This window comes from Lampris incognitus, chromosome 12 (genome assembly GCF_029633865.1).
Source record: "Lampris incognitus isolate fLamInc1 chromosome 12, fLamInc1.hap2, whole genome shotgun sequence".
NCBI lineage: Eukaryota > Metazoa > Chordata > Actinopteri > Lampriformes > Lampridae > Lampris > Lampris incognitus.
Window position 1 is genome coordinate 27,048,373 of NC_079222.1, and position 70,519 is coordinate 27,118,891.

A 70,519-nucleotide genomic window follows, 5' to 3' on the forward strand; every position below is an offset into this window, starting at 1 on the left:
TGCTGCTCCTTTATGTCAGTTTGACTTTGTAGCAACACTTATGAGCGTCATCATGTGGGCATTACTTTGTACTTTTTACCTGTGTGTGTGTGTGAGAGAGAGAGAGGGTGAGAGGGAGAGAGAGGGAGAGTGTGTGCGTGTGAGAGAGAGAAAACGTGAGAGTAAGCGTGTTTAATGTTGTACCACTAAATGGATGAGCTCAACTAACTTTAAGATGCTACTTAAACTGAACAAGAAGTTCAGTTGTTGTGAAGTTGTTGTTATTGCGCTTACATTTGTTACACTTGTTCTTTAATTAAAAACAAAATAATTATGGATTTCTGACCCCTTGTCCTATTTTTACTACCCTCACACCCCACACAAAGAAAGTAACTAAGTAACTTTTACTTAAAGTACATTTCAAATGAACTACTTTTTACTTTTACTTGAGTACATTTTCAGATGAGTACTTTTACTTCTACTTGAGTAATATTTCATCAAAGTATTGGTACTTTTACTTGAGTACAATATTTTTGTACTTTTTCCACCTCTGAATTCAAGATGCTGTTGATATCACAGAGGAGCATTTGATCTTAATGTAAGACATTTTTAAAAGTGAAACAACAGTGGTATTGCCTTATCTGAAGCTGTTATTTGCCTTATCTTTCTGCTCTCTCTTACGAAAATATGTTTTATTTGTGTCAGCCATATTTTCCAGAGTCCAATATATTTGGAGGTTTAGTCCATTTAAACATAAGTGGCTTAAAACTTTTCCTGTGGTCACAGGAAGAGAGTCATGGGTTTGATTACATCCCATCAGTGTAAAGTTTTCATGTTCTCCCCAACTTGTGTCATTTTCCAGGGGTGGGCAATCTTATCCAGGAGGGCCAGTGTGTGTGAAGGTTTTTGTTCCAACCAAGCAGTTACACGCCTGATCCCACTAATCAACTAGTAGAGTCTTTGATGAGGAACTTGTTTAGGAGACACAGGTGTATAATTGCTTGATTGGAACACAAACCTTCACCCTGACTGGCCCTTTCTGGATAAGATTGCCCACCACTGGTTTAGAACCACAGTCCAAATAAACAAATGTCAGGTGTTTGGAGTCCCTAATAACTTTGAATAATATGTGTGTGTGTGTGTGTGTGTGTGTGTGTGTGTGTGTGTGTGTGTGTGTGTGTGTGTGTGTGTGTGTGTGTGTGTGTGTGTGTGTGTTTTGCTGAGGACCTGTCTAGGATGTCTCACTGCCTTCCAACCAATGTCTGCTGGGATAGGGTTCAGCCCCCCCCCCCGCCCCGCTCCCCCAAACCCTTGAATTGGATTAAGTGATATAAAAAATGGATTGATGGATGACTACATTTACACATTAGTTTCAGAATTTCTGTCTTTCAGGCTCCTTGATGACTTGTTGTGAAGGAATGGTGCCATTTGATTTCATCTTGCCATCTCACTTTGTTCAATTGTTCAAACATTGTCTTGCACCTTCAACAATGCTGACAGGTTTTTGCTTTTTTTCCAGAACAAATTTAACAATGGGTAAGGAACCTTTAACCTAAAATTCTACTCCCTTACTCTGAATGAAGAGCAATCTCCCTATCCATTTCCCTACTTTTCTATAAAATAAGAAAAACTTAGTAAGAGAGAGTAATCTCTTACTTCTCCTATAGAAATAATCACGACCTAAACAATTGCCATTATCTTTGCTCAATAATCCAGGTAAGAAGCTCACACAAAGTTGAATCAGTTCATCTGGACATCTTCCGGGGTGGGGTGGGGTGGGGTGGGGTGGGGTGGGGTGGGGGAGGGGGCTAAGAGTACATCTATCGCCATTTTACAATGCTGTGATTGCACCCAAGCCCCAGTCCTCTGTGAATAGTAAATAGTACACATGACCCATTGTAACTTTAATGGTTGTGTCAATATACATATGACACCGATCATTGTTTTAGGTCGTTGTGCCATTGTTTTGTTTATAAGGGTAGTCATACATGCAGTCAGAGGTCACTTAGCTGAATGATGAAATGTTTCTCTCTCAATAAACGTTGTGTCCAGACGAACTGATTCAACTGTCTGTGAATACGGAAAATTAGTAATCCCGACAAAGAGACAGAAGCGAGTATTTGATTTTTACATCTCACCCCACGAAAGGAAAAAAACCAACAAAAAATAACTGCACTATGACGACCCTTCGTCGTCAGAGTGCAGTTCTTTTTCAGTGTTTTTCGTTTTAATACTGGAGGGCGTTAAAACAGTTCAAAAAGTCCAAATGGTCAGGGTTGGGTGGTTAAGTTAGTATAAAATTGGGACAAACAGACGGAGCTCAAACCTTTCGCTGCACCCGGTCCGCCATCTTACCGCACCACCAAGTTTTAGTTGACAGTGAGCTGTAGCGCCTCCCTGAGGGAAGGAGCTGGAAGAGGTGATGAGCAGGATGTGAGGGGTCAGAGGTGATCTTCCGTGCTCGCTTTACAGTCCGGTTAGTATGTAGAGTTTCAACTGAGGGGAGTGGTTTGTTTATGATTTTGGATGCCTTGCTGACAATCCGCTGCAGTTTTTTTCCATGTTTGACTGTCCGTGCCGCCGTACCCTACTGTAATAGAAGATGTTATGATGGACTCGATAATGGCTGAGTAAAACAGAACGAGAAATTGATGTTTGATCCGGTATTTTTTAAGCTGCCTAAGAAAGTAAAGTCGTTGTTGAGCTTTTGCAATGATGTGTTCAGTGTTAATTTTCCACTTCAGGTTATTGCTGATGTATGTTCCAAGGAATTTAAAAGAGTCATGGTGGTGACGGCGTCTCCGTTCATTTGTATGGGTGTTTTAGGATTCGGCATGTAACGGAAGTCAATATTGAGTTCTTGGGTTTTGGCTGTATTAAGCAGAAGATTGTTGTTTGTGCACCAAGTGACAGCTTGGTCTACTTTAGTGCAGTACTGGGTTTCACCATTGTTGGAGATGAGGCCTACAATGGTTGTATCATCTGCGTATTTTATTATTTTAACAGAACTGTCTGTGGATGTGAGGTGGGTGGTGTAAAGTGAGAAGAGCCAGGGGGAGAGAACACAGCCCTGAGGAGCACCTGTACTTAGGGTAAGAGGGTGTGAGGTTAGGTAATTGAGAGCTTTGCCTTCCAGCTCAGCTCCCTCTTCATCACAACAGTCCGGTACAATGTCCGCATTACTGCTGATGTTGCACCAATCCGCCTGTCAATCTCCTGCACCACTCGTGAACAAGACCCCGAGATACTTGAACTCTTTCACTTGAGGCAACAACTCATCCCCAACCCGGAAGGAGCAAGTCACAGTTGTCAGGTAGATAACCATGGCCTCAGATTTTGAGGTGCTGACTCTCATACCGGCTATTTCACACTCAGCTGCAACCCCCCCCCCCCAGTGCGTGCTGGAGGTCGCGTTTTGATGAAGCCAACAAAACCACATCATCTGCAAAGAGCAGAGATGCAATTCTGAGGTTCCCAAAATGGACACACTCCTCACCTTGGCTGCGCCTTGAGATCCTGTCCATGAATATCACAAACAGAATCAGAGATAAGGAACAACCTTGGCAGAGTCCGACACCCACCGAAAACGTGTTTGACTTTGTGCTGAGAATGCAGACACAGCTCAGACTTTGGTTATACAAGGACCGGATGGCTTGCAGTAACTGCAACAGTACCCCATACTCCCGCAGTACCCCCCACAGAGTGCCCTGGGGTACACTGTCGTAAGCCTTCTCCAAGTCCACAAAACACATGTAGACTGGCTGGTCAAACTCCCATGCACCCCAATTCAACTTTTGTTGAATATAAACAATTCTGTCGTGGTTACACCGCCCCGAGCTGCCTCCCCGGCACGTTCAAGCCACTCCCCCAGCTCGGACGTGCCGGAAACATCCGAGCGCTCGGCTCGCGCTCTGAGACGAGCGCTGAACTGCACCAGGTGTTTGCCATCATCCATCAGGCACACCTGTGGCAATCAGGCAGCCTTCTACAAAAAGCCTCCCAGAACGTCTCTCAGTGCTTCGACGTACTGAACCCTGCGGTGAAGTTCTGATAAGCCCTCAAGCGTTCCTTGCTTTCTGTTTATTCCCCAGTGTATTATCTTCGTGTCTCTGTTTCCTCCCAAGACTCTCCCTCCGCGATTTCCACGGCTCCCCGCGTCTCCCTCGTCCCCAGCGACCTTCACGTTTCTACCTGGACCCCTCCTTTCGGACTCGACTTCCCGGATCTCGGACCTGGACTTTCTCGGACAACCCCTCTTGGATCACAGACTGGACTTTCTCGCCAGGTGCACGCACATTTCTTCAACACCTCCTGGTCATTTACATACCGCACCACACATTGGCTAAAAAACACTCACACATAGTTATACACGCAAACCACGGGACACCACACATAGTTTATTCACACATCCAACTAACAGAACGCCCTTTTTTCACCATACATTTCCCTCCCACAATAAAACCCCCCTTTGTAGACTTAGAAGTCATCTCGTGTCTGTCTGTCTTGGGTTTCGCCACACGGGTCAGGTTCTGGTGCGCGAGCATAACAAAACATCGAAGCCATTATGGACCCAGGCAAACCCAAGGAGCGGACGGTCCCTGTGACGCCCCTGAGCCCCGTCCCCCTGGAGGCAGTAGTAAGAAGTCACAGTTGCCAACTTGCCTCTCTCTGCTCAGAGCTTACTACTGCCTTCACCCGTGTCACCGGAGAGATCAGCAATCTTCAGTCCGGCTCCCAGGCCGCGACGAGCACGTTAGATGCCCTCACCGCGCAGATCGCTGCACTCTCCACAGCGGTCTCCAGGATGAGCGACCACCCTGCCCTGGCCTCGGTCTCTGCCCCCAGCTCGGCCTCCGGTTTCCCCGTTCCTGGTCCCGACGTTCCCGCTCCGAGTCAACCCCCACTGGACCCCCGGTGCGAGCCTAACCTCCCCTGCCCCAAGGCCTTCGGTGGGGAGTTCGAGCTGTGCAGGGGTTTCCTTGGTCAGTGTGAGCTGCTGTTCAAACACCAGCCAGCTAGGTATAGGACAGGAGAGACCAAGGTAGCCCTTGTCATGTCCCTCCTCACCGGCAAAGCCCTCAGCTGGGCCATAGCGGCGGTAGGCCATACCGAGCAGCTCGCCTCGGACTATGGTGCCTTCCGCCGCGAGTTCAATCTGGTGTTCGACCACCCAGCTGACGGGCAGGACGCTGCCGGCCGCCTCCATTCCATCCAACAGGGAGCCAGGTCGGTGGCAGAGTATTCCCTGGAGGTAGGGATACTCGCGGCAGACAGTGGGTGGGATGACACTGCGCTCAAGAGCGCGTACAGGAGGGGGCTGAGCGAGCCCATCAAAGATCTTATCGTTCGGGACCGCCCTGCCTCCTTCAACGAGCTCGTCACCCTCGCCCTCCAGATGGACGAACGGCTGCGGGAGCGGCGCCAGGAACGCGCCCCGCGCGCTGGCCCCTCCCATAGACCAACCCCCGTCCGTCCTACCGGTGCCTTCCCTGGGTCAGCGTCCCGTGGGCTCTCTCCACCCTCACACTCCACCTCGCAACCCTGGGTGGCTTCTGGATCCAGGCCGGAGGAGGAGCCCATGCAGTTGGGTCGGTCACGGCTCCCGCTGGAAGTTAGGGAGCAGAGGATGCATGGCCACCTCTGCCTCTACTGCGGGAGGTCGGGCCACTATATCAAGGCCTGCCCGACTCGCCCAAAAAGACCCGGCTCACTAGTGAGGGGTGTCCTAGTGAGTCTGACGACCCTTCCTCAGCCCCAGCCCAAGAAGGAGCACAACCACCTCTTTCCGGTCACTCTCACCTGGGGTAACCGCTCACTGTCTGTTGGTGCACTCCTGGATTCGGGGGCGGACGAGTGTTTGATGGACACCTCGCTGGCCCGGCAGGCCGGCATTCCACTCGTCCCCCTAGACACACGCCTCACAGCCCAAGCCCTAGATGGACGTTCACTAGGTAAAATCACACACAGCACTGCTTCCCTCACCCTCACTCTTTCGGGTAATCACGTGGAAGCTATCCGTTTCTTGGTTTTGCACGCCCCCACAGCTCCCCTGGTGTTAGGAAGACCGTGGTTGGAACGGCACGATCCCTACATCTCTTGGTCTACTGGGCGGATTTTGGGTTGGAGCGTTGCGTGTCATGCCAACTGCCTTCGCTCCGCCCACTCCCCGTCCAGCGGCCTCAGACCCGTGCCTCCTCCCGCGGATCTCACTGGTGTTCCTTCCATTTATCACGATTTAGCCCCTGTATTTAGTAAAGAAAGTGCACTTTCCCTCCCCCCTCACCGTCCCTATGATTGTGCCATAGATCTCTTTCCCGGGGCCGCCCTTCCCACCGGTCGGTTGTATAACCTCTCCGTCCCAGAGAAGGAGGCTATGCGCAATTATATCACAGAGTCCCTGGCCTCAGGAATCATAAGGCCCTCGTCTTCCCCGGTGGCGGCGGGCTTCTTTTTTGTGGCAAAGAAGGAGGGCAGCCTGAGGCCTTGCATAGATTATCGAATGTTAAATAATATCACGGTGAAAAATAAATACCCACTCCCCCTTATGAGTTCCACGTTCGAGCCACTCACTCACGCCACGGTGTTCACGAAGCTGGACCTGCGCAGCGCGTACCACCTGGTGCGCATCCGGGAAGGGGATGAATGGAAGACGGCCTTCAACACCCACCTAGGGCATTTCGAGTACCTCGTTATGCCCTTCGGCCTCACCAACGCCCCGGCCGTCTTCCAGGCATTGGTCAACGACGTGCTCCGGGACATGCTGAACACGTTCGCGGTGGTGTACCTGGATGACATTCTCGTGTTCTCCAGGACTGAGGAGGAACACCACCAGCATGTCCGCCTGGTCCTCCAACGGCTGCTGGAGAACAGGCTCTTCGTGAAAGCCGAGAAGTGCGTGTTCCACTCCGCCTCCGTGGAGTTCCTTGGCCACATCGTGGAGAAGGGGCTCGTCCGCACTGACCCCAGGAAGACCCGAGCGGTGGAGGAGTGGGCACGGCCCACCAACAGGACCCAACTCCAGCGCTTCCTGGGGTTTGCAAACTTCTACCGGCGCTTCATCAGGGGGTTCAGCCGTGTGGCCGCCCCCCTCACTGCACTCACCTCCAACCTCCGCCCCTTCTCCTGGACCTCGGAGGCGGAAGCCGCCTTCTTGGCCCTGAAGAGGCTGTTCACAACGGCTCCGGTGCTCGCCCACCCGGACCCGTGCAGACAGTTCATCGTGGAGGTGGACGCATCGGACACGGGCATCGGAGCCGTCCTCTCCCAGCGGTCGGAGGAGGACCAGAAGATCCACCCGTGCGCCTTCTCCTCCCGGCGTTTCAGTCCTGCGGAGAAGAATTATGACATCGGCAACAGGGAGTTGCTGGCCGTCCACGCCGCCCTAGAGGAGTGGAGACACTGGCTGGAGGGAGCAGGGCAGCCGTTCATCGTATGGTCCGATCACAAAAACCTGACCTACGTACGGACGGCTAAGAGGCTCAACCCCAGGCAGGCGCGCTGGGCTCTCTTCTTCAGCCGGTTCGACTTCACCCTCACCTACCGCCCGGGCACCAAGAACGTCAGGGCAGACGCCCTCTCCCGTCTGTTTCCCGAGGGGTCCCCTGACGCCTCAGACACCATCCTTCCCCCGGCCCGGGTGGTGGGCGCCGTCACCTGGGCCATCGAATCAGTGGTGAGAAGGGCCCAGCGCGCCCATCCCGACCCAGGCAATGGACCCCGGAACCGGCTATTTGTGCCTCCCTCTGTCCGGCCCCAGGTGCTGGAGTGGGGCCACTCCAGCCATCTTGCCTGCCACCCCGGTGTCTACCGAACGGCGGCCTTCATCCGCAGGGGTTTCTGGTGGCCCACCATGGAGGCAGACACCAGAGAGTTCGTGGCAGCCTGCACCACCTGCGCCCGCAGCAAGGCTCTCCATCGCCCTCCAGCAGGTCTCCTGCGCCCCCTTCCTGTCCCCGGCCGACCTTGGTCCCACATTGCCTTGGACTTTGTAACTGGCCTCCCCGTGTCCCAAGGCAATGACACCATCCTGACCATTGTCGACCGGTTTTCCAAGGCCGTCCATTTTGTTGCCCTCACCAAACTCCCCTCTGCAGCCGAGACGGCGGACCTTCTCGTCTCCCACGTCGTCCGACCTCATGGGATTCCCCTGGACATTGTCTCTGACCGTGGTCCCCAGTTCACTTCGAAGGTATGGCAGGCCTTCTGTAAGGGGATTGGGGCCACGGTCAGCCTCTCCTCCGGGTATCACCCCCAGACCAATGGGCAGGCAGAGCGGGCCAATCAAGCCCTGGAGGCGGCTTTGCGTTACGTTACCACCAGCAACCCCGCCTCCTGGAGCAAGTACCTGCCCTGGGTGGAGTACTCGCTCAACTCCATGGAGAGTTCGGCTACCGGTTTGTCCCCCTTCGAGTGTTCCCTGGGCTATCAACCCCCTCTGTTCCCCCATCAGGAGTTGGAGGTAGCGGTCCCGTCCACGAGGGCCCATCTCCGCCGATGCCGGCGCGTTTGGAAGACCGCCCGGGCCGCTATGTTGCAAGCTACAGAGCGGGCCCGGCGCAGCGCCAACCGGCGGAGAGTGCCGGCCCCAGCTTATCGACCTGGCCAGAGGGTATGGCTCCTGGCCCGGGACCTGCCCCTCCCTACCCTCAACCGGAAGCTGGCTCCCCGCTACGTCGGTCCCTACACCATCGACCGCATCGTCAACCCTTCGGCGGTGCGTCTCCATCTCCCTACCTCACTCAAGATCCATCCCGTCTTCCATGTCTCGCGCCTCAAACCGGTAGCCACCAGCCCCCTGTCTCCCCCTGTCCAAGCTCCTCCACCCCCCAGGGTCCTCGACGGTGGTGACATGGTCTGGGATGTCGACCAGCTGCTCGCCGTACGCCGCCGGGGGCGTGGGTACCAATACCTGGTGGACTGGGTTGGCTATGGGCCCGAGGACCGCAGCTGGGTTCCCCGGTCCTACCTGGCCGACCCCGCACTCCTGGAGGAGTTCTATCGGGCCCACCCCAACGCCATCGGACGGTCGCCCGGTGTCTCCCGTAGGAGGGGGGTCCTGTTGTGGTTACACCGCCCCGAGCTGCCTCCCCGGCACGTTCAAGCCACTCCCCCAGCTCGGACGTGCCGGAAACATCCGAGCGCTCGGCTCGCGCTCTGAGACGAGCGCTGCACTGCACCAGGTGTTTGCCATCATCCATCAGGCACACCTGTGGCAATCAGGCAGCCTTCTACAAAAAGCCTCCCAGAACGTCTCTCAGTGCTTCGACGTACTGAACCCTGCGGTGAAGTTCTGATAAGCCCTCCAGCGTTCCTTGCTTTCTGTTTATTCCCCAGTGTATTATCATCGTGTCTCTGTTTCCTCCCAAGACTCTCCCTCCGCGATTTCCACAGCTCCCCGCGTCTCCCTCGTCCCCAGCGACCTTCACGTTTCTACCTGGACCCCTCCTTTCGGACTCGACTTCCCGGATCTCGGACCTGGACTTTCTCGGACAACCCCTCTTGGATCACGGACTGGACTTTCTCGCCAGGTGCACGCACATTTCTTCAACACCTCCTGGTCATTTACATACCGCACCACACATTGGCTAAAAAACACTCACACATAGTTATACACGCAAACCACGGGACACCACACATAGTTTATTCACACATCCAACTAACAGAACGCCCTTTTTTCACCATACATTTCCCTCCCACAATAAAACCCCCCTTTGTAGACTTAGAAGTCATCTCGTGTCTGTCTGTCTTGGGTTTCGCCACACGGGTCAGGTTCTGGTGCGCGAGCATAACAAATTCAACCGTACAAACAATTAAACTACAAGGACTTACCTTTGATTTAATGAAGCAAAGCTTTTCCTTCAATAACGGATGGTCAAAGCAGTCTTGGACATGTCCACCTACAAAGTAATCGTATGCTTCTTGTATGCCTTCATTGATTCTTTCGCAAATGTACTTCGTGTGTCTATGAGGTATTCAGTCACATCCCTCCAGCAGATGTTTGGCAACTTCATGATATCACTTGTCCACTGAGCTTCAGCAAGCATAAACGGATCGGGAAGTTTTTCTCCAGTGCTTAGCGTAAATTTCGAATCGTAATGGTTTTTGTCTTCCTTGCTTAGACCTTCAACATATTCTGAGATTTCCAGTTTTATATGCTTTCATCTGTGAGTTTCATAGGCATGCACGTTGTTTCTTGGTCATGTTTTGCCACACGTTCTAAGCGTGTCTTATTTACAACACAGCTTTTACGTCACATGTTAAGGGGTCTATAGTGTGTTGGAATAACGTGTACTGTAAACTGTGTTCTCATGAATGTGCAATATCTTCACCTTCTTAAAATAATGGCCTTAATCATATTTTCAAGTTTTTCAAAAAACAGAATAAATTGAAACAAAATTTGTCAGTTTATTCTGTTTTTTGAAAAACAAAATAACGGCCTAAGTCATATTTTCAAGTTTTAAAAAAACAGAATAAACTGAAACTGAAACAAAACTTGTCAGTTTATTCTGTTTTTTGAAAAACTTGAAAATATGACTTAGGCCATTATTTTAAGAAGGTGACGATATATATCTGCAACAATGCCACCAACTCCCTCACATTTGCTTTGCTAAGTGAATAAAGAGATTTGAGTTCTAAATGCAATCAGAGAGAAATAAAAGGAAATATAGACAACTAATGTAATACTTATTTACCATGTTGTTCTTTATCCACATGTCGATTATATATTATAGGAAACCCTAAAATAAGATAACTCAAGAAATCTAAGCCTGAACCATTAGTCTATGTTTAAGTGGAGCTTATGCAAAGAATATTATGAAAGATGTCTATGATCTCAAAATCCATTGTTTTTTTGTTTGTTTTGTTTTCTTCCATTTTTATGTATGTTGGTTTATGCCTTGAGTTAGACTTAAAATGGATGGCTACCTTTTAATTGATTATCATTCATATCATATGAATATCTAATTTCAACTAACTGGAGACTCTAATACAGCAGATACATTTAAAAAATGCTTGATTAGTCAAACGAAACAAGATAATTTTAGCAGCAACATTTATTGACAACAAAGAATTCATATTTTATGAATTCTTCATAAGAAGAGGCATAAAATAGAGAAAGTCAGCAAATCTATTCAGCAGCCTGTTTTCCCTGTAAAGAAAAAAGAAATAGAATATATTAAGATATTTAGTCACTATGTAAATGACACTTATATGTCATATCACACAGACTGATTATCAGTTATGCTCTTACACACATTTACCTTGCCAGAGTCCCGACTCTTAGCTCTCAGTTTGTTGACTTGAGACTCAGAGATGTCAGCACGTTCCTCAGCCTCCTCCAGTTCATGCTGAATCTTCCTGCACTTGGACAGGTAAGAGTTTGCCTGTTCCTCCTGTAAACCCATCATAGATGGCATTGTTTATGAATTACATGGATGTTACATAACATTACCTAAATTCAAATATGATTTGAACAATTTTATGTTCCTGAAATTAAAACTTACCGCTTCCTCAGCCTGCCTCTTGTAGGACTTCACTTTCAACTGAAGTTTGTCTACTAGATCCTGCAGCCTACTGACATTCTTTTTGTCCTCCTCAGTCTAAAGTAAATAGGAAATTTTACATTTAAGTAAGAGTTTATTCGATCGTGGTGTTGCAGTTAGTTAATTGGTTGAATCTGAGAGGAATATAGTATACCTGGTATGTAAGTTCCTTCACCCTCCTCTCATATTTGCGAACACCCTTAACAGCATCTCCTCCACGTCTCTGTTCAGCCTCAACTTCTGTTTCCAGCTCACGCACCTATGGAGAACAGTTAGACATTAACAACACAGTTTATGCTCGAAAGTTTGTTCGTCGGTTCAACTATGTATGTTTTACCATGTGGTTTTTCTTGCTTTATCTTACCCTAGATTCCAGTTTCTGGAGTTGCTTCTTGCCACCCTTCATGGCCAGGTTCTCAGCCTCATCTAGACGATGCTGCAGGTCCTTGACAGTGACCTCCAGGTTCTTCTTCATCCTCTCTAGGTGAGCGCTTGTATCCTGCTCTTTCTTCAGCTCCTCCGCCATCATAGCAGCCTAAAAAAATGAATCATTATTAATTTAACAGTTTTTTAAGTGATGTGTTCTCCTCCAGACTTGGGGACTAACAAAAGCTCTGACAAAAAGAATGTAAACCTACATCAGTGATGGCCTTCTTAGCCTTCTCCTCTGCATTTCTGGCTTCCTGAACAGTGTCATCCACTTCACTTTGGACCTGAATGAGTTCAGCCTCAAGCTTCTTCTTTGTGTTCAGAAGGCTTGTATTCTGAAAGAATGGTATCATTTTACTTGTGACTGTAAACACACACACATTCTCAATGAGATGCAGATAATGACATGGATAAAGTATCACCCCAAATCAGTGTTGAAGTAGTTTGTTTATTTGCTTACCTGAGAGTGCAACAGACCAACACGTTCACTAGCATCCACCAGCTCTTGTTCAGCCACTTTGCGGCCTCTCTCTGTCTGTTCCAGAGCAGCCCTCAGCTCCTCAATTTCAGCCACCATGAGACCATTTCTACGGTCCACCATGGCAGCCTGCTCCTTCAGATCCTCCTGTGCTCTGACAGCATCATCAAGGTGCAACTGGGCATCCTTGTGTGAAGATTTTGAGATGGAAATAGTTAAAAAAAAATCTGATAAGGTAATATACAGTGGTTGATTGTACAGTTGTTATGTCATGTACCTTAAATTGTCCTTGAACATTCCTCAGCTGCTTCTGAGCCTCAGCAGCCTGGCGGTTAGCATGGCTCAGCTGAATCTCCATCTCATTCAGGTCTCCCTCCATCTTCTTCTTAATTCTCAGGGCATCATTCCTGCTCCTGACCTCAGAGTCCAGAGTGCTCTGCATGGAGTCAACCACCCTCTGGCTGTTCCTCTTGATTTGCTCCATCTCCTCATCCTTCTCCGCCAGTTTCCTGTCAACCTCACCCTTAATTTGGTTGAGTTCCAGCTGGACACGCAGAATCTTGGACTCTTCATGTTCCAGGGTTCCCTAAAATTAGAATTGTTAATGTAGGGCCCTTCTTAACTTTTAATTTTTTTTTTGTTCATTTGCCTCCTTGTTCTATTATATATGAAGATTTCACTCAGAAGAAAAAAAGCACTGCCCATTGCAAATGTTGACCTCTTTCCAGTTAATGATTATTTTACCTCAGCCTCCTCAAGAGCTGTCTGGATCTCAGACTTTTCTGTCTCAGCCTGCTTCTTGGATTTTTCCAGCTCATGGATGCTCTTTCCAGTCTCACCAATCTGCTCAGTCAGATCTGAGATCTCCTCTGCAGTGTGTTACATGTGTTTAGTATTTTTAAGCATTGAAGTGTAGGTTATGTCAATTCATCCAGGCTAATATACACTAATGTTATATCAAATATAATTGATGTTTATAATAGTGAATACTCACGTTGCAGGTTCTTGTTCTCACGCTTCATGGTCTCCAGCTGGTCAAGAGCCTCCTCATAGGAGTTCTTCATCTTGAACAGCTCAGTGCTGAGAGAACGAGCCTCTTTCTGAGCTCCTTCAAGCTCTGCCTGACCCTCTTCATATTTCTGTTTCCATTCTGCCAAGACCTGTTTGATAATTGTGCGAAAATTAGTAAGGTAAAAAGTTCTCCTTTCAGTGGCTATAGCATGAATAGGGATACACATGATCACACCTTATCAAAGTTTCTCTGCTTTTTGTCAAGGTTTGCAGCAAGACCATTTGCTCTCTCCACATCAATCATGAGGTCCTCCACTTCACTCTGGAGTCTCTGTTTGGTCTTCTCCAGAGAGGCACACTTGGAATTCACAGCCTCGATCTGCTCCTCAGCCTCCTGGAGACGCTGGGCAAGCTTTTTCCTGTTAAACAATTGTCAAAGTAATCATGTATATAAGAGAAAATAAGTCAAATAAAAAACATGAATCGAAGTGAATAAGAGAAAATGAATAATTGACTCACTTAGACTCCTCCAGCTCCTCAGTGCGCTGGATAGCATCAGTTTCATACTTGGTTCTCCACTGGGCCACTTCACTGTTAGCCTTAGACATTCCACGCTGCAGCTCAGCCTTGGCCTCCTGCTCCTCTTCAAACTGCTCCCTCAGAAGATCACAGTCATGGCGAGCAGATTGCACACCATGGGCAAGAGCATTCTTGGCCTAGATGAGGTTTTGGTTTTTTTTTTAGCAAACAATTTAAGAACATAAAATTCTCTATGAAGTTTATATGAAATCTAAAGTGTAAATAATTACTGACCTTAACCTCCTCCTCGACCTGTCTCTTAAACTCTTCAATCTGCTGTGTGAAGGCCTGTTTTCCTCGGGTCAGCTGGGAGACCAGAGCCTCTTTCTCTTCAAGCTGACGACCAAACTCACCTGTTGGAAATTAAATTCATCTTTTTAAAATTTGCACATTTTAAAAACTTCCTTTGGTATGGCCCAGAATAATTATTTCTTAAAAAAATACCATCCTTAAATTTATGTACAAAAAATAAAGCCTGTTGTTGCACTTTTTATGAATGTAAAAATAGGTTTGGAGGCAATACCTACCATTCTCTGTCATGAGCCTTGCCCTCTGACTGCTTATATCATTTATCTGGCGAACAGTCTCATCATGCTTAGCTTTGAGTTCACTAAGCTGGTCTTCAAGTGTGCGGCACATCTTTTCAAGATTTCCCTGTTAATTAAAATTGCAATAGTTAAGAAAATGTATTCCCATTTTTTATGCTTTTTCTAAAATTTGCATTTACAAAATGTTCATGTAAGAACAGCATTATGCCTTGGTCTTTGCAACAGCCTCCATGTTGCTGGAGAGGTCATCGATCTCCATCTTGTATTCACTCTTCTCTTTCTCAAGCTTCTGCTTGACACGCTGCAGGTTGTCAATCTGCTCTCCCAGCTCTGCAACACTGTCAGCCTGCTTCTTGCGGAGTGCAGCCGCAGTTGCTTCATGTTGCAAAGTGGACTCCTCAAGGTCACGACGCAGCTTCTGCAACTCAGCTTCACGCTTCTTGTTCATCTCAATCTGAGCAGCAGTGGCTCCTCCAGCCTCCTCAAGTCTCTCACTGATCTCTTCAAGTTCCCTGGAGAGGTCAGCTCTCTGTTTTTCAACCTTGGCACGAGCAGAACGCTCAGCCTCAATTTCTTCCTCCAGTTCCTCAATACGAGCCTTTGAAATGAATATTGGATTAAAATATAAACTTTTACACGTAACACAGGGTATGTTTAAAGACGAAAAACAAGGTTTATTAAAAACTTGAAAAAAAAAACCTGGAGCTCCTTGATTTTCTTCTGTAGTTGAGCACCCAAAGATTGTTCATCCTCAATCTTACTCAGAAGCTGGCTTGTCTCAAAGTCCTTCCTAAAGAATAAATTCAAGTTACATCATTTGTAAGATTCTAATCCTAAAATGTATACTCTGAATGTATTATAAAATCTTAGCCACAATTGTTATTTAAACAATTACTTCTTCAGTTTCTCATCAGACTGCTGTTTGTCATTCTCAAGGTCCATGATAGATTCTTGAGCCAGTTTCAGATCACCCTCGAGCTTTCTCTTGGCTCTCTCAAGGTCCATGCGGAGTTTCTTCTCTTGCTCCAGAGAACCTTCAAGCTGCAAATTAACATATTTTTAATTAAATTTCAAGAGCAGACACATCACTTTTAAAAATCTTAGTACCTAATTACACTTTTAAAAGTCTCACATCATCCACTTGCTGCTCAAGCTTGGTTTTGGATTTGGTCAACGTATTGACTTTATCTTCTTCTGCCTGCAGATCATCAAGAGTCTGTTGATGTGCCTCTTGAAGGGCTTTCTTCTCCTTTGTCAGCTTAGCAATGCTTTCATCCTGAGAGGCCATCTCCTCAGTGAGGTTCTTCACCTACATATGCAAATCAAATGAAATAAAATGTATTCAATGGATCAAGACAGATAATAAATAGCAGATTATTATATTCTTATTGATACTGGCTGACATATTAGCAAAATAAATGGACACTCATGAACCTTGTTCTCGGTGGCATGTTTCTCCTTCTCCACTTTGGCCAAGGTAAGCTCCAGGTCATCAATGTCTTTCTTAAGCTCAGAGCATTCATCCTCCAACTTCCTCTTCTTGGCAGTCAGCTCAGCATTAATTTCCTCCTCATCCTCCAGCCTCTCGGTTGTGTCTTTGAGTTTAGCCTCCAGTTGGATCTTGCTCTTGATAAGTCCTTCACATCTCTCCTCAGCATCTGACAGATTCTCTGATTCCTAGTTAACAAATAAGCATAAAAAACAACAATAAAAACAACAAAACATGGAGGATGTCAACATAAGCTCTGTTTAAATTCAGAAATAAAGCTGTCGATTGAGTCTACTAACAGATGCCACTTGTAGCTGCAGGTCATTCTTCTCTTGCACAATAGAAACCATCTTCTCTTCCAGTTCTTTCTTCTTGGCCAGAGCAGTAGCCAGGTCTGATTTCATTTTGTCATAGTTCTCCTTCATATTGGCAAGCTCCTTCTCAGTTTCAGCAGTCTTCAAAAGAGGCTTGATCTTGTAGTACACCTTCATCCATGGCCAGTGTTTGACATTCATGAAAGAACGGACGTTGTACTGGATGGTGTAAATGGCTTCCCTAAGGGATGAATATATTATTGTTATGGACAACATCATTCTGAGACTGCATATTTCATGAATTTGTATTTTTTAATTTATTTCTTGGAACATACCTCCGCTCCATCATTTTAACAAACTCCTTTCTCATCAGGTAACCACGGCAGAGGGCCTGAGTCATGGTGACCAGTTTAGCAAGCTTCTCATCTCGCATCTCCTCAAGAGTACCCAGCAGACCAGCTTTGAAGAACACCTGAGGAGGGTAAAACAAATATCATATTCGACTGTTTTTCAGCTATGAATGGAATTCAATTTAATTGCCTCATCATGATATAAGACAGTAATGTTTACCTTGGTATGTCCAAACTTGTACTGCTCGTGATCAACATCAATTGACCCAAGAAGCTTCTCAGAAGCCTTCTTGTTGTCAATGAACTGCCCCTCAGGGATAACACTGGCGTTCAGCACTTTGTACCTTTTGTAAGACAGTTCATGACAATGTCTTGTTAAATCTTTTTACTTTTTTTGAGCTTAATAATCCCTCCTTACCACTGAAATGTCAATGATTACCTCTGCTTGAAGTCACCATAAAGGATTCGGCTGGGGAAACCTTTTCTGCAAATTCTGATACCCTCCAGTACACCGTTACACCTCAGCTGGTGGATAACCAAGAAGTTCTCCATCAGACCTGTAAAAAATACAAAAGCATAATTCCATCTTTCCCTTAAGTGTTATTGAAATGGTAAGCTACCGTACCCTACAGTGACAAAAGCATTTATCACAATTAAAATACCTGGAGTTTTTGACTCGTTGGGGATCAGGCAACGCACAAAGTGAGGATGGGTGCTCCTCAAGTTAGTCATCAGCTTTCCCAAGTTTTCCTGCATACAGAAAATAAAGACATGACGTGTAATATCTATCTATCTATCTATCTATCTATCTATCTATCTATCTATCTATCTATCTAGGAGTGTGTTTGTGTATGCAAATTATTAACTATAACAACAGTTTTTAAATCTTACCCTGAACTGTGAAGACACAGTCTGCATAGAACCACCCTTCTTCTTCTTGCCTCCCTTGCTACCTCCAACCTCTGTTATTAAATATCACAAGCTTTTATGATGAGTGTTGTTTAATTTCATCATTGATAAAAATGTTTTAAGGTCATCGTAAGGATGATTTTAATACATACATTTAATAATGCAATGTATCACTCACAAAACAGATTACTAAGAGGAGTCTTACAATTTAAAAAAGAAGAAGAAAAACCTATGTTAAAAAAGGAAAACATTTGTTAAAAATGTAAAATAGCAATTCCATTTGCTGATATGGTACCTTCAACAACAGGGGGATACAAAACGGGCAGCAATTTAACTCCAGACTTCTGATACAGCTGCACAACCGAGTCATTCAGAGGATCCTTATTCTTGTCCAGCCACCCCCTGACATTGTAGTCCACAGTCCCAGCATAGTGCACCAGAGAGAAGTCGGCCTCAGCCTTGCCCTTGGCAGGTTTTGGCTTTTCAAAAGCTTTGGTTTTTCCAAGATGCTGGTCATACAGTTTGTTTTTGAAGGTTATGTCTGAAGCCTTGGGGAACATGCACTCCTCTTCAAGGATGGAAAAGATACCCATGGGCTACAGTGTATGGAAGGAGAAAATAAGATAATTCTTGGCCCTATGCATACTAAGATTAATTACATTATTGAAATATCCATTGCCTGAAATACAAGGATGACTGTTTACCTTCTCAATAAGCTCAATACAGGCAGCTAAGTCCATGCCAAAGTCAATAAACTCCCAGATGATACCCTCCTTCTTGTACTCTTCTTGCTCCAGAACAAACATATGGTGATTGAAGAACTGCTGCAGCTTCTCATTGGTGAAGTTGATGCACAGTTGCTCCATGCTGTTGAACTGGAACCGAGAAATGGTTAGGTGTTATAAGTTAATAGTTAAAGAGTAAAGATTGATATCATGAAACTAAACTACCTATTAAAGGTGAAAGATGAGTAATTTAAACTTACATCAAAGATCTCAAAACCAGCAATGTCCAGGACCCCAATGAAGAACTGCCTTGCTTGCTTGGTATCCAGCATCTGGTTGATACGGATGACCATCCACAAGAACATCCTCTCATAGATAGACTTAGCCAAGGCACTCACTGAGTTATGAACCTATGGAACCCAGTGATATGATTAAACATAATTGGAATCTTTGAACATGAGAGAGAGATAATTATTAAAATCAGTTCAACAACAGATTGGCACAGGCACATATAAAGGCACAGCACTCACCTGAGCCACAGTCTGTCCTTTTGTGACATACTCATTTCCCACCTTTACCCTGGGGTAGCACAGAGCCTTCAGCATGTCAGCAGAGTTAAGGCCCAGCAGATAAGCAATCTTGTCAGCATCTAAAATATGACATAAAATACATTTAAATGGTTAAGGTTTATTAATATGACTCTATGTGGGAGCAGTGGGGTAAGACAGGGTAAGACATTCTTTTATAGCAGGACTATTAACCCAACAATAATTGTTGTGACATTAATTGTTAAATTTGTCAACAAGGAAAATAAAACCTTCAATATTAATGAAATGTCATCATTTTGAACTTATCCGCATCCAGAAAAAATGTAATACTCACCCTCATTGCCATCTGGCTCAGCCTGCTCCTCACGCTGCTTCTGCTTGAACTTCATGTTACCATGGTGAAGCACAGCACCTGTCAGCTTATAGATGTACATCTTCTCATCATGGGTGAAGCCCAGGATATCAATGGCTGTCTGCATTTACAACAGGTAAGTGACATTTAATAAAAAAATAAAAATTAGACATCGTATTTCACAGGATACCTACAGTTAAATACTCAAAAGAAAATAGATGAAAAAAATACTGTTTGGATGTTAAAGTGAAGATCACTAACATCAGTAGCAACCAACTCTTCTTTGTCATCAATGCTAGCCACACTGATCTGACCCTGGCTGCACATGGGGAAATCATATGGGTTGGTGGTGATGAGCGTCATTTCTATAAATTTGGAAAGATTGAAGGGATTATTAAGTGGAATGTTAAAGCAATTAACTACTTGGTTTGTAGTCATTTTCTACTTGCTGTTATTCAGCTCACCAATCAGCTCAGGTTTGTGGTTGGTCATCATCTGGTAGAAGATGTGGTAGCCTCTCTCATCTGGAAGCTGGAATGTCACTCTGGACTTCTCCAGCAGATCTGTAAGTGTTATTCATGTTTAAAACTCTACCTAACCAATATTGTAATAATTTATACAACAGTGGATTGTGATCAAGCAATCTGATTGGCCGAGATCTATGTGTTATTTACAATAACATCACAGTTACTGTATCACTTCACCTCTATTCTGCTTGTAATGGCTGATTTCACCAACAGCTGATGTCAGCGGTTGTCATCGAGTGACTGTGTCAACAATGGATATGTATCAAATTATCCATTTTGGTTTAATGTTGACTTATCCTTATTTTTGATGGATTGGCTTCAATTGGAGAAGACCAATGAATAAAACTATAATGTGATAAAGATCCTACACACACACTTTCTCTAACTACACAATGGACATCAGTGTAATGATTAAGATTTACCCAAACAATTATTTCATTAAATGAAGCAACGTAGCTTGCATTTTTGACTAATGTTGTCATTAAATACATGTTTTCTGTTATTCATTTTAATAATCACAGAAAATTGAATCAGTTGATCTGGACACAATGTTTATTGAGAGAGAAATGTTTCATCACTTATCTAAGTGACCTCTTAAATCTCAACTGACTGCAGGTATCCCACCCTTGTAAGATTGAAGGGATTAAGTGGAATGTCAATAAACTTTGTGTCCAGATGAACTCATTCCACTTTCTATGATTTTCTTACCTACAAACCTTCTTACCTATTGAACATGCATAAAAGTCATTTTAATAATGTATGGTATTTGTTAAATTGCAAGTAGTGATATTATTGTCTAGTGATATTTTTTCCACAGCATTGTTTGAACCATGTTGCATTGCAATAAGCCACTTGTGATGGAACTACTTTTTTTAGTGGAAGAAATTGTTCATATTATAAACACATTTCAAACAATATTTTTGGGTTAATTTTCTTTACTTTGTTGAACTGCCATGAAAATAAAACGGAACACTTGATGTTGTGTGTTATTGCAATAACATCATGGGTGTGATAACCATGCAATACCATCCTTCGGCTTGTGCCTGCAAACAAATCACAGCCCGTGATAATATTCACGATAACAAACTCCGTTTTATATTCTATTGTTTAACTTTAGCACATGTGATTGATACTTACAGGTCTCAATATCAGCACTAGCCAGTTTACCAGAAGTGCCAAAATGGATTCTGATGAATTTACCCTGTCAGGAAAAGAATAATTTTTAGCGTCCCACTACAGAAGCATTATACAATCCAGAACAATCAATATATATTTATGGTTATCCACACTTACAAAGCGAGAGGAGTTGTCATTCCTCACAGTCTTGGCATTACCGTAGGCCTCCAGCAAGGGATTGGCTGCAATAATCTGATCCTCCAGTGAGCCCTACATGTGGAGTTTTACATATAATGTTGATGTCAGCACATATTTAACTCCAGGAATGTTTCTAATTTGTTTGAAAACTACTTGAGTAAATATACCTGCATCTTCCCAGAAGTTTGGTCCTTCTTCTTGTCTCCACCCACAGAGATTGTGGCAAAGTACTGAATGACACGCTTAGTGTTCACAGTCTTTCCAGCACCAGATTCTCCACTGGGTAAAGATTTATAAATACACAGATTAATAGAATTTACTCAATGTCTTTGATCATGTTGGTATTATAGAGGGCCAATAAATGTGAAACGTACGTGATCAAGATAGACTGGTTCTCCCTGTCTGTTAAAGGAAAAGGAAAGAAATGTGTTTTTCATTTAAATAGAAGATATTCATTGCAATGTCAATTAATATATTTTTATGACTAGGACGTACCAGTAAGCATGTTCTGATAGGCATTGTCAGAGACAGAGAAGATATGGGGTGGAGCCTCCATACGTTTTTTGCCTCTGTAGGCATTAACAACCTCAGAATCGTACACCGGGAGCCACTTGTAGGGGTTCACGGTGGCACAGAAGAGCCCAGAGTAGGTCTAAGAGAGATGAGAGACAGATGAACATTTACCATATGCTGTCCATGCGTCCTAGATGAATATTGTTCTTTAGCCAGTACGCTTTCTCACGTAAATCATCCATGCGGCATAACGCTCTTTGAGGTTATACAGCACAGAAGCTTCATTGAGATGGGTCATCATGGCCATGTCCTCAATTTTGTCGAACTTGGGAGGGTTCATTGGGGTCACATCATCCTCCTTAACCGTTTTCTCCTAAAGTATGGAAAGAGAGTTTGCCTTGAAAAAAGTTCTGCAAGTATTACTTTAATTAATTCTTTCAAATGAACTTTCACCTACGTCCTGGGTGTCAAGCACTTTAACGGTGACTTTGCCACCGTCTCTCTTCAGGATTGTACATTTGAGGTACAGCTCCTTAACATCAGTCACATATGCAGCAGTTTTGGCATCAAAAGGTTTGCTTTGAGCCTCAAGCCTCTCTTTCTCAGGCTTACGGAGATAAATGGCAGCCTTGCCATAAACGGCCATCTCCGCGTCCGTACTCATGGTGGTAGTTTTCTGTAGACAGACCACTGAAATGAATTCCTCTCCTATTTCATAAATATTTGTTTTTGCTTTGTATTCTAGACATGGCAAAGGGATTCAGTGAATTATGACATTTGTGTACCTCACCTTTTTCTTCTACCCAATCACTGAGAAATTTTACCCAAGTGTCGACCCTAAACGTGAACAATCATTTGCCATCATTTAGATTTTAAGCAATATAGTGATTGTCCATACCAAATAAAAGTTAATATACACACATGCCACAATTATTTATTAATTAGATTATTTCACAATGATTTATTTGAATTTGCTCTTTCTAAATTATCAATTATGAAAGCATTAATATACAAAATTGTATTATTTTCATCTTTTTTAAACACTCATTGGATTATCTAAACCATGTATTTTAGTAATGACTATTTAATTCAAGCAATCAAACACCTCACATCAGACTTTGGTTATATCATTTTAAGAAACAGTCTGAATCAACGTTCTTCTCTAATGCAACTGAAGCCATCAGTCTGACTTACCACAGGTTGGAAGAGTCTGAAATCCCCTGCAGCCTCTTCATCTCATGATGAGCCCCCTTATATTGAGGTCAATCTGCCAAGCAAGCAGAAACTAAATATGGACATTTCTTTAAAAGGCTCTCATGTATTTGATTTTCTTCAAACTTTTCTGTTTCACACCCTGAAGAGTTGAAAATGTACCTTTCACATACACCCAGTGTGTGCTACAGTGAACCATTATTTTAAAAAAAATCATATATTTTATATAAACACTTTATATATTATTTTAGCCACATGAGTAATGAAAATGCTATCAAGACTTTAAGATTTTATACACAACAATATTTATGTAAATACTGAGATTTAATAGTAAAATATTAAATGTAATATCTTTTTAAATTTTCCATTCATGTTTTCATAATTTAATCGGACATGTCTAGCAAATCAAAATGTATAAATAGATCAGCTCAATGTTTAATTGTGGTGCCTGCAACATTACAACCATAATTGGCCCTTTTTTGGCACGCTTAATGCTTATAAAACCGTCACGACTTAAGCCAAGGAAACACATTCATTCAGGGACATGTTGGTGTTGCGTTTCACATATTTATAAAAGGTTTCGCTTGCATTTAAGTCACTGCGATTCATGTTCATCAACCTCATCAACCTGTTTTATTCTGTAATGAACATGATTAATATTCCATCTATCTTAATTAGGAAGAGATAGCTTTACGTGATTCTGCGATGTGAATTATTATTCCGTGAACAAAATAAATCCAGAGCTATCATGATATAATTCAAGCAGAGGTGGAAAGTAACGAAATACATTTACTCACGTTACTGTATTGAATACTTTTTTTGTGTATTTTGTATTTTTCAAGTACAATTTAAAATCGGTATTTTGTATTTTACTTGAGTACGTTTTGACTCAAGTATTGTACTTAGTTACTTTATAAATCCTATCCGTTAACTGAGTAAAAATAACAATTCAACTTACAGAGGAAAAATACGCGCCAGAACCATAGACAGTAAACCAATGGCCAGAACCAACAGTGACAAATGATGATGTGATTAGCACTGGCGCGTGAACATAGAGGGCGCGCGCGGACAAGCTAGGTTAGTGGGCGCGAAGTTTTTAGTTTCTAGTGCTAGAATGGAGGTCGACAAAGCAGGCACGGCCAGCGGTCGCGGTCCAGAAGACCCGGACCTAGAAATAATAGATGAAGCTCAAGCTGAAACATCGGAAGTCTGTAGAACTAGATGCAGAAAAAAATCCTTGGCCACATTTGGAAGATTTCTTTTTGCTCAAGCGTAGGAAAGGCAACAGCATCATCATGCAGTGCAAGATGTGCCTCCCAGCAGTGAAGTACCTGTCTGCTTTCAACAACTCCACTTCAAATCTGCAGAAGCATGTTTTGGTAAGTATTTCTGCTGTCTCATTAGTAGTTTTATTTAATATAGCCAACCCAGGCTCACCCCATTTCGTGGGCATTTTTATGCTAGCACCTGCAACCATTGACAGTAGAAGAAACCCACAGCTAGCCAGCACATTCTAATTAGCTGCTATGCTAACATAATCAAATGTGACACATCATTAAGTACCAAATGAACTCGCTCCAGCTGACAATCCGCATGTTTATCGTACTTCAAATAGATACAAAACGCGTAATGTATATTTGCAGTCTGTTTAAGTCTTTAGGACATTGGCTAAGTTTGCATAACAGCTAGCCCCTGGTACTTGAGTGTGTAAAGGCTAGCTGTTAGTTGCTAGTAGTCTTGAGTGGACTCGGGGAAATTAGCCTTGGTTAAATTTAGCTGCTATGAATAGTCGGTGTTACCCCATCGAAATTGCCACGGGTTTCAATTTGATTGTGTCTTTGAATTTACAGTCAAATCAAATGTATCAACTGTGTTAACAGAGAGGGTTGTAGTGTGAGGCACTTTGCCTAACCAACATTACAGGGCACTCGGCGCTCCTCCACTATAAGCGAGGAGCTAAGGGGCCTTACCGTGCACCCTCCTTACAATCGAACGAAACCAACTTTTTTTAAAAACGTCTGACCATGCTGAACATGTTAACAAATGTTAACATTGAAAATTTTGGGTTGCATTTCATGTTTCAGGTACTCAATGCATTTCAATGTATTTCCCTCCATTGGAAATGCATTACAATTACAGGAACATGACTCTCCATGAGCAAGGGGAAAGTGTGACATCTGTCTTTGCAAGTTTAATCACATCTAGTGATAAATGTATGGTTTTAGTGGTATTATTGGCTTTCTCTAAATAATAAAGGCCAAAATGTAAAGTCTTTCTACTCGATTTACAAGGCAAATCAAGTAGAAAGACTTTAAATTTTGGTCTCTACTATTATGGAAAGCCAATAATACCACTGAAACCATACATTTTCCAAAAGCTTGTGTCCTCTAGATGTGTTAAACATGCAGAGACAGATGTCACACCTTCCCCTTGCTCGTGGAGAGCCAATGGAGGGAAATACATTGAAATGCATTGAGTACCTGAAACATGACGTGCAACCCAACATTTTCAATGTTAACATTTGTTAACATTTTCAGCATGGTCAGACGTTTTTAAAAAAAGTTGGTTGTCAGAAATGTCAGAAATGTGTTGTTTGTCACTCGACAGGTCTGGCTTATGTCAGACAACACCTTGACCAGATGGCAGAGGTGGAAGTGGAGCAAGTTGGACAACATTCCTCAGATGAAGATGATTTCTTCTCCTCAATGAAGTCCAGAAGGTCAGAAGGTACAGGGGAGTTGGAAGGGTACCTAGCCTGTATCCCAAACGATATGGATCTGTTAAACTCCTTTCCAAATTTAAAAAAACTCTCTGTGAAACTCAACACTGGCCTGCCTGCTTCAGCTGCCTGCGAGCGGCTTTTCAGTTGTGCTGGATTACTGTTCACTGCAAAGCGAGCAAGGATGAGCTCAACTAACTTTGAAAATCAGCTGCTGCTTAAACTGAACAAGAAGTTTGTAGACTAGGTTATAGGTGATTTAGGGTGTCACAAAACTAGTGGCCTTGATTTGCAATATTCCTCTCTGGAATATTGCTGCTCTTTTATGTTAGTTCCTTTAATTTTGTAACACTTGTGAGCGTCATCATGTGGATATTACTTTGTAGTTTGTACCTCTCTGAGAGAGAGAGACAGAGAGAGAAAGTAGGCGTGCACAAGCCTGTTTAATGTTTTTACCACTAAATGGATGAGCTCAATTAACTTTGAAAATCAGCAGCTGCTTAAACTGAACACGGCGTTTGTAGACTAGGTTACAGGTGATTCAGGGTGTCACAAAACTAGCGGCCTTGATTTGCAGTATAACAGCTGTTGCTGTTGGTGTTGATATGTATGTTGTTGTAATTACACTTACATTTGTGTAGGTATTCTTTGTTGTTATCGCACTTACACACACATGCCCTCTATAGCGCTCCTGCAGCTGTGGAGATGGCATTAACGCATTCTCATTCTCTGACGGTTAACAAACACACACACACACACACACACACAAGCATGTCTCCTCTGGAATATTGCTGCTCCTTTATGTCAGTTTGACTTTGTAGCAACACTTATGAGCGTCATCATGTGGGCATTACTTTGTACTTTTTACCTGTGTGTGTGTGTGAGAGAGAGAGAGGGTGAGAGGGAGAGAGAGGGAGAGTGTGTGCGTGTGAGAGAGAGAAAACGTGAGAGTAAGCGTGTTTAATGTTGTACCACTAAATGGATGAGCTCAACTAACTTTAAGATGCTACTTAAACTGAACAAGAAGTTCAGTTGTTGTGAAGTTGTTGTTATTGCGCTTACATTTGTTACACTTGTTCTTTAATTAAAAACAAAATAATTATGGATTTCTGACCCCTTGTCCTATTTTTACTACCCTCACACCCCACACAAAGAAAGTAACTAAGTAACTTTTACTTAAAGTACATTTCAAATGAACTACTTTTTACTTTTACTTGAGTACATTTTCAGATGAGTACTTTTACTTCTACTTGAGTAATATTTCATCAAAGTATTGGTACTTTTACTTGAGTACAATATTTTTGTACTTTTTCCACCTCTGAATTCAAGATGCTGTTGATATCACAGAGGAGCATTTGATCTTAATGTAAGACATTTTCAAAAGTGAAACAACAGTGGTATTGCCTTATCTGAAGCTGTTATTTGCCTTATCTTTCTGCTCTCTCTTACGAAAATATGTTTTATTTGTGTCAGCCATATTTTCCAGAGTCCAATATATTTGGAGGTTTAGTCCATTTAAACATAAGTGGCTTAAAACTTTTCCTGTGGTCACAGGAAGAGAGTCATGGGTTTGATTACATCCCATCAGTGTAAAGTTTTCATGTTCTCCCCAACTTGTGTCATTTTCCAGGGGTGGGCAATCTTATCCAGGAGGGCCAGTGTGTGTGAAGGTTTTTGTTCCAACCAAGCAGTTACACGCCTGATCCCACTAATCAACTAGTAGAGTCTTTGATGAGGAACTTGTTTAGGAGACACAGGTGTATAATTGCTTGATTGGAACACAAACCTTCACCCTGACTGGCCCTTTCTGGATAAGATTGCCCACCACTGGTATGTGTGTGTGTGTGTGTGTGTGTGTGTGTGTGTGTGTGTGTGTGTGTGTGTGTGTGTGTGTGTGTGTGTGTGTGTGTGTGTGTGTGTGTGTGTGTGTGTGTGTGTGTGTTTTGCTGAGGACCTGTCTAGGATGTCTCACTGCCTTCCAACCAATGTCTGCTGGGATAGGGTTCAGCCCCCCCCCCGCCCCGCTCCCCCAAACCCTTGAATTGGATTAAGTGATATAAAAAATGGATTGATGGATGACTACATTTACACATTAGTTTCAGAATTTCTGTCTTTCAGGCTCCTTGATGACTTGTTGTGAAGGAATGGTGCCATTTGATTTCATCTTGCCATCTCACTTTGTTCAATTGTTCAAACATTGTCTTGCACCTTCAACAATGCTGACAGGTTTTTGCTTTTTTTCCAGAACAAATTTAACAATGGGTAAGGAACCTTTAACCTAAAATTCTACTCCCTTACTCTGAATGAAGAGCAATCTCCCTATCCATTTCCCTACTTTTCTATAAAATAAGAAAAACTTAGTAAGAGAGAGTAATCTCTTACTTCTCCTATAGAAATAATCACGACCTAAACAATTGCCATTATCTTTGCTCAATAATCCAGGTAAGAAGCTCACACAAAGTTGAATCAGTTCATCTGGACATCTTCCGGGGTGGGGTGGGGTGGGGTGGGGTGGGGTGGGGGAGGGGGCTAAGAGTACATCTATCGCCATTTTACAATGCTGTGATTGCACCCAAGCCCCAGTCCTCTGTGAATAGTAAATAGTACACATGACCCATTGTAACTTTAATGGTTGTGTCAATATACATATGACACCGATCATTGTTTTAGGTCGTTGTGCCATTGTTTTGTTTATAAGGGTAGTCATACATGCAGTCAGAGGTCACTTAGCTGAATGATGAAATGTTTCTCTCTCAATAAACGTTGTGTCCAGACGAACTGATTCAACTGTCTGTGAATACGGAAAATTAGTAATCCCGACAAAGAGACAGAAGCGAGTATTTGATTTTTACATCTCACCCCACGAAAGGAAAAAACCCAACAAAAAATAACTGCACTATGACGACCCTTCGTCGTCAGCGTGCAGTTATTTTTCAGTGTTTTTCGTTTTAATACTGGAGGGCGTTAAAACAGTTCAAAAAGTCCAAATGGTCAGGGTTGGGTGGTTAAGTTAGTATAAAATTGGGACAAACAGACGGAGCTCAAACCTTTCGCTGCACCCGGTCCGCCATCTTACCGCACCACCAAGTTTTAGTTGACAGTGAGCTGTAGCGCCTCCCTGAGGGAAGGAGCTGGAAGAGGTGATGAGCAGGATGTGAGGGGTCAGAGGTGATCTTCCGTGCTCGCTTTACAGTCCGGTTAGTATGTAGAGATTCAACTGAGGGGAGTGGGTTGTTTATGATTTTGGATGCCTTGTTGACAATCCGCTGCAGTTTTTTTCCATGTTTGACTGTCCGTGCCGCCGTACCCTACTGTAATAGAAGATGTTATGATGGACTCGATAATGGCTGAGTAAAACAGAACGAGAAATTGATGTTTGATCCGTTATTTTTTAAGCTGCCTAAGAAAGTAAAGTCGTTGTTGAGCTTTTGCAATGATGTGTTCAGTGTTAATTTTCCACTTCAGGTTATTGCTGATGTATGTTCCAAGGAATTTAAAAGAGTCATGGTGGTGACGGTGTCTCCGTTCATTTGTATGGGTGTTTTAGGGTTCGGCATGCAACGGAAGTCAATATTGAGTTCTTGGGTTTTGGCTGTATTAAGCAGAAGATTGTTGTTTGTGCACCAAGTGACAGCTTGGTCTACTTTAGTGCAGTACTGGGTTTCACCATTTTTGGAGATGAGGCCTACAATGGTTGCATCATCTGCGTATTTTATTATTTTAACAGAACTGTCTGTGGATGTGAGGTGGGTGGTGTAAAGTGAGAAGAGCCAGGGGGAGAGAACACAGCCCTGAGGAGCACCTGTACTTAGGGTAAGAGGGTGTGAGGTTAGGTAATTGAGAGCTTTGCCTTCCAGCTCAGCTCCCTCTTCATCACAACAGTCCGGTACAATGTCCGCATTACTGCTGATGTTGCACCAATCCGCCTGTCAATCTCCTGCACCACTCGTGAACAAGACCCCGAGATACTTGAACTCTTTCACTTGAGGCAACAACTCATCCCCAACCCGGAAGGAGCAAGTCACAGTTGTCAGGTAGATAACCATGGCCTCAGATTTTGAGGTGCTGACTCTCATACCGGCTATTTCACACTCAGCTGCAACCCCCTCCCCCCCCCCCCCAGTGCGTGCTGGAGGTCGCGTTTTGATGAAGCCAACAAAACCACATCATCTGCAAAGAGCAGAGATGCAATTCTGAGGTTCCCAAAATGGACACACTCCTCACCTTGGCTGCGCCTTGAGATCCTGTCCATGAATATCACAAACAGAATCAGAGATAAGGAACAACCTTGGCGGAGTCCGACACCCACCGAAAACGTGTTTGACTTTGTGCTGAGAATGCAGACACAGCTCAGACTTTGGTTATACAAGGACCGGATGGCTTGCAGTAACTGCAACAGTACCCCATACTCCCGCAGTACCCCCCACAGAGTGCCCTGGGGTACACGGTCGTAAGCCTTCTCCAAGTCCACAAAACACATGTAGACTTGCTGGTCAAACTCCCATGCACCCCAATTCAACTTTTGTTGAATATAAACAATTCAACCGTACAAACAATTAAACTACAAGGACTTACCTTTGATTTAATGAAGCAAAGCTTTTCCTTCAATAACGGATGGTCAAAGCAGTGTTGGACATGTCCACCTACAAAGTAATCGTATGCTTCTTGTATGCCTTCATTGATTCTTTCGCAAATGTACTTCGTGTGTCTATGAGGTATTCAGTCACATCCCTCCAGCAGATGTTTGGCAACTTCATGATATCACTTGTCCACTGAGCTTCAGCAAGCATAAACGGATCGGGAAGTTTTTCTCCAGTGCTTAGCGTAAATTTCGAATCGTAATGGTTTTTGTCTTCCTTGCTTAGACCTTCAACATATTCTGAGATTTCCAGTTTTATATGCTTTCATCTGTGAGTTTCATAGGCATGCACGTTGTTTCTTGGTCATGTTTTGCCACACGTTCTAAGCGCGTCTTATTTACAACACAGCTTTTACGTCACATGTTAAGGGGTCTATAGTGTGTTGGAATAACGTGTACTGTAAACTGTGTTCTCATGAATGTGCAATATCTTCACCTTCTTAAAATAATGGCCTTAATCATATTTTCAAGTTTTTCAAAAAACAGAATAAATTGAAACAAAATTTGTCAGTTTATTCTGTTTTTTGAAAAACAAAATAACGGCCTAAGTCATATTTTCAAGTTTTTAAAAAAACAGAATAAACTGAAACTGAAACAAAACTTGTCAGTTTATTCTGTTTTTTGAAAAACTTGAAAATTTGACTTAGGCCATTATTTTAAGAAGGTGACGATATATATCTGCAACAATGCCACCAACTCCCTCACATTTGCTTTGCTAAGTAAATAAAGAGATTTGAGTTCTAAATGCAATCAGAGAGAAATAAAAGGAAATATAGACAACTAATGTAATACTTATTTACCATGTTGTTCTTTATCCACATGTCGATTATATATTATAGGAAACCCTAAAATAAGATAACTCAAGAAATCTAAGCCTGAACCATTAGTCTATGTTTAAGTGGAGCTTATGCAAAGAATATTATGAAAGATGTCTATGATCTCAAAATCCATTGTTTTTTTGTTTGTTTTGTTTTCTTCCATTTTTATGTATGTTGGTTTATGCCTTGAGTTAGACTTAAAATGGATGGCTACCTTTTAATTGATTATCATTCATATCATATGAATATCTAATTTCAACTAACTGGAGACTCTAATACAGCAGATACATTTAAAAAATGCTTGATTAGTCAAACGAAACAAGATAATTTTAGCAGCAACATTTATTGACAACAAAGAATTCATATTTTATGAATTCTTCATAAGAAGAGGCATAAAATGGAGAAAGTCAGCAAATCTATTCAGCAGCCTGTTTTCCCTGTAAAGAAAAAAGAAATAGAATATATTAAGATATTTAGTCACTATGTAAATGACACTTATATGTCATATCACACAGACTGATTATCAGTTATGCTCTTACACACATTTACCTTGCCAGAGTCCCGACTCTTAGCTCTCAGTTTGTTGACTTGAGACTCAGAGATGTCAGCACGTTCCTCAGCCTCCTCCAGTTCATGCTGAATCTTCCTGCACTTGGACAGGTAAGAGTTTGCCTGTTCCTCCTGTAAACCCATCATAGATGGCATTGTTTATGAATTACATGGATGTTACATAACATTACCTAAATTCAAATATGATTTGAACAATTTTATGTTCCTGAAATTAAAACTTACCGCTTCCTCAGCCTGCCTCTTGTAGGACTTCACTTTCAACTGAAGTTTGTCTACTAGATCCTGCAGCCTACTGACATTCTTTTTGTCCTCCTCAGTCTAAAGTAAATAGGAAATTTTACATTTAAGTAAGAGTTTATTCGATCGTGGTGTTGCAGTTAGTTAATTGGTTGAATCTGAGAGGAATATAGTATACCTGGTATGTAAGTTCCTTCACCCTCCTCTCATATTTGCGAACACCCTTAACAGCATCTCCTCCACGTCTCTGTTCAGCCTCAACTTCTGTTTCCAGCTCACGCACCTATGGAGAACAGTTAGACATTAACAACACAGTTTATGCTCGAAAGTTTGTTCGTCGGTTCAACTATGTATGTTTTACCATGTGGTTTTTCTTGCTTTATCTTACCCTAGATTCCAGTTTCTGGAGTTGCTTCTTGCCACCCTTCATGGCCAGGTTCTCAGCCTCATCTAGACGATGCTGCAGGTCCTTGACAGTGACCTCCAGGTTCTTCTTCATCCTCTCTAGGTGAGCACTTGTATCCTGCTCTTTCTTCAGCTCCTCCGCCATCATAGCAGCCTAAAAAAATGAATCATTATTAATTTAACAGTTTTATAAGTGATGTGTTCTCCTCCAGACTTGCGGACTAACAAAAGCTCTGACAAAAAGAATGTAAACCTACATCAGTGATGGCCTTCTTAGCCTTCTCCTCTGCATTTCTGGCTTCCTGAACAGTGTCATCCACTTCACTTTGGACCTGAATGAGTTCAGCCTCAAGCTTCTTCTTTGTGTTCAGAAGGCTTGTATTCTGAAAGAATGGTATCATTTTACTTATGACTGTAAACACACACACATTCTCAATGAGATGCAGATAATGACATGGATAAAGTATCACCCCAAATCAGTGTTGAAGTAGTTTGTTTATTTGCTTACCTGAGAGTGCAACAGACCAACACGTTCACTAGCATCCACCAGCTCTTGTTCAGCCACTTTGCGGCCTCTCTCTGTCTGTTCCAGAGCAGCCCTCAGCTCCTCAATTTCAGCCACCATGAGACCATTTCTACGGTCCACCATGGCAGCCTGCTCCTTCAGATCCTCCTGTGCTCTGACAGCATCATCAAGGTGCAACTGGGCATCCTTGTGTGAAGATTTTGAGATGGAAATAGTTAAAAAAAAATCTGATAAGGTAATATACAGTGGTTGATTGTACAGTTGTTATGTCATGTACCTTAAATTGTCCTTGAACATTCCTCAGCTGCTTCTGAGCCTCAGCAGCCTGGCGGTTAGCATGGCTCAGCTGAATCTCCATCTCATTCAGGTCTCCCTCCATCTTCTTCTTAATTCTCAGGGCATCATTCCTGCTCCTGACCTCAGAGTCCAGAGTGCTCTGCATGGAGTCAACCACCCTCTGGCTGTTCCTCTTGATTTGCTCCATCTCCTCATCCTTCTCCGCCAGTTTCCTGTCAACCTCACCCTTAATTTGGTTGAGTTCCAGCTGGACACGCAGAATCTTGGACTCTTCATGTTCCAGGGTTCCCTAAAATTAGAATTGTTAATGTAGGGCCCTTCTTAACTTTTAATTTTTTTTTTGTTCATTTGCCTCCTTGTTCTATTATATATGAAGATTTCACTCAGAAGAAAAAAGCACTGCCCATTGCAAATGTTGACCTCTTTCCAGTTAATGATTATTTTACCTCAGCCTCCTCAAGAGCTGTCTGGATCTCAGACTTTTCTGTCTCAGCCTGCTTCTTGGATTTTTCCAGCTCATGGATGCTCTTTCCAGTCTCACCAATCTGCTCAGTCAGATCTGAGATCTCCTCTGCAGTGTGTTACATGTGTTTAGTATTTTTAAGCATTGAAGTGTAGGTTATGTCAATTCATCCAGGCTAATATACACTAATGTTATATCAAATATAATTGATGTTTATAATAGTGAATACTCACGTTGCAGGTTCTTGTTCTCACGCTTCATGGTCTCCAGCTGGTCAAGAGCCTCCTCATAGGAGTTCTTCATCTTGAACAGCTCAGTGCTGAGAGAACGAGCCTCTTTCTGAGCTCCTTCAAGCTCTGCCTGACCCTCTTCATATTTCTGTTTCCATTCTGCCAAGACCTGTTTGATAATTGTGCGAAAATTAGTAAGGTAAAAAGTTCTCCTTTCAGTGGCTATAGCATGAATAGGGATACACATGATCACACCTTATCAAAGTTTCTCTGCTTTTTGTCAAGGTTTGCAGCAAGACCATTTGCTCTCTCCACATCAATCATGAGGTCCTCCACTTCACTCTGGAGTCTCTGTTTGGTCTTCTCCAGAGAGGCACACTTGGAATTCACAGCCTCGATCTGCTCCTCAGCCTCCTGGAGACGCTGGGCAAGCTTTTTCCTGTTAAACAATTGTCAAAGTAATCATGTATATAAGAGAAAATAAGTCAAATAAAAAACATGAATCGAAGTGAATAAGAGAAAATGAATAATTGACTCACTTAGACTCCTCCAGCTCCTCAGTGCGCTGGATAGCATCAGTTTCATACTTGGTTCTCCACTGGGCCACTTCACTGTTAGCCTTAGACATTCCACGCTGCAGCTCAGCCTTGGCCTCCTGCTCCTCTTCAAACTGCTCCCTCAGAAGATCACAGTCATGGCGAGCAGATTGCACACCATGGGCAAGAGCATTCTTGGCCTAGATGAGGTTTTGGGTTTTTTTTTAGCAAACAATTTAAGAACATGAAATTCTCTATGAAGTTCATATGAAATCTAAAGTGTAAATAATTACTGACCTTAACCTCCTCCTCGACCTGTCTCTTAAACTCTTCAATCTGCTGTGTGAAGGCCTGTTTTCCTCGGGTCAGCTGGGAGACCAGAGCCTCTTTCTCTTCAAGCTGACGACCAAACTCACCTGTTGGAAATTAAATTCATCTTTTTAAAATTTGCACATTTTAAAAACTTCCTTTGGTATGGCCCAGAATAATTATTTCTTAAACAAATACTATCCTTAAACTTACGTACAAAAACCAAAGCCTGTTGTTGGCACTTTTTATGAATGTAAAAATAGGTTTGGAGGCAATACCTACCATTCTCTGTCATGAGCCTTGCCCTCTGACTGCTTATATCATTTATCTGGCGAACAGTCTCATCATGCTTAGCTTTGAGTTCACTAAGCTGGTCTTCAAGTGTGCGGCACATCTTTTCAAGATTTCCCTGTTAATTAAAATTGCAATAGTTAAGAAAATGTATTCCCATTTTTTATGCTTTTTCTAAAATTTGCATTTACAAAATGTTCATGTAAGAACAGCATTATGCCTTGGTCTTTGCAACAGCCTCCATGTTGCTGGAGAGGTCATCGATCTCCATCTTGTATTCACTCTTCTCTTTCTCAAGCTTCTGCTTGACACGCTGCAGGTTGTCAATCTGCTCTCCCAGCTCTGCAACACTGTCAGCCTGCTTCTTGCGGAGTGCAGCCGCAGTTGCTTCATGTTGCAAAGTGGACTCCTCAAGGTCACGACGCAGCTTCTGCAACTCAGCTTCACGCTTCTTGTTCATCTCAATCTGAGCAGCAGTGGCTCCTCCAGCCTCCTCAAGTCTCTCACTGATCTCTTCAAGTTCCCTGGAGAGGTCAGCTCTCTGTTTTTCAACCTTGGCACGAGCAGAACGCTCAGCCTCAATTTCTTCCTCCAGTTCCTCAATACGAGCCTTTGAAATGAATATTGGATTAAAATATAAACTTTTACACGTAACACAGGGTATGCTTAAAGATGAAAAACGAGGTTTATTAAAAACTTGAAAAAAAAAACCTGGAGCTCCTTGATTTTCTTCTGTAGTTGAGCACCCAAAGATTGTTCATCCTCAATCTTACTCAGAAGCTGGCTTGTCTCAAAGTCCTTCCTAAAGAATAAATTCAAGTTACATCATTTGTAAGATTCTAATCCTAAAATGTATACTCTGAATGTATTATAAAATCTTAGCCACAATTGTTATTTAAACAATTACTTCTTCAGTTTCTCATCAGACTGCTGTTTGTCATTCTCAAGGTCCATGATAGATTCTTGAGCCAGTTTCAGATCACCCTCGAGCTTTCTCTTGGCTCTCTCAAGGTCCATGCGGAGTTTCTTCTCTTGCTCCAGAGAACCTTCAAGCTGCAAATTAACATATTTTTAATTAAATTTCAAGAGCAGACACATCACTTTTAAAAATCTTAGTACCTAATTACACTTTTAAAAGTCTCACGTCATCCACTTGCTGCTCAAGCTTGGTTTTGGATTTGGTCAAAGTATTGACTTTATCTTCTTCTGCCTGCAGATCATCAAGAGTCTGTTGATGTGCCTCTTGAAGGGCTTTCTTCTCCTTTGTCAGCTTAGCAATGCTTTCATCCTGAGAGGCCATCTCCTCAGTGAGGTTCTTCACCTACATATGCAAATCAAATGAAATAAAATGTATTCAATGGATCAAGACAGATAATAAATAGCAGATTATTATATTCTTATTGATACTGGCTGACATATTAGCAAAATAAATGGACACTCATGAACCTTGTTCTCGGTGGCATGTTTCTCCTTCTCCACTTTGGCCAAGGTAAGCTCCAGGTCATCAATGTCTTTCTTAAGCTCAGAGCATTCATCCTCCAACTTCCTCTTCTTGGCAGTCAGCTCAGCATTAATTTCCTCCTCATCCTCCAGCCTCTCGGTTGTATCTTTGAGTTTAGCCTCCAGTTGGATCTTGCTCTTGATAAGTCCTTCACATCTCTCCTCAGCATCTGACAGATTCTCTGATTCCTAGTTAACAAATAAGCATAAAAAACAACAATAAAAACAACAAAACATGGAGGATGTCAACATACACTACCGTTCAAAAGTTTGGGATCACCCAAACAATTTCGTGTTTTCCATGAAAAGTCACACTTATTCACCACCATATGTTGTGAAATGAATAGAAAATAGAGTCAAGACATTGACAAGGTTAGAAATAATGATTTGTATTTGAAATAAGATTTTTTTTCCATCAAACTTTGCTTTCGTCAAAGAATCCTCCATTTGCAGCAATTACAGCATTGCAGACCTTTGGCATTCTAGCTGTTAATTTGTTGAGGTAATCTGGAGAAATTGCACCCCACGCTTCCAGAAGCAGCTCCCACAAGTTGGATTGGTTGGATGGGCACTTCTTTGAGCAGATTGAGTTTCTGGAGCATCACATTTGTGGGGTCAATTAAACGCTCAAAATGGCCAGAAAAAGAGAACTTTCATCTGAAACTCGACAGTCTATTCTTGTTCTTAGAAATGAAGGCTATTCCATGCGAGAAATTGCTAAGAAATTGAAGATTTCCTACACCGGTGTGTACTACTCCCTTCAGAGGACAGCACAAACAGGCTCTAACAGGTACTATTTAATGAAGATGCCAGTTGGGGACCTGTGAGGCATCTGTTTCTCAAACTAGAGAATCTAATGTACTTATCTTCTTGCTCAGTTGTGCAACGCGGCCTCCCACTTCTTTTTCTACTCTGGTTAGAGCCTGTTTGTGCTGTCCTCTGAAGGGAGTAGTACACACCGGTGTAGGAAATCTTCAATTTCTTAGCAATTTCTCGCATGGAATAGCCTTCATTTCTAAGAACAAGAATAGACTGTCGAGTTTCAGATGAAAGTTCTCTTTTTCTGGCCATTTTGAGCGTTTAATTGACCCCACAAATGTGATGCTCCAGAAACTCAATCTGCTCAAAGAAGTGCCCATCCAACCAATCCAACTTGTGGGAGCTGCTTCTGGGAGCGTGGGGTGCAATTTCTCCAGATTACCTCAACAAATTAACAGCTAGAATGCCAAAGGTCTGCAATGCTGTAATTGCTGCAAATGGAGGATTCTTTGACGAAAGCAAAGTTTGTTGTAAAAAAAATCTTATTTCAAATACAAATCATTATTTCTAGCCTTGTCAATGTCTTGACTCTATTTTCTATTCATTTCACAACATATGGTGGTGAATAAGTGTGACTTTTCATGGAAAACACAAAATTGTTTGGGTGATCCCAAACTTTTGAACGGTAGTGTAAGCTCTGTTTAAATTCAGAAATAAAGCTGTCGATTGAGTCTACTAACAGATGCCACTTGTAGCTGCAGGTCATTCTTCTCTTGCACAATAGAAACCATCTTCTCTTCCAGTTCTTTCTTCTTGGCCAGAGCAGTAGCCAGGTCTGATTTCATTTTGTCATAGTTCTCCTTCATATTAGCAAGCTCCTTCTCAGTTTCAGCAGTCTTCAAAAGAGGCTTGATCTTGTAGTACACCTTCATCCATGGCCAGTGTTTGACATTCATGAAAGAACGGACGTTGTACTGGATGGTGTAAATGGCTTCCCTAAGGGATGAATATATTATTGTTATGGACAACATCATTCTGAGACTGCATATTTCATGAATTTGTATTTTTTAATTTATTTCTTGGAACATACCTCCGCTCCATCATTTTAACAAACTCCTTTCTCATCAGGTAACCACGGCAGAGGGCCTGAGTCATGGTGACCAGTTTAGCAAGCTTCTCATCTCGCATCTCCTCAAGAGTACCCAGCAGACCAGCTTTGAAGAACACCTGAGGAGGGTAAAACAAATATCATATTCGACTGTTTTTCAGCTATGAATGGAATTCAATTTAATTGCCTCATCATGATATAAGACAGTAATGTTTACCTTGGTATGTCCAAACTTGTACTGCTCGTGATCAACATCAATTGACCCAAGAAGCTTCTCAGAAGCCTTCTTGTTGTCAATGAACTGCCCCTCAGGGATAACACTGGCGTTCAGCACTTTGTACCTTTTGTATGACAGTTCATGACAATGTCTTGTTAAATCTTTTTACTTTTTTTGAGCTTAATAATCCCTCCTTACCACTGAAATGTCAATGATTACCTCTGCTTGAAGTCACCATAAAGGATTCGGCTGGGGAAACCTTTTCTGCAAATTCTGATACCCTCCAGTACACCGTTACACCTCAGCTGGTGGATAACCAAGAAGTTCTCCATCAGACCTGTAAAAAATACAAAAGCATAATTCCATCTTTCCCTTAAGTGTTATTGAAATGGTAAGCTACCGTACCCTACAGTGACAAAAGCATTTATCACAATTAAAATACCTGGAGTTTTTGACTCGTTGGGGATCAGGCAACGCACAAAGTGAGGATGGGTGCTCCTCAAGTTAGTCATCAGCTTTCCCAAGTTTTCCTGCATACAGAAAATAAAGACATGACATGTAATATCTATCTATCTATCTAGGAGTGTGTTTGTGTATGCAAATTATTAACTATAACAACAGTTTTTAAATCTTACCCTGAACTGTGAAGACACAGTCTGCATAGAACCACCCTTCTTCTTCTTGCCTCCCTTGCTACCTCCAACCTCTGTTATTAAATATCACAAGCTTTTATGATGAGTGTTGTTTAATTTCATCATTGATAAAAATGTTTTAAGGTCATCGTAAGGATGATTTTAATACATACATTTAATAATGCAATGTATCACTCACAAAACAGATTACTAAGAGGAGTCTTACAATTTAAAAAAGAAGAAGAAAAACCTATGTTAAAAAAGGAAAACATTTGTTAAAAATGTAAAATAGCAATTCCATTTGCTGATATGGTACCTTCAACAACAGGGGGATACAAAACGGGCAGCAATTTAACTCCAGACTTCTGATACAGCTGCACAACCGAGTCATTCAGAGGATCCTTATTCTTGTCCAGCCACCCCCTGACATTGTAGTCCACAGTCCCAGCATAGTGCACCAGAGAGAAGTCGGCCTCAGCCTTGCCCTTGGCAGGTTTTGGCTTTTCAAAAGCTTTGGTTTTTCCAAGATGCTGGTCATACAGTTTGTTTTTGAAGGTTATGTCTGAAGCCTTGGGGAACATGCACTCCTCTTCAAGGATGGAAAAGATACCCATGGGCTACAGTGTATGGAAGGAGAAAATAAGATAATTCTTGGCCCTATGCATACTAAGATTAATTACATTATTGAAATATCCATTGCCTGAAATACAAGGGTGACTGTTTACCTTCTCAATAAGCTCAATACAGGCAGCTAAGTCCATGCCAAAGTCAATAAACTCCCAGATGATACCCTCCTTCTTGTACTCTTCTTGCTCCAGAACAAACATATGGTGATTGAAGAACTGCTGCAGCTTCTCATTGGTGAAGTTGATGCACAGTTGCTCCATGCTGTTGAACTGGAACCGAGAAATGGTTAGTTGTTATAAGTTAATAGTTAAAGAGTAAAGATTGATATCATGAAACTAAACTACCTATTAAAGGTGAAAGATGAGTAATTTAAACTTACATCAAAGATCTCAAAACCAGCAATGTCCAGGACCCCAATGAAGAACTGCCTTGCTTGCTTGGTATCCAGCATCTGGTTGATACGGATGACCATCCACAAGAACATCCTCTCATAGATAGACTTAGCCAAGGCACTCACTGAGTTATGAACCTATGGAACCCAGTGATATGATTAAACATAATTGGAATCTTTGAACATGAGAGAGAGATAATTATTAAAATCAGTTCAACAACAGATTGGCACAGGCACATATAAAGGCACAGCACTCACCTGAGCCACAGTCTGTCCTTTTGTGACATACTCATTTCCCACCTTTACCCTGGGGTAGCACAGAGCCTTCAGCATGTCAGCAGAGTTAAGGCCCAGCAGATAAGCAATCTTGTCAGCATCTAAAATATTACATAAAATACATTTAAATGGTTAAGGTTTATTAATATGACTTTGTTGATCTCTGTGGGGAAATAAGTCCTCTCCATCCTAACTACGTCGGAGCAGTGGGAAGCCACAATGCATTACCCGGGGTAAGACATTCTTTTATGGCAGGACTATTAACCTAACAATAATTGTTGTGACATTAATTGTTAAATTTGTCAACAAGGAAAATAAAACCTTCAATATTAATGAAATGTCATCATTTTGAACTTATCCGCATCCAGAATAAATGTAATACTCACCCTCATTGCCATCTGGCTCAGCCTGCTCCTCACGCTGCTTCTGCTTGAACTTCATGTTACCATGGTGAAGCACAGCACCTGTCAGCTTATAGATGTACATCTTCTCATCATTGGTGAAGCCCAGGATATCAATGGCTGTCTGCATTTACAACAGGTAAGTGACATTTAATAGAAAAATAAAAATTAGACATCTTATTTCACAGGATACCTACAGTTAAATACTCAAAAGAAAATAGATGAAAAAAATGCTGTTTGGATGTTAAAGTGAAGATCACTAACATCAGTAGCAACCAACTCTTCTTTGTCATCAATGCTAGCCACAGTGATCTGACCCTGGCTGCACATGGGGAAATCATATGGGTTGGTGGTGATGAGCGTCATTTCTATAAATTTGGAAAGATTGAAGGGATTATTAAGTGGAATGTTAAAGCAATTAACTACTTGGTTTGTAGTCATTTTCTACTTGCTGTTATTCAGCTCACCAATCAGCTCAGGTTTGTGGTTGGTCATCATCTGGTAGAAGATGTGGTAGCCTCTCTCATCTGGAAGCTGGAATGTCACTCTGGACTTCTCCAGCAGATCTGTAAGTGTTATTCATGTTTAAAACTCTACCTAACCAATATTGTAATAATTTATACAACAGTGGATTGTGATCAAGCAATCTGATTGGCCGAGATCTATGTGTTATTTACAATAACATCACAGTTACTGTATCACTTCACTTCTATTCTGCTTGTAATGGCTGATTTCACCAACAGCTGATGTCAGCGGTTGTCATCGAGTGACTGTGTCAACAATGGATATGTATCAAATTATCCATTTTGGTTTAATGTTGACTTATCCTTATTTTTGATGGATTGGCTTCAATTGGAGAAGACCAATGAATAAAACTATAATGTGATAAAGATCCTACACACACACTTTCTCTAACTACACAATGGACATCAGTGTAATGATTAAGATTTACCCAAACAATTATTTCATTAAATGAAGCAACGTAGCTTGCATTTTTGACTAATGTTGTCATTAAATACATGTTTTCTGTTATTCATTTTAATAATCACAGAAAATTGAATCAGTTGATCTGGACACAATGTTTATTGAGAGAGAAATGTTTCATCACTTATCTAAGTGACCTCTTAAATCTCAACTGACTGCAGGTATCCCACCCTTGTAAGATTGAAGGGATTAAGTGGAATGTCAATAAACTTTGTGTCCAGATGAACTCATTCCACTTTCTATGATTTTCTTACCTACAAACCTTCTTACCTATTGAACATGCATAAAAGTCATTTTAATAATGTATGGTATTTGTTAAATTGCAAGTAGTGATATTATTGTCTAGTGATATTTTTTCCACAGCATTGTTTGAACCATGTTGCATTGCAATAAGCCACTTGTGATGGAACTACTTTTTTTAGTGGAAGAAATTGTTCATATTATAAACACATTTCAAACAATATTTTTGGGTTAATTTTCTTTACTTTGTTGAACTGCCATGAAAATAAAACGGAACACTTGATGTTGTGTGTTATTGCAATAACATCATGGGTGTGATAACCATGCAATACCATCCTTCGGCTTGTGCCTGCAAACAAATCACAGCCCGTGATAATATTCACGATAACAAACTCCGTTTTATATTCTATTGTTTAACTTTAGCACATGTGATTGATACTTACAGGTCTCAATATCAGCACTAGCCAGTTTACCAGAAGTGCCAAAATGGATTCTGATGAATTTACCCTGTCAGGAAAAGAATAATTTTTAGCGTCCCACTACAGAAGCATTATACAATCCAGAACAATCAATATATATTTATGGTTATCCACACTTACAAAGCGAGAGGAGTTGTCATTCCTCACAGTCTTGGCATTACCGTAGGCCTCCAGCAAGGGATTGGCTGCAATAATCTGATCCTCCAGTGAGCCCTACAAGTGGAGTTTTACATATAATGTTGATGTCAGCACATATTTAACTCCAGGAATGTTTCTAATTTGTTTGAAAACTACTTGAGTAAATATACCTGCATCTTCCCAGAAGTTTGGTCCTTCTTCTTGTCTCCACCCACAGAGATTGTGGCAAAGTACTGAATGACACGCTTAGTGTTCACAGTCTTTCCAGCACCAGATTCTCCACTGGGTAAAGATTTATAAATACACAGATTAATAGAATTTACTCAATGTCTTTGATCATGTTGGTATTATAGAGGGCCAATAAATGTGAAACGTACGTGATCAAGATAGACTGGTTCTCCCTGTCTGTTAAAGGAAAAGGAAAGAAATGTGTTTTTCATTTAAATAGAAGATATTCATTGCAATGTCAATTAATATATTTTTATGACTAGGACGTACCAGTAAGCATGTTCTGATAGGCATTGTCAGAGACAGAGAAGATATGGGGTGGAGCCTCCATACGTTTTTTGCCTCTGTAGGCATTAACAACCTCAGAATCGTACACCGGGAGCCACTTGTAGGGGTTCACGGTGGCACAGAAGAGCCCAGAGTAGGTCTAAGAGAGATGAGAGACAGATGAACATTTACCATATGCTGTCCATGCGTCCTAGATGAATATTGTTCTTTAGCCAGTACGCTTTCTCACGTAAATCATCCATGCGGCATAACGCTCTTTGAGGTTATACAGCACAGAAGCTTCATTGAGATGGGTCATCATGGCCATGTCCTCAATTTTGTCGAACTTGGGAGGGTTCATTGGGGTCACATCATCCTCCTTAACCGTTTTCTCCTAAAGTATGGAAAGAGAGTTTGCCTTGAAAAAAGTTCTGCAAGTATTACTTTAATTAATTCTTTCAAATGAACTTTCACCTACGTCCTGGGTGTCAAGCACTTTAACGGTGACTTTGCCACCGTCTCTCTTCAGGATTGTACATTTGAGGTACAGCTCCTTAATATCAGTCACATATGCAGCAGTTTTGGCATCAAAAGGTTTGCTTTGAGCCTCAAGCCTCTCTTTCTCAGGCTTACGGAGATAAATGGCAGCCTTGCCATAAACGGCCATCTCCGCGTCCGTACTCATGGTGGTAGTTTTCTGTAGACAGACCACTGAAATGAATTCCTCTCCTATTTCATAAATATTTGTTTTTGCTTTGTATTCTAGACATGGCAAAGGGATTCAGTGAATTATGACATTTGTGTACCTCACCTTTTTCTTCTACCCAATCACTGAGAAATTTTACCCAAGTGTCGACCCTAAACGTGAACAATCATTTGCCATCATTTAGATTTTAAGCAATATAGTGATTGTCCATACCAAATAAAAGTTAATATACACACATGCCACAATTATTTATTAATTTGATTATTTCACAATGATTTATTTGAATTTGCTCTTTCTAAATTATCAATTATGAAAGCATTAATATACAAAATTGTATTATTTTCATCTTTTTTAAACACTGTCATTGGATTATCTAAACCACTTATTTTAGTAATGACTATTTAATTCAAGCAATCAAACACCTCACATCAGACTTTGGTTATATCATTTTAAGAAACAGTCTGAATCAACGTTCTTCTCTAATGCAACTGAAGCCATCAGTCTTGACTTACCACAGGTTGGAAGAGTCTGAAATCCCCTGCAGCCTCTTCATCTCATGATGAGCCCCCTTATATTGAGATCAATCTGCCAAGCAAGCAGAAACTAAATATGGACATTTCTTTAAAAGGCTCTCATGTATTTGATTTTCTTCAAACTTTTCTGTTTCACACCCTGAAGAGTTGAAAATGTACCTTTCACATGCACCCAGTGTGTGCTACAGTGAACCATTATTTTTAAAAAATCATATATTTTATATAAACACTTTATATATTATTTTAGCCACATGAGTAATGAAAATGCTATCAAGACTTTAAGATTTTATACACAACAATATTTATGTAAATACTGAGATTTAATAGTAAAATATTAAATGTAATATCTTTTTAAATTTTCCATTCATGTTTTCATAATTTAATCGGTCATGTCTAGCAAATCAAAATGTATAAATAGATCAGCTCAATGTTTAATTGTGGTGCCTGCCACATTACAACCATAATTGGCCCTTTTTTGGCACGCTTAATGCTTATAAAACCGTCACGACTTAAGCCAAGGAAACACATTCATTCAGGGACATGTTGGTGTTGCGTTTCACATATTTATAAAAGGTTTCGGTTGCATTTAAGTCACTGCGATTCATGTTCATCAACCTCATCAACCTGTTTTATTCTGTAATGAACATGAGATGTGGCAGGAATGAGGAAAAACACATGAGACCAAGGCGAGTTTGATGTTTATTCCTCAACTCCAAAAACCAACTCAGCAGGAACAACCCTGCCCCGGCGAGCCCGGGAACGTAAACCACGCCCCCAGCTCACAGTCCTGCTGGGTGAGAGGCATAGCCCCTAGTGTCCGCCACACAGGCCCCCCCCCCGAACACCCAGAAGGGACTTCTGGAAAGAAACTTAGTGTCTCACTGGAGGCTTAAGCAGCCTGCCATAACGGCTGTGCCGTCCTCAGCCGAAACAGTAGGTGAAACACAGTCCAAAGCCGGCTGAGAAGCAGAACGCTGAACCCGTGAAGACACTGCCGGGGTCCTGGAAGGAGGACGACCCCGACGGGGAACCTGGGCCGGAAACACAACTTCGCCTGCCACCCTGTGCGCCGGTTTAAGCCTATCAAGCGTGACACGTCCCTACGCCCACCCATATCTAGCACAAAACCCTTAGGACCTGTCTCAGGAACCCGAAATGGGCCATCGTATGGGGGTTGGAGGGGTGAGCGGTGAGCATCATGCCGTACAAAAACAAAACGAGCCGACATGAGCTCCGCAGGCACGAACGACCGCGGAAAATAGTGGTGAATGGGGCCTGGAACCCGAGTGCTGTCGGACAAAAAAGGATAAACGGCCCGACGGGGTCGAGGAGCGGAACTCCCAGGCAAAAATTCCCCAGGGACGCGGAGTGGCTGACCGAGCACCAGCTCAGCGGGTGACGCGTCGAGGTCCTCCTTAGGAGCCGAACGCAACCCGAGCATAACCCAAGGTAAACGATCCACCCAGTTACCATCCGAGAGCGCAGCGCGCAGCGCTGCCTTGAGCGACCGGTGAAAACGTTCACACAACCCATTAGCCTGAGGGTGATACACGGTAGTGCGGTGTACCTGCACACCCAAGGATCGCGCAAGTGCCGACCAGAGCTCTGACACGAACTGGGGGCCCCTGTCTGAGGTGATATCTGACGGAGTGCCGAAACGGGCGACCCAGGAGGAAAGAAAAGCGCGTGCAACATCCAAGGATGTTGTGGAGGATAGAGGGACATCCTCTGGCCACCTGGTGGTCCGATCTACCATTGTGAGCAGGTGCGTAAAACCCTGTGAAGAAAGTAGAGGGCCCACCAGGTCCACATGCACGTGGTCGAAACGTCTGGCCGGGATCGGAAACGGCTCGAGGGGCGATTTAGTGTGCTGGTGGACCTTAGCGCGCTGGCACGCTACACATGCAGCTGCCCACCCCTTGACGTCCTTGCGGAGGCCAGGCCAGACGAACTTGGAACCGACCAACTTCACCGATGCCCGGACTCCAGGGTGCGAGAGGGAGTGAATCGAATCGAAAACTCGACGGCGCCAGGCCACTGGAACAACGGGGCGGGGATGGCCGGTGGAGACATCGCAGAGGAGGGCAGGACTGCCTTCCCGCATCACAGCGTCCTCTAGCTTGAGACCGGTACGCGTTGGCCTAAGGGCAAGGACGTCCGGGTCACTGGGCTGGTCGGCAGCCATAGCGGAGAAATCCACACCGAGGTGCACAGGACACACAAGCACACGCGACAGACAATCAGCAACAGGGTTGGACTTCCCGGCCACATGCTGAATGTCCGTTGTGAACTCGGAGATCGCCGCTAGGTGGCGCTGTTGACGAGCAGACCACGGCTCAGTCACCTTGGACATGGCAAAAGTCAGCGGCTTATGATCCACATAAGCCGTGAATGGGCGACCCTCCAGCAGGAAGCGGAAATGCCGGGTTGCAGGGTGCAGTGCCAGCAACTCCCGGTCAAAAACGCTGTACTTGCGCTTGCTATCTCGCAGTTTGCGGCTAAAAAATGCGAGTGGCTGCCACGCATTCGCCACACGCTGTTCAACCACAGCCCCCATGGCTATGTCAGACGCATCGGTTGTTAAAGCTATGGACGCCGTGGGTGTGGGATGGGCGAGGAGGGCAGCGTTAGCCAGGGCGCACTTAGCTCCGTCAAAGGCCTGGACCTGTTCGGGAGTCCAGTCGACAGGGTCGTTAGCCTTCTTAAGCCGCAGGGCTTCGTAAAGTGGCTGAAGGAGGTGGGCAGTGCGAGGGAGGAAACGGTTATAGAAATTCACCATTCCCAAGAATTCCTGCAATGCCTTAACAGAGACCGGGCGGGGAAATTCCGCCACCGCTTGCACCTTAGAAGGCAACGGGACCGCGCCTTGCGGCGAAATGCGGTGACCCAAGAAGTCAATCACCGGCAGTCCAAACTGACACTTGGCCGGGTTGACTATCAGGCCGTGTTCGTCCAGACGACGGAAAACCTGTTTCAGGTGCGCCAGGTGCTCGTCAGCTGACGGACTGGCCACTAATATGTCGTCGAGATAAACGAACACGAAATCAAGGTCACGCAACACCGAGTCCATCAGCCTCTGAAAGGTTTTCGCTGCCCCCTTCAAGCCAAAAGGCATGCGCATGAATTCGAAAAGCCCAAACGGGATGATCACTGCGGTCTTGGGCACGTCCTCTGCGCGCACGGGAACCTGATGATAGCCGCGCACCAGGTCCACCTTAGAGAAAATAGTGGTACCTGCTAGGCGTATGGAAAAGTCCTGTATGTGTGGGATGGGATAGCGGTCATGGGCGGTGACGTTGTTCAGGCGGCGAAAATCGCCGCAAGGCCGCCACGACCCATCCGCCTTGGGCACCATGTGAAGCGGCGAGGCCCACGGGCTGTTGGAACGCCTCACTATACCCAGACGCTCCATGATGGCAAATCCTCCTTGGCTGTAGCCAATTTTACCGCGTCGAGGCGCCGCGCGCGCGCAAAAACTGGCGGTCCCAGAGTGGGAATGAAATGTTCTACCCCGTGTTTAGTAACCGCGGTGGAAAAGGCAGGCGTAGTCACCGATGGAAAATCCGCCAGCAAGCGCTGAAAAACATCCCCTAATGCTAAAAAGTTAGCGTGTGTTAACGGCCCGGCTCCCCTTGTCTCGCACGGAACAGTGGCGAAAGACACAGCATCAATTAAACGACGGTTTAAAACATCAACCAGCAGACCATTAGCACACAGAAAATCCGCGCCGATAATAGGAACAGTAATGGCGGCCACTACAAAGTCCCACTCAAAATGGCGCCCGTGGAAGCAAACAGTCACCAACCTTGTGCCAAACGTCGCAATGGACGAACCGTTAGCTGCACTTAACTGTGGGCCGCCGCCTTCGGCCGACCTGTCTGTCTTAGCAGGAGGGAGTAGGCTCTTTTGCGAGCCTGAGTCTACCAGAAACCGTCTTCCTGACATCGTGTCCTTAATGAAGAGCAGCTCACTACGTCCGCCAGCGCCCACAGCTGCTACTGAGCGCTGGCCCTGGAGTTTCCCGCCGTCTCAAACGTGCACGGAGGGACGCAGCGCCTCGCCTTGCCGCCGAACCGCTGGTGGAAGAAACAGAGGCCTCTCCCGCGCCGTGTCCGGGCAGTCACTCCAGCCACCACTGCCGGGTCCGCGTCCTCCGACGTCGGCTGCAGAGGCTCCGATGCCACACTCTGCACAGAGAACCGTCTGGTAGCCAGCAGGACCCGATCGGCCTCCTCAGCCAAACCTCGGCAGTCACCAGCAGCCAGACACGGGGAGTTAGCGGGAGCTGGCGCAAGAAAACGTGCGGGAAAAGGAACCCACCTTCGTCTGAGCCTAGCAGCGACAGCATATTGTCCATGAGATCCACAGCCGTCCCGTCGCCCAAACCGGATAGGGAAAGGATTCTATCTGCCCTCTCTGCGGCAGATAGGCTGTACCTCCGGAGCAGAAGATGTTTGAGGGCGATGTGGAGTTAGAAAACAATGAGACAGGAGACGTGAGAGTAGACGTAGTCGAGGTAGTTTACTAGCTCCAACTTTGCATGTCATACGTTCGACAACGACACTGAACTGTGTACCGGAAGCGGAAGTGCATTATCTGACCCCTCACCTCTTCCCTTAAAGGTACACTGTCCTCTTAGGTGAATGTCTCTAGTTATATAGATGTGGGTCACCACAGCGACGTATTTATCGTGTTGCGGAGGGGCGCGCAACAGCTGCATGGCCCGGCGTGTGGACTGCTGATCCAGCGCAGCGACGACCAAATAGTATCTCGAGTCGTCCGCGGAGATTCCACGCAGGTGGAACAGCGCCTCGACATGCTGGAACCACGAGGCCGGGTCGCTATGCCAGAACTCTGGGAGCTTCACAGCCGCGGCGAGAACGGCCGGCTGTGAGAGTTGGGGCGGCGTGGCCGAAGTGGATTCACACACATCTTCTGCTCCAAACATGTTCAATTCGGGGTCACCAATGTGGCAGGAATGAGGAAAAACACATGAGACCAAGGCGAGTTTGATGTTTATTCCTCAACTCCAAAAACCAACTCAGCAGGCGAGCCCCGGCGAGCCCGGGAACGTAAACCACGCCCCCAGCTCACAGTCCTGCTGGGTGAGAGGCATAGCCCCTAGTGTCCGCCACACTATCTTAATTAGGAAGAGATAGCTTTACGTGATTCTGCGATGTGAATTATTATTCCGTGAACAAAATAAATCCAGAGCTATCATGATATAATTCAAGATGCTGTTGATATCACAGAGGAGCATTTGATCTTAATGTAAGACATTTTTAAAAGTGAAACAACAGTGGTATTGCCTTAAATGAAGCTGTTATTTGCCTTATCTTTCTGCTCTCTCTTACGAAAATATGTTTTATTTGTGTCAGCCATATTTTCCAGAGTCCAATATATTTGGAGGTTTAGTCCATTTAAACATAAGTGGCTTAAAACTTTTCCTGTGGTCACAGGAAGAGAGTCATGGGTTTGATTACATCCCATCAGTGTAAAGTTTTCATGTTCTCCCCAACTTGTGTCAGTTTCCAGGGGTTGGCAATCTTATCCAGGAGGGCCAGTGTGTGTGAAGGTTTTTGTTCCAACCAAGCAGTTACACGCCTGATCCCACTAATCAACTAGTAGAGTCTTTGATGAGGAACTTGTTTAGGAGACACAGGTGTATAATTGCTTGATTGGAACACAAACCTTCACCCTGACTGGCCCTTTCTGGATAAGATTGCCCACCACTGGTTTAGAACCACAGTCCAAATAAACAAATGTCAGGTGTTTGGAGTCCCTAATAACTTTGAATAATATGTGTGTGTGTGTGTGTGTGTGTGTGTGTGTGTGTGTGTGTGTGTGTGTGTGTGTGTGTGTGTGTGTGTGTGTGTGTTTTGCTGAGGACCTGTCTAGGATGTCTCACTGCCTTCCAACCAATGTCTGCTGGGATACGGTTCAGCCCCCCCCTGCCCCGCTCCCCCAAACCCTTGAATTGGATTAAGTGATATAAAAAATGGATTGATGGATGACTACATTTACACATTAGTTTCAGAATTTCTGTCTTTCAGGCTCCTTGATGACTTGTTGTGAAGGAATGGTGCCATTTGATTTCATCTTGCCATCTCACTTTGTTCAATTGTTCAAACATTGTCTTGCACCTTCAACAATGCTGACAGGTTTTTGCTTTTTTTCCAGAACAAATTTAACAATGGGTAAGGAACCTTTAAGCTAAAATTCTACTCCCTTACTCTGAATGAAGAGCAATCTCCTTATCCATTTCCCTACTTTTCTATAAAATAAGAAAAACTTAGTATGAGAGAGTAATCTCTTACTTCTCCTATAGAAATAATCACGACCTAAACAATTGCCATTATCTTTGCTCAATAATCCAGGTAAGAAGCTCACACAAAGTTGAATCAGTTCATCTGGACATCTTCCGGGGTGGGGGAGGGGGCTAAGAGTACATCTATCGCCATTTTACAATGCTGTGATTGCACCCAAGCCCCAATCCTCTGTGAATAGTAAATAGTACACATGACCCATTGTAACTTTAATGGTTGTGTCAATATACATATGACACCGATCATTGTTTTAGGTCGTTGTGCCACTGTTTTGTTTATAAGGGTAGTCATACCTGCAGTCAGAGGTCACTTAGCTGAAGGATGAAATGTTTCTCTCTCAATAAACGTTGTGTCCAGACGAACTGATTCAACTGTCTGTGAATACGGAAAATTAGTAATCCCGACAAAGAGACAGAAGCGAGTGATTGATTTTTACATCTCACCCCACGAAAGGAAATAACTGCACTATGACGACCCTTCGTCGTCAGAGTGCAGTTCTTTTTCAGTATTTTTCGTTTTAATACTGGAGGGCGTTAAAACAGTTCAAAAAGTCCAAATGGTCAGGGTTGGGTGGTTAAGTTAGTATAAAATTGGGACAACAGACGGAGCTCAAACCTTTCGCTGCACCCGGTCCGCCATCTTACCGCACCACCAACACGGGGATCTCCGGGTCGTATCGAATCCCCGTGTTACCTCCGGCTTGGTCGGGCGTACTGTTATGTATGCACACATCGACAGTGCTGCATTTGATTTGGTGCTGTTCTATTGTGCTGGGATCGATTGGTGATGCCTGCGGGCTCTGGGTTGTTTGATCGGGTCTGCCTTTGATGCTGTGTCAGTCTAAATAAAGAATGCCACGGAGAGGTTGTGTCGAGCGACAGCGCTGTGTCCTGACGTGATTTCTAAATACAATATTGGCGACGAGGATGGCTGATATCTCTCTCCCACCACCTGCCCCCTTCCTGGCATTACCTGGCGAGCCTCCGGTACCATGGACTCGCTGGCTACATAGTTTTGAAAATTACATCATCGCCTCAGGGCTCGACGACGTGAGCCAGGCTAGGAAGACGGCTCTGTTGCTACACTGCTTGGGAGCAGAGGGTCATCGTGTGCTCGGGTCTCTGGGGAACGTCACAAGCTTTGACGAAGCTGTGGGACTTATGAGCACCCATTTCGCTGCTCCACAGAGTGCCCTCCTTTGGCGATTTATATTCCGTCAGCGACACCAACTGCCTGGTGAGTCTGTGCGGCAGTACGTAGCTAATTTGCGAGGGCTAGCTAGCTCATGCAAGTTTGGCGCGCTTCAGGACGAGATGGTTCGCGACCAGCTAATCGAACACACCAACAACGCAAAGGTGCGTGAGACTCTCCTGCTGGAAAAAGACGATCTGCTGCTGTCCAGAGCAATTACCATCGCACTACAGGTTGAGGGAGCAGCTGAGTGTGCTGCTAAGCTAAATACACAGCAAGTGGCCACCTCCAGTCAAGCTGCCAACGACTCCTCCCTCTACTCACGGCTGCCCCTCGGGACGCAACCCAACCAGAGCGAGGCGGGCGCCGACTCCACTGGGGACGTCTTGCAACTGCAACGACGGCGTTCTCGGCCCCGCCCTCAACAGTCCTGTGGTAACTGTGGGTCTCGGTCTCATGTTTCAAGGGCTCAGAACTGCCCTGCCCGTGGCCAGACATGCCGTAGCTGCGGTAAGCACAATCACTTTGCCAACATCTGTCGATCTTCCCCGGCTGGGTCAGAGGGCCACACCCCCCAGTCTTCAACCGCCGTCATTCACAAGGTGAGCTCTGGGCCAGTGTCATTCAAATCATGCACAGTCAACATTAATGATGTGTGCATCCCCCTGCTGTTGGACACCGGTGCAAGTGTGTCTCTCCTGAATGTTGATACCTACAGTCAATTTTTCGGTTCACTGCCACTGTCCGCACCCTCAGCTGTCCTCTGTGGGTATGGTGACTCCAAAATCGATCTGGTTGGCTCTCTCCAAGTGACTGTCCGCTATGGAACCAAGCTGGTGCCCAATGCAGTTTTTCATGTGGCACGCCGTGGGGCCAACCTGATGGGCCTGGACCTGTTCTCCGCTCTAGGGTTCTCCCTCTTAGACACAAGGGGGGCAGCAATCCTGACTGTCGCCACACCTTGGCAGCAGAAGTGGCCATCGCTGTTTATGGGGCTGGGCTGCCTCTCCGCCTTCACCCATCAACCTCTCCTCAACGCTGCTGTGAAATCTGTCATCCAACCACTGCGCCGCATCCCGTTGGCTCTCCGTGATGGGGTCTCCGCCGAGCTGCAACAACTGCTGGAAGCTGGCATCATTGAACCGGTGGACGCGTCACCTTGGGTCTCAAACCTCGTGGTGGCTAAGAAGAAGTCGGGGGGCCTGCGTGTCTGCGTCGATCTACGTGCAGTAAATAAGGCAGTGGTCCCTGATAAGTATCCACTGCCCACCTCAGAAGAACTCACTGCTCAGTTCTATGGCTCTGAGGTGTTCTCCAAGCTCGACCTCAGACAGGGGTACTTACAGGTGCCCCTCCACCCCAGCAGCCGAAACCTCACAGCCTTTGTGACACATGCAGGAGTGTTTCGCTACACCAGGATGCCTTTCGGTCTCAGCTCCGCCCCTAGCTGCTTCCAGAAAATCATGGTCTCCGTGCTGGCTGGCATACTGGGCGTGGCCATTTATCTGGACGATATAGTGGTACACGGGCCCACCAGTGAAATCCACGACAAGCGCCTTAACATGGTCTTCGCAGCCCTGTCCAAGCACAAGCTAACTCTCAATGCTGAGAAATGTGTCCTCTCTGTGCCAGCCATCGACTTCGTGGGGCTCCGGCTGTCAGCGAGCGGTGTAACTCCACTACAATCCAACGTGGATGCCATTCAGGCCATCCCTGAGCCCAGCTCGGCCGCCCAGGTCGCCTCCTTCCTGGGTATGACAAGTTACTACCTGAGGTTTCTTCCCCAGTACTCTGCGACCACAGCCCCCCTGCGCCAGCTGCTGCGTAAGGACGAGCCATGGGTGTGGTCAAAGGCATGCAGTGACGCTGTGTGTGATCTCAAGACTCAACTGACTTCACCACCAGTGTTGGCTCACTTCGACATCTCCAGCTCCACCTTTGTGACCTGTGACGCATCAGCCACAGCGATAGGGGCCGTGCTGTCTCAAACCCAGAACGGTGTGGAGAAGCCCATTGCCTTCGCCTCCCGTGCCCTCAACCTGACCGAGCAGCGGTACTCCGTGGGTGAGCGTGAGGCGTTAGCCTGTATCTGGGCTTGTGAAAGGTGGCACCTCTACCTCTATGGCTGCTCCTTCACCCTCAGGACAGATCACCAGGCCCTGACAGCGCTGCTGTCCACATCTGGGACAGGCCACAAACCCCTGAGGCTGCACCGCTGGTCTGACCGCCTCCGCCAGTACAACTTCAGCCTGCAGTTCACCCCAGGCAGAGACAATGTTGTCGCCGACCTGCTCTCTCGCTCTGTCTCCACCCCAGCTCCACAGACGGACACTGACTGTGTGCAAAAGGACATTGTCCAAATGCTACACACACCCCTCCAGGCCACTGTCTCTCTGCAGGAGCTGAGGGCAGCCTCCGAACAGGACCCTGTCCTCTCCCAGCTCCGCACCTACATCCAGAACGGCTGGCCTCACAAGGTCCCAGAGGAGCTGGCTGCGTTCACCCGAGTCAGACAGGAGCTCTCCTGCTGGAACGACACCTGCGTGGCACGTGGGTTTTGCACAGTGGTCCCAGCTGCTCTCCGTGCACGTGTTTTGAATACGGTGCATGAAGGCCACCTGGGCATTGTGAAACTGAAACAGCGCTGCCGAGACCTGGTGTGGTGGCCGGGGATAGACAGAGATATTGAGGCTCTGGTGAAGGACTGTTCTGCCTGCCTTGTGAGTGGCAAGGCTGGCCACCAGGCTCCCCCACCCCTGCAACCTCTCGCCTGGCCCTCTCAGCCCTGGGAACACCTGCAGTTGGACATTTGTGGTGAGATCCATGGAGTTCCCCACCACCAACGCTTCATGGTGGTCGCCTACGATCTACACTCAAAATGGCCTGAACTCACCACTTCCGGCACTGTGACCTCACAGATCATCATCGACTTCCTGGACTCTCTTTTCTCTCGCTGGGGCCTCCCAAAGACCATCACCACTGACAACGGCCCTCAGCTGATCTCTGCTGAGTTCACTGCTTATCTCGAAAGCAAGGGCATCCGTCATATACGCACTGCGTACTACCACCCCCAGGCCAATGGCGGCGTTGAACGTTTTCACCAGTCACTGAAGAACAGCCTCAGAGCACACATGGCTGAAGGGTGCTCTTTCACGCAGGCCATCCGTCACACTCTGCTGCACTATCGGGCCACACAGCACTCGACCACAGGCGTCTCCCCAGCCTCTCTCATGCTAGGCCGGGAACTGTGCATGCCCCTTGACAGGCTCCGCCCCTCCACACCTCAGGCACCTCCCTCTGGGGTCAGCCTCAGTCACTCGTCAGCAGACGCGGATGAAGCAACGGTTTGACCAGTCAAAACGAACCAGGGTGCCAGACATCAATGTGTCAGACTGGGTCAGGGTCCGCAGGCCCCACAGGGACAATAAAATGGCTTCATACTGGTCCTCTCCTCTCCAAGTCACCCGTCAGCTGGGCCCAGCCACTTACCTCCTCAGCGATGGCACTCGGTGGCACTCCAGTCGTCTACGGAAGGTGTCAGCACCGCCACACACAGCTGGTGACACAACCATAGCCATTCCCTCAGCATGGCGAGACGCCCCGGGGCTTCATGCAGCTCCTACACGGGCCCCAGACATTCCTGGGCCTCAGCTTCCCCTGCCATCTCCCTCCCCACCTCGGCCTGCCCAGCCTCAGGCCGCCCCGCGACCTGTTCGCACACGTTTACGCCCTGGCCACCTAGAGGACTTTGTGTCAACCTTTCATGTTTGAAATCCTGCCGGGGGGGGGGGAAATGTTATGTATGCACACATCGACAGTGCTGCATTTGATTTGGTGCTGTTCTATTGTGCTGGGATCGATTGGTGATGCCTGCGGGCTCTGGGTTGTTTGATCGGGTCTGCCTTTGATGCTGTGTCAGTCTAAATAAAGAATGCCACGGAGAGGTTGTGTCGAGCGACAGCGCTGTGTCCTGACGTGATTTCTAAATACAATACGTACCTACCGACATAATTTGCGTGTCTGCGAGAGGGGAGCTGTATGTGGGTACATGTCCTGGTCGCTGTGCTAGCGCCTCCTCTGGTCGGTCAGGGCGCCTGTTCAGGGGGGAGGGAAACTGGAGGGACTTGCGTGATAGTCCCACGCGCTACTGTAGCTCAGTCATCATGTTGTTTATGTTTTCTCTCTCTTAGAGAACATTCTCAGAACCTGTGTGTAATATTTTCTGTTATAGTCTGTATATCACCAACCTTATGTTTAAGGAATGAATATATTGTAGCGAATTCGGGGGACAGCGCAACCATAGAAACTGCCGCGGCTGGGAAGCAAACCCGTATCGCCCGCACCGCAGGAGACATCGCTAACCGCTAGACTAGCGGATCAGACCCGCCATCCAGCGGCCAGCGTGTCTTCTTATCCATGCACGTTACAATATATTTCCAGTTTACCTGTTGTAGCAAGGGGGACTTCAATTAGTGACACACAAGAGATGCAGGAGTGACGTGGCTGCGGATTCGCAGCCAAAGTCGTCTGTCCCTTGGTTATGCTAGTGCGTGTAAACGTAATTTATTTTCCCTGGCTTAAACTATATGGATATGTAACAATAGATCGTTGCTAACATGTTTCAGAATTTTGCATTTGGTTTTGATTGGTTAAAAACGGCAGTTCTGTTAAATTTGTCGGGAGATTTTACCCTATTTGCATATTTCCTGACTCGCTGCAGGGGAAAGAGAAACGTACTAAACCACGTTTTGTTTGTTGTTTTAAATGGATGGACCGACAGCTTTTCCAAATCCACGCCGGAGCTTTTATTAATGCTGCTGTGTGAACTGCTTTTTTTGTAGGTGTGTTATGGTGTTATATTGTTATTTGTTATATTTTATGTACTTTAATGGAAGGACTCCATTGAATGAGTAGCCTAACAGTTTTATTCATTGTTTTCGTTTTTGCTTTTACTTTACTTCCAGCGCTTAGAGTGGCTGTTGCAGCTAGAAAAGCGCTATGTTTATATGCAGCTAAAATGCAACTTGAACTACTGATTTCAAATACATGTGTAACCACTTTAACGGCAAACATTCTTTTAGTGTGCAGTGCACATATTTTATTTATAATTGTATTGTAGAGGAGCTCAAGCAGGAGCTCACGCAGGAGTCGTGACAACTTTCTCTTTCGGCTACACAACGTGCACCATTTATTCCTTCCACCGTTACAACAACCAAAAAACCCGCGCAGCGGAAGTGCACCACTGTAAACCCGAACCGAGAAAACAGCAGCTGTAAACTAACGTTCCTACTAGCCCAATAAGGGGAATTATGTATCCCCATAACCACTACACACGTCCCCCCAGAATTCGCCTTAATAGGAAAAGTCAGTGTGGCGAGGGGGGCGGATCTCTCTGCCCCAACGGCTCCGCTGAACAGGAGCTGGGGGTTGATTAACCGCAGGCAAAGCAGCAGAGTCCTCACAGCTGGACCGGGGGAAAGGGAGGGGCTGGGGAAGTAGGGGGCGGCTCGCCGGGGGAGGGGGGCAGGGCCGGGGGGCGCCCCCGCCATGGGGGCAGGGCAAGACCAACAGGGCGGTCTAAGTCCAGGTGAGCAGGCTTGAGGCGGTCCACAGAAACCCGCTCCAGCCTGCTGCCAACCTCTACCACAAAGTACTTATCTCCAGTGTCCCGTACCCGAAATGGGCTGTCGTAGGGTGGCTGCAGGGGACCGCGGTGCGCATCGTGACGGATGAAAACATATTCCGCCGACCGCAGCTCCGTGGGGACATAGGACTGAGAGCCGCCATGCTGAGAAGTGGGGACCGGCGCAAAAGCCCTGGCTTCCTCCTGCAGCGCAGTCCGTTGGCAGCTGGTGGACCAGGGAGCTGTGGCGGTAGGAAGGAAATCCCCCGGGACCCGAAGTGGCTGTCTAGACCAGTTCGGCGGATGAGGACTGGAGGTCCTCCTTGGGGGCCGTCCTGAGCCCAAGCATGACCCAAGGCAGTTTGTCGACCCAGCGGTCGTCCTTGAGGGTAGCCCGCAATGCGGCCTTCATCGAGCGATGGAACCTCTCGACCAATCCATTCACTTGAGGGTGATACGCTGTGGTGCGATGGAGCCCCCCCCCCCCATACCCGCGGCGATCTGCTCCCAGAGCGCTGACGTGAATTGTGGCCCTCTGTCCGAGGAGAGGTCAGATGGGGTGCCAAAGCGGGCGACCCAGGTTCCGATGAACGCTCGGGCAACCTCAGGCGCTGTCGTGGACGAAAGCGGGACGGCCTCTGGCCATCGCGTGGTCCTGTCGACCATGGTGAGCAGGTATGTGAAACCACGGGAGGGGGGTAGGGTGCCTACCAGGTCCACATTCACGTGGTCGAACCTCCTCTCAGGTACCGTGAAAGGTATCAGGGGCGCTTTGACGTGCACTTTGGAGCGTTGGCACTCCACACAGTCAGCCCAGTCCCTCACATCCTTTTTGAGTCCATGCCAGACAAGTTTTGCCGCCACCAACCTCTGTGAAGGCTTTCTGCCAGGGTGAGACAGCCCATGGACTGCATCGAAGACCCACCGCCTCCAAGCAGTCGGAACGACGGGTTGGGGCTGACCCGTAGAGACGTCGCACAGGAGCGTGGCGCCGGCGTCGTCGAAAGCCACATCCTCCAACTGCAGCCCTGTGACGGCGGTCCTGCATGCCTGCACTCCTGGGTCGGCGGCCTGGTCAGCCGCCATCTGGCTGTAGTCGAGTCCCAAATGGGCGGCACCAGCGATGGCCCGGGAGAGACAGCCGGGTTGGACTCCCCAGCAACATGCCTCACGTCTGTGGTAAACTCAGAGATGTAGGCCAACTGTCGCTGCTGGCGGGCTGATCACGGCTCTGCCACCTTGGCCATCACAAACACCAGCGGTTTGTGATCGACGAAAGCCGTGAACTGACGGCCCTCCAGTAGGAAACGAAAGTGCCTAACAGCGAGGAAAAGGCCAAGCAGCTCACGATCAAAGGTGCTGTATTAGCGCTCTCTCAGGTTCAACTGCCGGCTGAAGAAGGCAAGCGGCTGCCACGCGCCGCTCACCCACTGCTCGTAAACCGCGCCGACAGCGTAGTCCGAAGCATCCGTCGTGATGGCGATGGGCGCTCCAGACACAGGGTGTGCCAGCATCGCCGCGTCAGCCAGGGCGGCCTTCACATCCTTAAAAGCCTTGTCCCTCTCTGCAGACCAGTCCACGGCGTGTTTGGGGGCTGTGCCCTTCAGAGCCTCATATAGGGGGCGGAGGAGATCGGCAGCCCGGGGGATGAACCGGTGGTAGAAGGACACTGTTATGTCTGCACACAAACAAACAAAATCCCAGCTGAACCGCTGTCCGTTAAAACACATGTCAATGTGCCTCGTGCCGTACGTATGGTTAGAGCTGCCGTTAGCAGCTTCCGACAGGGCGTCCACCCTCGATGCAGGTACGACACTCCTCTGCGCCCCAGTGTCGCATAGGAAACGCCGCCCCGAAATAGAGTCTTGCAGGAAAGTAGCCTGTTGTGCTCCACGCCGACGCCCATAGCCACTAGTGAGCGCCGGCCTTGGCGTTTCCCGACGAGCTGAATTTGCACGGGGAGTTGCACTTTTTCGCCTTGGCCCCGAACTTTGCATGGTAAAAGCACAGGCCAGGCTCCTGTCGCTGACCGGGGGTTGCCGCGGCGACCACCATGGAGTCACCAGGTGGTGGCGTGTGGGGGTGGGCAGGGGTGAGCGCGGATGCGCAGTGCTGCTGTTGGCTGGCCAGGAAGAACTTGTCAGCTTCTTCAGCTAGCTTGCGGCAATCGGTAATGCTGGTGTTAGCCAAAGCGGCCCGCACCTGAGCAGGCAGTTGTCGCGGAAACAGTTGGACAAAGAGGAAATCAGGTGTGTGCCGGTCCCAGCAGATTCATCATTTTGTCCATGAGCTCGGATGGCTTGCTGTCACCCAAGCCTTGCAGAGAAAAGAGACGGTGGGCCCTCTCGGCATCAGAAAGTTCAAAAATGCAGTCGAACATCCGAGCGCCGATACCACGTAGTAGTATTTAGTAGCATCATCCGCTATTTTGCGGATAGCAAACTGCGCTTCCGCCTGGACGAACCATGTCGTTGCCGATTACTCCCAAAACTCTGGCAATTTGAGAGAAACCGCGTTGATTTCGTCAACCATGTTTGTTCAAAAGATTGTCTTTGATAACTACCAAGAGACAAACGTCGGGGTCACCAGTGTAGAGAAGCTCAAGCATGAGTCGTGACAACTTTCTCTTTCGGCTACACAACGTGCACCATTTATTCCTTCCACCATTACAACCACAACAAAAAACCCGCGCAGCGGAAGCGTGTTACTGTAAACCCGAACCGAGAAAACAGCAGCTGTAAACTAACGTTCCTACTAGCTCAATAAGGGGAATTATGTATCCCCATAACCACTACAGTATTTTGTTTTTTGTATATTTTCAACAAAAAACTTGAGCAGCTCTCGTATTAGGGGAATTAGAGACAGCCTGCCACTGTGTGAATTGACTGTGCCCCTTGCGACTTTTTTTTTTTTTTTTTTTAGAATAAATGCAGATCCTGGTTCCTGGTGTGACTGGTGTTCTTCAGTCTGTGAGCAACCAACCATCTTATAGCTGCTACACTACGTCCCCCTGGCGAAACTCCTCACTGTCAGGTGAAAAGAAGCAGCTGGCGAAGTCATATGTATCGGAGGAGGCATGTGTTTAGTCTGCATCCCTTCCCGGATGGCGGAGGGGGTGGAGCAGCGACCGGGATGGCTCAGCAGAGTGGGGTAATTGGCTGGCTACAATGGGAAGAAAAACGGGGGAAACCCCCCCCCCAAATTTTTATATATATATATATATACAACTTTGTTAAATGAAACACTCAATGATAGAGAAAGTGCTCAACAAATAAGGAGCAAATTAATCCAGTGAGTCAAGTAAATTCTTTATGAGACAGTACAAGCCTGTTTCATGCCATAAGCAGTCATCAAATGGCATACATTTAGAAATGTATGCCATTTTAGCAGTGCCCTGGTCATTTATATGCTTTTTTAAAACAAGCCCCAGCCCCTTACCCATTGGTTGTAATGTTTTCTACCCCACCATTGGTTGCTGTGCCTACCTCATTTGTTGTAATAATTCAAATGTTTTCTCCTCAGATTGGTTGCTGTCTACCAAAATTAGGGGCGTGACGCGGGGCAACGTATACTGTGTGTTTTTTTTGTTGAATCACATTAGCAGCTGATGAGTGCGCGATGCATGAAACAAGCTTGTACTGCTATGAATTAAGTTTTTTTCCTACATCTATATTGATATTCCGCTCCCCATTAGTTGAGCACTTTTATCAACACCATTGACGGTGTTGTAAGTGCTCAACTAATGAATAGTGGAGTATATATATGTACAGTGCATCCGGAAAGTATTCACACCCTGTCACTTTCCCCACATTTTTTTATGTTACAGCCTTATTCCAAAATGGATTAAATTCCTTTTTTTCTCATCAATCTACACACAATACCCCATAATGACAAAGTGAAAAAGGTTTTGTAGAAATTTTTGCAAATTTATTAAAAATACAAAACTGAAATATTGCACGTACATAAGTATTCACACCCTTTACTCAATACTTGGTTGAGGCACCCTTGGCAGCGATTACAGCCTCAACTCTTCTTGGGTATGAAGCTACAAGCTTGGCACACCTATATTTGGGGTATTTCTCCCATTCTTCTCTGCAGATCCTCTCGAGCTCTGTAAGGTTAGATGGGGAGCGTTGCTGCACAGCTATTTTCAGGTCTTTCCAGAGATGTTCAATGGGGTTCAAGTCTGGGCTCTGGCTGGGCCACTCAAGGACATTCACAGACTTGTCCCGAAGCCACTCCTTTGTTGTCTTGGCTGTGTGCTTCGGGTCGTTGTCGTGTTGAAAGGTAAACCTTCGCCCCAGTCTGAGGTCCTGAGCGCTCTGGAGCAGGTTTTCATCAAGGATCTCTCTGTACTTTGCTCCATTCATCTTTCCCTTGATCCTGACTAGTCTCCCAGCAAGGTGATGAGAGGTGCCTGGTTACCTCCAGACCTGGCGTTTGGCATTCAGGCCAAAGAGTTCAATCTTGGTTTCATCAGACCAGAGAATCTTGTTTCTCATGTTCTGAGAGTCCTTTAGGTGCTTTCTGGCAAACTCCAAACGGGCTGTCATGTGCCTTTACTGGGCAGAGGCTTCCGTCTGGCCACTCTACCATAAAGGCCTGATTGGTGGAGTGCTGCAGAGATGGTTGTCCTTCTGGAAGGTTCTCCCATCTCCACAGAGGAACGCTGGAGCTCTGTCAGCGTGACCATCGGGTTCTTGGTCACCTCCCTGACCAAGGCCCTTCTCCCCCGATTGCTCTGTTTGGCTGGGCGGCCAGCTCTAGGAAGAATCGTGGTGGATCCAAACTTCTTCCATTTATGAATGATGGAGACCACTGTGCTCTTCGGGACCTTCAAAGCTGTAGAAATTTTTTGTACCCTTCCCCAGATCTGTGCCTCGATACAAACCTGTCTCGGAGGTCCACAGACAATTCCTTTGACTTCATGGCTTGGTTTCTGCTCTGACATGCACTGTCAACAGTGGGACCTTATATAGACAGGTGTGTGCCTTTCCAAATCATGTCCAATCAATTGAATTTACTACGGGTGGACTCCAATCAAGATGTAGAAACATCTCAAGGATGATCAGTGGAAACAAGATGAACCTGAGCTCAATTTTGAGTGTCATAGCAAAGAGTGTGAATACTTATGTACATGCAATATTTCAGTTTTTTATTTTTAATAAATTTGCAAAAATTTCTGCAAAACCTTTTTCACTTTGTCATTATGGGGTATTGTGTGTAGATTGATGAGAAAAAAAAGGAATTTAATCCATTTTGGAATAAGACTGTAACATAACAAAATGTGGGGAAAGTGAAGGGGTGTGAATACTTTCCGGGTGCACTGTATATATGTGTGTGTGTGTGTGTGTGTGTGTGTGTGTGTGTGTGTGTGTTATTTAATGATTTTTTTACAGTATATGACCAAAAAAAAATGTCAATAAGTCATCTTACCTTTCCCTCAAATAGCAAGTTGGTTGTCAGTTTCTTGTAAGTAATCTGACATCATTCAGAACTCAACTCTTGTTATTCACTTACCACAGTATATATGAAGGAAGTTGTGATATTGTTGAAGGTATATATTTCACATATGTCTGTGCTAACAATTTACAGTATTATTTCAAAACATTGGGATGGGGTCACCAGGTCATCACATGAAGGTACCAGTATCACACATATGATATTAAAGTAAAGCCTCCAGAGACTGTATTTTTATTCTTAAACGTTCAAGTCTCATCAGTTGCTGTTATTAAAGAACCTAGTTTGTATTTGTTTTTTTAGTTCAGTGTTACTATCCTACATTTCATGATGCACAGTGGTTTTTTTGTTGTTTTTTCCTTTCGTGGGGTGAGATGTAAAAATCACTCGCTTCTGTCTCTTTGTTGGGATTACTAATTTTTAATATTCACAGACAGTTGAATCAGTTCATCTGGACACAACGTTTATTGAGAGAGAAACATTTCATCATTCAGCTAAGTGACCTCTGACTGCAGGTATCCCTACCCTTATAAACAAAACAGTGGTATAACAACCTAAATCAATGATCGGTTTCATATGCATATTGCCACAACCATTAAAGTTACAATGGGTCATGTGTACTAGTTACTATTCACAGAGGACTGGGGATTAGGTGCAATCACAGTATTGTAAAATGGCGATAGATGTACTCTTAGCCCCCCCCCCTTTTGTGTGAGCTTCTTACCTGGATTATTCAGCAAGTATAGTGACAATTGTTAAGGTTGTCATTAATTCTATAGAATAAAAATTTACGAGATTAATCTCTTACTGACAGTTGTTTAGGTTGTGATTATTTCTATAGGAGAAGTAAGAGATTACTCTCTTACTAAGTTTTTCTTGTTTTAGAGAAAGTTAAGGAGATTTTGTTTTGAAAAAAGCAAAAACCTGTCAGCATTGTTGAAGGTGCGAGACAATGTTTGAACAATTGAACAAAGTGAGATGGCAAGATGAAATCAAATGACACCATTCCTTCACAACAAGCCATCAAGGAGCCTGAAAGACAAATTCTGAAACTAATATGTAAATGTAACCATCCATCAATCAATTTTATATCATTTAATCCAATTCAAGGGTTTGGGGGGGCTGAACCTTGTCCCAGCAGGCATTGGTTGGAAGGCAGTGAGACACCCTTGACAGGTCCTCAGCAAAACACACACACACACACACACACACACACACACACACACACACACACACACACACACACACACACACACACACACAGACACACACACACACACACACACACACACACACATTATTCAAACCTATTACACAATTTAGGGACTCCACACACCTGACATTTGTGCCTTTCGACTGTGGTTCTAAACTGACACAAGTTGGGGAGAACATGAAAACTTTACACTGATGGGATGTAATCAAACCCATGACTCTCTTCCTGTGACCACAGGAAAAGTTTTAAGCCACTTATGCTTAAATGGACTAAACCTCCAAATATATTGATCTCTGGAAAATATGGCTGACACAAATAAAACATATTTTGGTAAGAGAGCAGAAAGATAAGGCAAATAACAGCTTCAGATAAGGCAATACCACTGTTGTTTCACTTTTAAAAATGTCTTACATTAAGATCAAATGCTCCTCTGTGATATCAACAGCATCTTGAATTATATCACGATAGCTCTTAATTTATTTTGTTCACAAAATAATAATTCACATCGCAGAATCACGTAAAGCTATCTCTTCCTAATTAAGATAGATGGAATATTAATCATGTTCATTACAGAATAAAACAGGTTGATGAGGTTGATGAACATGAAACGCAGTGACTTAAATGCAACCGAAACCTTTTATAAATATGTGAAACGCAACACCAACATGTCCCTGAATGAATGTGTTTCATTGGCTTAAGTCGTGACGGTTTTATAAGCATTAAGCGTGCCAAAAAAGGGCTGCCAATTATGGTTGTAATGTGGCAGGCACCACTATTAAACATTGAGCTGATCTATTTATACATTTTGATTTGCTAGACATGTCCGATTAAATTATGAAAACATGAATGGAAAATTTAAAAAGATATTTTACTATTAAATCTCAGTATTTACATAAATATTGTTGTGTATAAAATCTTAAAGTCTTGATAGCATTTTCATTACTCATGTGGCTAAAATAATATAATAAAGTGTTTATATAAAATATATTATTTTTTTAAAATAATGGTTCACTGTAGCACACACTGGGTGTATGTGAAAGGTACATTTTCAACTCTTCAGGGTGTGAAACAGAAAAGTTTAAAGACAATCAAATACATGAGAGCCTTTTAAAGAAATGTCCATATTTAGTTTCTGCTTGCTTGGCAGATTGACCTCAATATAAGGGGGCTCATCATGAGATGAAGAGGCTGCAGGGGATTTCAGACTCTTCCAACCTGTGGTAAGTCAGACTGATGGCTTCAGTTGCATTAGAGAAGAACGTTGATTCAGACTGTTTCTTAAAATGATATAACCAAAGTCTGATGTGAGGTGTTTGATTGCTTGAATTAAAAAGTCATTACTAAAATACATGGTTTAGATAATCCAATGACAGTGTTTAAAAAAGATGAAAATAATACAATTTTGTATATTAATGCTTTCATAATTGATAATTTAGAAAGAGCAAATTCAAATAAATCATTGTGAAATAATCTAATTAATAAATAATTGTGGCATGTGTGTATATTAACTTTTATTTGGTATGGACAATTACTATATTGCTTAAAATCTAAATGATGGCAAATGATTGTTCACGTTTAGGGTCGACACTTGGGTAAAATTTCTCAGTGATTGGGTAGAAGAAAAAGGTGAGGTACACAAATGTCATAATTCACTGAATCCCTTTGCCATGTCTAGAATACAAAGCAAAAACAAATATTTATGAAATAGGAGAGGAATTCATTTCAGTGGTCTGTCTACAGAAAACTACCACCATGAGTACGGACGCGGAGATGGCCATTTATGGCAAGGCTGCCATTTATCTCCGTAAGCCTGAGAAAGAGAGGCTTGAGGCTCAAAGCAAACCTTTTGATGCCAAAAGTGCTGCATATGTGACTGATGTTAAGGAGCTGTACCTCAAATGTACAATCCTGAAGAGAGACGGTGGCAAAGTCACCGTTAAAGTGCTTGACACCCAGGACGTAGGTGAAAGTTCATTTGAAAGAATTAATTAAAGTAATACTTGCAGAACTTTTTTCAAGACAAACTCTCTTTCCATGCTTTAGGAGAAAACGGTTAAGGAGGATGATGTGACCCCAATGAACCCTCCCAAGTTCGACAAAATTGAGGACATGGCCATGATGACCCATCTCAATGAAGCTTCTGTGCTGTATAACCTCAAAGAGCGTTATGCCGCATGGATGATTTACGTGAGAAAGCGTACTGGCTAAAGAACAATATTCATCTAGGATGCATGGACAGCATATGGTAAATGTTCATCTGTCTCTCATCTCTCTTAGACCTACTCTGGGCTCTTCTGTGCCACCGTGAACCCCTACAAGTGGCTCCCGGTGTACGATTCTGAGGTTGTTAATGCCTACAGAGGCAAAAAACGTATGGAGGCTCCACCCCATATCTTCTCTGTCTCTGACAATGCCTATCAGAACATGCTTACTGGTACGTCCTAGTCATAAAAATATATTAATTGACATTGCAATGAATATCTTCTATTTAAATGAAAAACACATTTCTTTCCTTTTCCTTTAACAGACAGGGAGAACCAGTCTATCTTGATCACGTACGTTTCACATTTATTGGCCCTCTATAATACCAACATGATCAAAGACATTGAGTAAATTCTATTAATCTGTGTATTTATAAATCTTTACCCAGTGGAGAATCTGGTGCTGGAAAGACTGTGAACACTAAGCGTGTCATTCAGTACTTTGCCACAATCTCTGTGGGTGGAGACAAGAAGAAGGACCAAACTCCTGGGAAGATGCAGGTATATTTACTCAAGTAGTTTTCAAACAAATTAGAAACATTCCTGGAGTTAAATATGTGCTGACATCAACATTATATGTAAAACTCCACTTGTAGGGCTCCCTGGAGGATCAGATTATTGCAGCCAATCCCTTGCTGGAGGCTTACGGTAATGCCAAGACTGTGAGGAATGACAACTCCTCTCGCTTTGTAAGTGTGGATAACCATAAATATATATTGATTGTTCTGGATTGTATAATGCTTCTGTAGTGGGATGCTAAAAATTATTCTTTTCCTGACAGGGTAAATTCATCAGAATCCATTTTGGCACTTCTGGTAAACTGGCTAGTGCTGATATTGAGACCTGTAAGTATCAATCACATGTGCTAAATTTAAACAATAGAATATAAAACAGAGTTTGTTATCGTGAATACTATCACAGAAACGTTTCATCACTTATCTAAGTGATGAAACGTTTCTCTCTCAATAAACATTGTGTCCAGATCAACTGATTCAATTTTCTGTGATTATTAAAATGAATAAGAGTAAACATGTATTTAATGACAACATTAGTCAAAAATGCAAGCTACGTTGCTTCATTTAATGAAATAATTGTTTGGGTAAATCTTAATCATTACACTGATGTCCATTGTGTAGTTAGAGAAAGTGTGTGTGTAGGATCTTTATCACATTATAGTTTTATTCATTGGTCTTCTCCAATTGAAGCCAATCCATCAAAAATAAGAATAAGTCAACATTAAACCAAAATGGATAATTTGATACATATCCATTGCTGACACAGTCACTTGATGACAACCGCTGACATCAGCTGTTGGTGAAATCAGCCATTACACGCAGAATAGAGGTGAAGTGATACAGTAACTGTGATGTTATTGTAAATAACACATAGATCTCGGCCAATCAGATTGCTTGATCACAATCCACTGTTGTATAAATTATTACAATATTGGTTAGGTAGAGTTTTAAACATGAATAACACTTACAGATCTGCTGGAGAAGTCCAGAGTGACATTCCAGCTTCCAGATGAGAGAGGCTACCACATCTTCTACCAGATGATGACCAACCACAAACCTGAGCTGATTGGTGAGCTGAATAACAGCAAGTAGAAAATGACTACAAACCAAGTAGTTAATTGCTTTAACATTCCACTTAATAATCCCTTCAATCTTTCCAAATTTATAGAAATGACGCTCATCACCACCAACCCATATGATTTCCCCATGTGCAGCCAGGGTCAGATCACTGTGGCTAGCATTGATGACAAAGAAGAGTTGGTTGCTACTGATGTTAGTGATCTTCACTTTAACATCCAAACAGCATTTTTTTCATCTATTTTCTTTTGAGTATTTAACTGTAGGTATCCTGTGAAATAAGATGTCTAATTTTTATTTTTTTATTAAATGTCACTACCTGTTGTAAATGCAGACAGCCATTGATATCCTGGGCTTCAGCAATGAGGAGAAGATGTACATCTATAAGCTGACAGGTGCTGTGCTTCACCATGGTAACATGAAGTTCAAGCAGAAGCAGCGTGAGGAGCAGGCTGAGCCAGATGGCAATGAGGGTGAGTATTACATTTATTCTGGATGCGGATAAGTTCAAAATGATGACATTTCATTAATATTGAAGGTTTTATTTTCCTTGTTGACAAATTTAACAATTAATGTCACAACAATTATTGTTGGGTTAATAGTCCTGCCATAAAATAATGTCTTACCCCGGGTAATACACTGTGGCTTCCCACTGCTCCCACGTAGTTAGGATGGAGAGGACTTATTTCCCCACAGAGATCAACAAAGTCATATTAATAAACCTTAACCATTTAAATGTATTTTATGTCATATTTTAGATGCTGACAAGATTGCTTATCTGCTGGGCATTAACTCTGCTGACATGCTGAAGGCTCTGTGCTACCCCAGAGTAAAGGTGGGAAATGAGTATGTCACAAAAGGACAAACTGTGGCTCAGGTGAGTGCTGTGCCTTTATATGTGCCTGTGCCAATCTGTTGTTGAACTGATTTTAATAATTATCTGTCTCTCATGTTCAAAGATTCCAATTATGTTTAATCATATCACTGGGTTCCATAGGTTCATAACTCAGTGAGTGCCTTGGCTAAGTCTATCTATGAGAGGATGTTCTTGTGGATGGTCATCCGTATCAACCAGATGCTGGATACCAAGCAAGCAAGGCAGTTCTTCATTGGGGTCCTGGACATTGCTGGTTTTGAGATCTTTGATGTAAGTTTAAATTACTCATCTTTCACCTTTAATAGGTAATTTAGTTTCATGATATCAATCTTTACTCTTTAACTATTAACTTATAACAACTAACCATTTCTCGGTTACAGTTCAACAGCATGGAGCAACTGTGCATCAACTTCACCAATGAGAAGCTGCAGCAGTTCTTCAATCACCATATGTTTGTTCTGGAGCAAGAAGAGTACAAGAAGGAGGGTATCATCTGGGAGTTTATTGACTTTGGCATGGACTTAGCTGCCTGTATTGAGCTTATTGAGAAGGTAAACAATCATCCTTGTATTTCAGGCAATGGATATTTCAGTAATGTAATTAATCTTAGTATGCATAGGGCCAAGAATTATCTTATTTTCTCCTTTCATACACTGTAGCCCATGGGTATCTTCTCCATCCTTGAAGAGGAGTGCATGTTCCCCAAGGCTTCAGACACAACCTTCAAAAACAAACTGTATGACCAGCATCTTGGAAAAACCAAAGCTTTTGAAAAGCCAAAACCTGCCAAGGGCAAGGCTGAGGCCGACTTCTCTCTGGTGCACTATGCTGGGACTGTGGACTACAATGTCAGGGGGTGGCTGGACAAGAATAAGGATCCTCTGAATGACTCGGTTGTGCAGCTGTATCAGAAGTCTGGAGTTAAATTGCTGCCTGTTTTGTATCCCCCTGTTGTTGAAGGTACCATATCAGCAAATGGAATTGCTATTTTACATTTTTAACAAATGTTTTCCTTTTTTAACATAGGGTTTTCTTCTTTTTTTTAATTGTAAGACTCCTCTAAGTAATCTGTTTTGTGAGTGATACATTGCATTATTAAATGTATGTATTAAAATCATCCTTATGATGACCTTAAAACATTTTTATCGATGATGAAATTAAACAACACTCATCATAAAAGCTTGTGATATTTAATAACAGAGGTTGGAGGTAGCAAGGGAGGCAAGAAGAAGAAGGGTGGTTCCATGCAGACTGTGTCTTCACAGTTCAGGGTAAGATTAAAAACTGTTGTTATAGTTAATAATTTGCATACACAAACACACTCCTAGATAGATAGATATTACACAATATGTCTTTATTTTCTGTATGCAGGAAAACTTGGGAAAGCTGATGACTAACTTGAGGAGCACCCATCCTCACTTTGTGCGTTGCCTGATCCCAAACGAGTCAAAAACTCCAGGTATTTTAATTATGATAAATGCTTTTGTCACTGTAGGGTACGGTAGCTTACCATTTTAATAACACTTAAGGGAAAGATGGAATTATGCTTTTGTATTTTTTACAGGTCTGATGGAGAACTTCTTGGTTATCCACCAGCTGAGGTGTAACGGTGTACTGGAGGGTATCAGAATTT

The 70,519-nt window shown here is 44.3% G+C and overlaps 3 protein-coding genes across 3 annotated transcripts in view; 1 reads left to right on the forward strand and 2 right to left on the reverse strand.

Moving 5' to 3' along the window:
- Window positions 1–11,012: 11,012 nt before the first annotated feature.
- On the reverse strand, window positions 11,013–22,269 carry LOC130121523 (myosin heavy chain, fast skeletal muscle-like). Its single transcript, XM_056290351.1, has 39 exons — window positions 22,063–22,269; window positions 21,835–21,978; window positions 21,588–21,744; window positions 21,467–21,494; window positions 21,260–21,371; window positions 21,072–21,164; window positions 20,916–20,979; window positions 19,716–19,814; window positions 19,513–19,616; window positions 19,234–19,372; window positions 18,882–19,000; window positions 18,612–18,761; window positions 18,331–18,501; window positions 17,922–18,222; window positions 17,609–17,679; window positions 17,380–17,467; window positions 17,157–17,274; window positions 16,938–17,061; window positions 16,703–16,839; window positions 16,353–16,608; window positions 15,999–16,241; window positions 15,697–15,873; window positions 15,460–15,605; window positions 15,264–15,354; window positions 14,773–15,162; window positions 14,544–14,670; window positions 14,251–14,369; window positions 13,957–14,153; window positions 13,673–13,856; window positions 13,421–13,586; window positions 13,171–13,295; window positions 12,704–13,012; window positions 12,409–12,612; window positions 12,158–12,283; window positions 11,884–12,054; window positions 11,674–11,778; window positions 11,481–11,576; window positions 11,238–11,369; window positions 11,013–11,125 (listed from the first exon to the last, which is right to left on the reverse strand). Exons 1-39 carry the CDS (start codon window positions 22,267–22,269, stop codon window positions 11,105–11,107), a joined length of 5,811 nt encoding a protein of 1,936 aa, XP_056146326.1. The 3' UTR covers window positions 11,013–11,104.
- Window positions 22,270–31,395: 9,126 nt separating this feature from the next.
- Window positions 31,396–43,789, reverse strand: LOC130121522 (myosin heavy chain, fast skeletal muscle-like). The gene is made up of 39 exons (XM_056290350.1): window positions 43,583–43,789; window positions 43,355–43,498; window positions 43,108–43,264; window positions 42,987–43,014; window positions 42,780–42,891; window positions 42,592–42,684; window positions 42,436–42,499; window positions 41,236–41,334; window positions 41,033–41,136; window positions 40,754–40,892; window positions 40,350–40,468; window positions 40,080–40,229; window positions 39,799–39,969; window positions 39,390–39,690; window positions 39,077–39,147; window positions 38,884–38,971; window positions 38,661–38,778; window positions 38,442–38,565; window positions 38,207–38,343; window positions 37,857–38,112; window positions 36,304–36,546; window positions 36,002–36,178; window positions 35,765–35,910; window positions 35,569–35,659; window positions 35,078–35,467; window positions 34,849–34,975; window positions 34,555–34,673; window positions 34,261–34,457; window positions 33,977–34,160; window positions 33,725–33,890; window positions 33,475–33,599; window positions 33,009–33,317; window positions 32,714–32,917; window positions 32,463–32,588; window positions 32,189–32,359; window positions 31,979–32,083; window positions 31,786–31,881; window positions 31,543–31,674; window positions 31,396–31,430 (listed from the first exon to the last, which is right to left on the reverse strand). Exons 1-39 carry the CDS (start codon window positions 43,787–43,789, stop codon window positions 31,410–31,412), a joined length of 5,811 nt encoding a protein of 1,936 aa, XP_056146325.1. The 3' UTR covers window positions 31,396–31,409.
- Window positions 43,790–65,908: 22,119 nt separating this feature from the next.
- Window positions 65,909–70,519, forward strand: part of LOC130121440 (myosin heavy chain, fast skeletal muscle-like) — a 12,025-nt gene continuing 7,414 nt past the window's right edge. Inside the window, exons 1-17 of the mRNA XM_056290225.1 lie at window positions 65,909–66,115; window positions 66,200–66,343; window positions 66,434–66,590; window positions 66,684–66,711; window positions 66,807–66,918; window positions 67,014–67,106; window positions 67,199–67,262; window positions 67,903–68,001; window positions 68,101–68,204; window positions 68,344–68,482; window positions 68,768–68,886; window positions 69,007–69,156; window positions 69,267–69,437; window positions 69,546–69,846; window positions 70,087–70,157; window positions 70,258–70,345; window positions 70,451–70,519. The exon at window positions 70,451–70,519 is cut by the window's right edge and continues 49 nt beyond it. Coding sequence (XP_056146200.1) covers window positions 65,909–66,115; window positions 66,200–66,343; window positions 66,434–66,590; window positions 66,684–66,711; window positions 66,807–66,918; window positions 67,014–67,106; window positions 67,199–67,262; window positions 67,903–68,001; window positions 68,101–68,204; window positions 68,344–68,482; window positions 68,768–68,886; window positions 69,007–69,156; window positions 69,267–69,437; window positions 69,546–69,846; window positions 70,087–70,157; window positions 70,258–70,345; window positions 70,451–70,519 — 2,116 coding nt within the window. The remainder of the gene's footprint in view (window positions 66,116–66,199; window positions 66,344–66,433; window positions 66,591–66,683; window positions 66,712–66,806; window positions 66,919–67,013; window positions 67,107–67,198; window positions 67,263–67,902; window positions 68,002–68,100; window positions 68,205–68,343; window positions 68,483–68,767; window positions 68,887–69,006; window positions 69,157–69,266; window positions 69,438–69,545; window positions 69,847–70,086; window positions 70,158–70,257; window positions 70,346–70,450) is intronic.

What these genes read in the sequence shown, in the direction of transcription:
- LOC130121523 (XM_056290351.1), bottom strand. Translation starts at nt 22,269, where the DNA reads ATGAGTACGGACGCGGAGATGGCCGTTTATGGCAAGGCTGCCATTTAT. An exon ending in AAGGCTCATGACAGAGAATG is followed by an intron (nt 14,370 to 14,543) that starts GTAGGTATTGCC and finishes AATTTCCAACAG; the next exon opens with GTGAGTTTGGTCGTCAGCTT. An exon ending in CTAAGAAGGCCATCACTGAT is followed by an intron (nt 12,055 to 12,157) that starts GTAGGTTTACAT and finishes TCATTTTTTTAG; the next exon opens with GCTGCTATGATGGCGGAGGA.
- LOC130121522 (XM_056290350.1), bottom strand. Translation starts at nt 43,789, where the DNA reads ATGAGTACGGACGCGGAGATGGCCGTTTATGGCAAGGCTGCCATTTAT. An exon ending in AACCAGTCTATCTTGATCAC is followed by an intron (nt 42,892 to 42,986) that starts GTACGTTTCACA and finishes ATCTTTACCCAG; the next exon opens with TGGAGAATCTGGTGCTGGAA. An exon ending in GTATCCCCCTGTTGTTGAAG is followed by an intron (nt 39,148 to 39,389) that starts GTACCATATCAG and finishes ATTTAATAACAG; the next exon opens with AGGTTGGAGGTAGCAAGGGA.